At 39.6% G+C, this 72089-nt stretch overlaps 1 long non-coding RNA gene across 1 annotated transcript; it reads right to left on the bottom strand.

Moving 5' to 3' along the window:
- Positions 1-40963: 40963 nt before the first annotated feature.
- Positions 40964-54216, bottom strand: LOC139600292 (uncharacterized). The gene is made up of 5 exons (XR_011682472.1): positions 53196-54216; positions 51993-52102; positions 49104-49139; positions 43559-43690; positions 40964-41547 (listed from the first exon to the last, which is right to left on the bottom strand). It is a non-coding gene; the product is annotated as an uncharacterized lncRNA (long non-coding RNA).
- Between the last annotated feature and the right edge of the window lie 17873 nt (positions 54217-72089).

The following is a 72089-nucleotide window of genomic DNA, read 5'->3' as shown; positions in this document are numbered from 1 at the left end:
TATTTTCCATGTCTGATGCGTAGGACTAAACCTATTCCAAACAGCAATAAAACTGAGATGGAAGAGCAGGTGAAGATAACGAAGGAAATTAAAATAGATGGGGGTTTTATGGAAACGTTTCAAAAAGGAGGAATTGCAGTATTTCCCTCCAGCTGTACACTCAAAATCAGATATGAAGGACTATCTGATTACTTCCTAAAATGTTCCCTGGGAGGATTAAGCACAGGCCATGGAGCAGAGCTTCTGCATAGGCAAATCACTCTATGCTTTTACACCAGCTGAAAGACTGGTCCTTCTGCATCCCATCTGCCAAATACACATAGATGCAGAACTAGTGACTGCAGTCCTCCAGAGCAGGTACATCCTTTTTCTACCACTTTTTTTTTTTTTTTTTTTTGCACCCAGGGAATTTCAGTACTCGGTTTAGCTCTTTTCCAACTTCATTTCATAGAGAACAGGAGACGGTTTTTGGCAGTGACACTTAGCTGAACTCTGCTTTGTGTGCAGTTAGATTTACTTCTAACACTTCTGAATGTCCTTACCCGCATTGTTGCTTTTGTCCCAAACTCTCTTTTTGTTGGTTGGTTTTGTATTGAAATCACAGTTAAGCCATTCAGCATGGTATTTTCTTTGCAGAGTGAAAAGTGTGTGAAAGCAGTTGAAGGTCACACGCATTATAACAAAACAAAAGAGAGAAATAATAGGGCAACCATTCTGAAGTCCTCAGACATCCAACATATTATTGCCCTGGTGATTTCAGTGTGGATAAGAAGAGTTGCAAAGGGAAGTAGGCATCTTAATCCAGCTTCTCTTTTCAGCATACAATGAGAAGGATGCAGCGGTCTTGTTCCCCAGCCTCTTCCTGCCACTTTGTGTCATGTGCTTGGAGTGGTCTGTAGAGAATATGCCTCTGTGCCACAGAGGGTACCACAGAGGAAAATGTCCAGTTTGTGGGTATCTGCAGTAGCACCCCTGAATTCCTCAGTTCATTTGCTTCCCAGGCCAGGCCCTGGGCACTGCAGTCCCTGAAGTCCCATTTCAATTATGCAAATATTCCTACATGGGACCCATGACCAGAGACATATTAACTGGCTGAACAATGAGATTTCTCCAGTAAGTATACAGCTTTTTCCTCCACCCCAGCAAAATAAGATGCCTGGGAATATGGAATCAAAGAGAAGAAAAAAAACAGTAGGGATGTATTTTATTACAGTTCCTTTCCCTCTCCAGCTCTCCAACATCTGAGTCAGGAAGAACTACCTGCATTATTTGAAGTGTAATTAATTTATTTCTGTGAAGCTCTTGCCAGCCTGCCAATGTACCCAAACCCTTCTCTTTTAGCAGATACTAGCTCTTCTTTATTGCATTTACCCTTCAGTAGTATAGGAAAAGGACTAATGATTTAAAACTAAGAAAGTATAGAATTTGGCTAGGTATAAGGAAGAAAGTTTTTATAATGCAGGTGGTGAGACACTGGAATAGGTTGCCCAGAGAAGTGGTGGATGTCCCATCCCTGGAAACATTTAAAGTCAGGCTGGACGGGGCTCTGAGAGACCTGAGTAGTTCAGGGATGTCCCTGCTCATTGGAGCAGGGCTGGACTTGATGACGTCAAAAGAAACTCTTTCCAACCTAAACTATTCTATTATTCTATTATTTGGAAATAGACATTTGACACCTTTGAAGCTGGGGGGCAACACAGCTTTTTTTTGTTTGGAGTTTTGTTTGTTTTTGTTTTGGGTTTTTGGTTTGGTTTGGTTTGGTTTTGTTTTGGGTTTTTTTTGTCTTTATATCTTTTTGTAATTATGGTGGTTTCTGTTCCATACCAAGTCACTGCTGCTGGCATAGTCAAGCAGAGAAGAGCCTGCTGAGCTCTGGTTGTTTGGGCCGGTAGGTAACCTATCCAAAGCAACTGTGCACACTCCCTTGGCATCTCTAAAGACACTGGAGTCTCACAGCTCTAACAGATAAGAAGTTCTCACACAGTTCAGTGACCCTGCTGCAGCACAGCCCCACAGTTCCAAACAGAAGGGGAAGGGAAGGTTGAGTTTCACCCTTGCTCCAGCCGACACGGGGAGGGGACACAGTATTTGTCAGTCACTAAAGCTATTTTAGGAGCAATGAGTTCCCAAAACATACCTTGCTTTCTGAGTCCTTGTCTGTTTCCATCTCTCATGGACACCAGTTTTGTCCTCGGCCTGAGAGTCTGAACATTTGACAACAAAGCCCTGACTCAACATCCAAACAGTTGAGCACAGCCATTAGTCCCAGAGCCAGCCCTTTTTTTCCCCAGGCCAGATGTTCCCTCAGATGAAGAATATAATTCTCTTAGAGTATAAAACACAATGCAGAGCCGTGTGCTGGCTTGCAGACCAAAAGAATTAAAGACACTTCCCCATCTATACAGCATCATATATATTACATCAGCACAGTACCATTCCCAGGCTAATAAAACCAGTTCAGCATTGGAGGTAATAAACCTGCTGGTTGGACTGCAGCCAGTCTCATATTGTAGCTAACCTACAAAAGGTATGAGAGCTAACTAGTGACAGACCAGATTAAGGATTTGGGTGCTTAGCCTCCATTGAACCCTGTGCTGAAGGAGTTCCATTGCTCTCAGCACCTGAGCTAGAGAGTTTAAAGCTTGCTCAGGTATGCATTACAAACTACTTGGGGGAAATATTAAGTGGTGACCTGGTGCAAAGCAGGAGAGAAGATTCTCCTCCTTTTGCCTCCCAGAAGTGGAGTTATATATGAGACCATATGTCAAAGTATATATGGTGTTGTTGGCAGGGCTGGCGAGCAGAGTGACTTTGTGCTTCCACACAGAACCCCAAATCATCAATCCTGGGTCCATACAACAAGGGTATTTCAAACAGGGAGTGTCAATATTAATATCTCATTTCATTGTTTCTAATCAGCTAAAATTATTCAGTCAGGGCAAACTCTGCTCTCTATTATACTGGTGCAATTCATTGATTTCCGCAATGGCCAAGTGTAATTGTGTGCAGAATTTGGCTATTAATGTAATTTTAATAAAAGTTTCTTCATGTATATTTCATAAATCTATTATTTTGCAGTGAGAACTTTCTAATCAGCAAGAAGGTATCTCTAGGTACTGTTGCTCATTTGGTAAGGTAGGCAATAAGTAATAAATATCTCTGCATTAGAAATGTAAGTGAAAGAGAAAATTGGAAGTTGCTTTCAGATGAAAATAGATTAAATATAGTACATTTGCTTAAGTATCTTTATAATGTGGCTTGGCTTTTCATCTTGATCTTTGGTTAAAATTACTTTCTCTGAATTTAACTTTTCGTACATGCTAGAACACCTCTGCACTATTGGAATAAACAAGACTGTTAAATTAAATGCATATTGTGCCAAAACCTTCCCTCAGCAATATATGTGCATAGGAATTTATAACAGGATTTAAAATCAGAGCTGAAGGTCACCTCTTCTGTATCACAGGCCATTACATTTCTCCCCCATAAGGAAATCCAGTAACTTTTACTCAAATTAAAACATTTCAGCTCCCTTGAGACCTTACTGTTAAGTGCTTCAGAGAGACATCGGCTGAAACAGAGCCACCACAAATGCCCATGGCCTTTGCAATGCCAGATAACAAAGAGGCACAGTACTCTTTTACAGCAGGACAAAAGCAGAGTGCCTGATGCTGTGAGTCAGGGGGAAGCCACCTTTGCCCCTGAAGGTGTGAACCTGGCATAACGGGCAAGGACCAAACCAGAGAGTCCCCTGTACCACACAGGAGCAGTGCCTAGGTCTGCCCTGGGGGAGAGTTTTCCTGATCTTGAAGACAAAAATCTGTCTGCTTGTCAACTCTGTCCTAATGGGAACACCCAGCTTCTCCTACAGCCTCATCAGTGAAGGAATGTTTGGGGAATTTGTTTGTGCTTTGTTGTATTCATCTAGTTTGGTGCTCTCTCCAAGTGTCAGCAAGCTGTGGAACTGGTCCAGTAGTCCTGATTCCCTGTGTTTAGTCAGAAATTTCCAGAATCTTATTTAAAACTCATTGGTGCAAAGTTACATTTTGTTATTTATGGGTGGTTCTTCTACCTTTGGCATTCAGATACAGTGCTTCATTTAGTGTGGGTCAACAAGTTGGAGCCTTTCTTTATGTCTCCCACCTAGCAATTAGAACTCCTCTCTTTAAAGTACTAACTAAATCCAGTGAAAAGTAAAGTCCAGAGACTGCCCCTCACCCACTTCTTCAGCAGATAGAAGAGGGTATGTTCTGATCTTATCCCGATTAGATTTTCCATATTCTCCTGTAGATGAGGGCATCCTTTCACAATACCCCTGACAATGTTGTGTACAGAGGAAAGATCACTGCACCAGTTCTGCTAAATTATCCCTTTTGCATGTGGAAACCCATCTTTTTTACCCCACAGCAACTCCTTGCATCCATCACTGATCACTTAGGCTCATGTACCCCAAATGTAATTTGTTTTTCAGGAGTCAGTGTTTCATCTGATAGATTTTGCTTGCATTCTGAAAGGCAGGAGTCTAAATCCAGATGTGAAAGAAGCAAGGAAAATGGCTTTGAGGACTGAAATCCTCAAAGGCTTTGAGACTGAATCTTTGACTGAAAGATTGCAATTACTTTCCTGGAGTTGCTGAGAACTGCAGGGATGACCTTGCTTAGTGTAATTTGGGATTTGAGAGAGGTTCCTAAGCTCAGAAGAGTTTGCATTCTCTTCAGCTGCTTATTGTTGCCTAAGGGTTACAAATAAGGGCTCAGGGAAAAAAAATACTGTTTGAATACTCAGAGTTGCAAAGCTGAGACATTTAGGGCATTTGCAAACTAGGTACTTTACATTATCCATGTGATAGATATTCAGGACTCTTCCCAGGTATCATCTTGAAAAGCCTGTGTTTTTGTGTCCTAAGAAAATAGTGACAGTTTACCTTATCAAATTGTCATACAAATAGATCAATTAGGAAAACAGAACTTGCATGCTTAGAAAGTGAAGGATATGTGAGCACAAGAAAAACCTTGAAAAAGGGGCATTTGTACTGGATCTAGCGGCATGACTTATCACAATTAGTTCAGCACGGTAGCATGTATCATACAAAATGCCATACTGATAGGAAAAAAATACTCAAATGTGTCATGTACCACACAAAAAGGGTGGAACCAAACTGTGAAGTGCTGTGAGATAAAATGTTCAAGGTGCAATACAAGATGAGCCAGAATAGAAAAAGATGACAGCAACCAGACAGCAGACCAAAATAAAATAAAATAGAAAAATGACATGCTGCCTTTGATCCTGTTTACAAGAGGAAAGCAGTAGCACAGTAAAGCTTTCATACTATCACAGAATCTGCAAGTATACCAGAGATTGCTTCTGAGAGAGGGCTTGAACCTGGAAGTTTGCATGCAGCTCTGCCATTAACTTCAGCAAGAGCTCAGTGTGTGCAGGGCGACAGGAAGATTAGAGTCGAGATAACTCCCTGAGTGTCTGGAGGACTAGAAAGACTTATGCAAAGAAAAATACCATTGATCAATATCACTCTGCACTGTCCTTCTTTACACTGTATTAGCTCACAAGCTTTGGAGTTAAAGTGCATTTTTAATGAAGCTTCAGTATTATATACGGTTTTACCAGCTACCAAAAGTAGCCACATCTTTGCAAAAGTGTTTTAGGGTTGCTAGGGGAGCGTCAGTCCAGGTGACTGCAAGGGGCAGAGGAAGGGAAGCAGTAATCTTGTGTGTGGAAAGCAAGTTTTAGAAGGATAAGCACTGCTACTTGCTTGTTGAAAGAGAAACTCTTTTTCAAAAACTAAGTGGTATTAAACAACACATTATCTCTCAAAGCCTTTTACTAGTCAGAGGCTTTGCAGCACCTATACAGGGTCAGGGAAGGAGAAAGAAGGACAAGCATTAAAATGCATGTTTTCTGATATTTTGCAGCCTCTTCTGTAGATGAGCTAGCAACCCACATTTTTGCCAGTGCTGCTATAAAGGAATTATTCTGTCCAACAAATTCAGAAATTCAAAACAAAAAAAAAAAAAAAAGGCAAGCATTATACTGAAACCTGTAAGCATTATATGTAAGAGTCACATGTAAAGGTAAACCTCATACTCTGCTTAGCACCAGGTAAAGAAAGTCTCAATGTGATGTCATGTCAGCCACCAGACATCCATAGTTCAAGACAACGGCTGACTAACATGAAAGACTCCAGAAAAAAAATTAAATGACCAGAGGTCTAAAAATCACAGTCCAGCTGGAAATATGGGAAGAACTGGTTCAATTTACTCATGGGACTAAAAGGCCACCATTTTCAAACATGAGAAATTTTGCGCCCAAAAAGGAAAGGGACTAATTGATCTTTCTTTTTAATAGGTAAGACAAGAAGTTAAAAGTTTAAGCTATTTCAAAGAAGCTTTAGAGGAGACATTAGGAGAATTTTCTTAATGTTAAGGATTAAATGGTGTGCATGGGGTAGGCTTACAGCTTTTTAAAAGGGATACATGAAAGACAGAAATGTTTACTCATAGCTATTCTGTTTTCAGACTAAGGATGGCCAAAACAGCCTGTCTAAATCATTTGAGTTTAGATCTATGAGCCAAGCTGCTCCTTCTGAAATGAATTACAATTTATTTATTTTAAAATCATACTGGAAAGTTAAGGAGAAAAACTTGACTTGACTTTAATTAAAATAGCAGAAGCAGCATGAACAGGAAACATATTTGGAGATTTGGCCTATGTTAAAACAATTTGTCTAGTGCAGCCTTTCAGGGGCATATTAATGTTTATCAGCAGTAAATATTTTGGCCACTGTCTCTCTTCTGAACGTGGAAGATGCAGAAAATCTCTTTCTCCTTGAGGCATTTATGAGGCACGATTTCATTCCTGTTTACTGGACAGATGGCCATGTGTTGACTCTCTAGATGAAGCAGTTCATTCTGCTGTATTAGTTGATTAGCTTTGAAAAACAGTTCTTTGGAGAGGGGGGAGAAATTGTTCTAAAGCTTTTTCTCTTTTTAGAGGAACTTACTGTTCCAAATTGCTTGCAGCTTTTCTCTCCATATAATGATTATGGAGTTAAACATTAGGGATTCTGTATAAGTAGAATAATGACAATAACTAGAGCAAGGAATGAAAATGTTAAACTAACAAATAAAGTGGTCGATTACTGAAACAGATGAGAAGACAGAGGGCAAATTCTAATACCAAGACATAGCTGGCACAATGATTAGACCACAGGCAAAGCTTACTGAGTTTGGATTCAGAATGCTAAAGCATCAACAGTGGAAAACAGAGAACTCAAAACACAGAAAAGGCAAAAGAAAATAACTGGAGGATATATATGAAAGCAGAAGGGAAAACGGTGCAAGTGAAAAATATTATGAGACAGAAAGTCCAAAAAGGACAAGTTTGCCTGAGGATGAGGAATTGAAATGAGAAGCAGCACTGCTGCAGTACTGTGTGGTTCTTCCTAAGGCAGAATCCCCCTCAGGCCTCCCAGCCAGCCCCTACTGACCCTCATCCCCGAAGCACAAGCATGGCAGCAGTGCCGTGATTCCTCAAATTGCCCAGCAAAATGAAACTGCAGCTGCATTTCCTTCAGACAGGATGACAATTTGTGTGCAGCGTGCATGTTGCTGATAGGGCTTTGAGACCTCCCTCTGGCCTCACTTATAAGGAATCTGGGTATCCTAGCCCTCTCTAAGGCAGTCTCCTACAGTCAGAGGAAAACAAGCTGCTGTTGATAATGACATGGCAAGGCTTATACTGTGCAGGCTTGATTGATCTGAATTCAGGTGGTGATGGAGGGGAGCTTCATGGACTAAATCATTCCATGACTACAAGTGATCTCTAGGTTGTGCTAGCAGCAATAAAGTGAAGTCCTTTGGTTTTATTTAGGTTCAAAAAAGCAAGGCAGAGAATGACTGAAGGCCTTGAGTAGGAAGGCAAACCTTGTTAGTTTCTATTTATTTTTACCATCTAATATCTAATGCTTCATAGCTCTTGTGACATTTCAGACACATGCGACAATTGCACTAAAATCTAAGTCCATAGAAGTAGTCCAATTTACAGCAACTGAGGAGCTCATTCTTCTAGGGACTGCTACTGAGACAAATCATTTTGATTTTTAGGCTTTCCTCCAGCAATCAATAATTTTATTGCTTTACTTGAGACAGAAAACAATCATATAATAACAAAAGTTGCTGGGTTTTGCTTCAGATTGTTTGTTTTACTTTTTACTGCCTTGTTTTGAGCACAGTGGGATAGCCTCTTTTCAGAGAAAATATGAAAAAGGGTGAAAAAGAATTTGTACTCTACTTTGAAGGGAAAGAAGGGGAAAGGCTTCAGTGCACTGCAGATAGGCTGAGTCTCATACTGACTGTTTATTCAGCTTTCAGAGGCTGCATTCTCATCCATGCTGCAGTTTACATGTAATCAGCATCCCTGCACAGTCATATGCTGCTGCTCGGTTTCATTTTGTTTTCTGTTCCTGTTCTTCATTCATCCCATATCAGAATTTGTGTTCCAAATGGACTGCATTGAAATATCTATAGCTGTTACAGATAATGCTGCTTTCCATCACAAAATTCATATAAGCCTTCCAGCAGGAATGAAAAGCACAGTGGCAAGCTCACCAGAGTCAGCTACCCAAACTGCCTTGTCCATAAATGTATGGCTCTGCACTTCATATGTAGCAAGTGGGTGAGGGATAGCAGTCAGAATATACTGTAAAATCATGATGTTCTGGAATGATAACCTCAGAATAACCTTAAAAATTTTTTCATGCTTTTTGTCACCAATTGTCATGGTTTAACCCCAGCCCCTCAAAAATCAAGGCCATCACAGCCATTCCCTCAATCCCCTACCAGTAGGATCAGGGAGAGAATGGGAAGGGTAAAAGCCAGAAAACTCATGGTTTGAGCTAAAGACTGTTTAATAGGAAAAGCAAGAGCTGCACACAAAAGTAAAACAAAGCCAGGAATTAGTTCACTGCTCCCCCTGGGCAGGCAGGTGTTCGGCCATCTCCAGGAGAGCAGGACCCCATCATGTGTAATGGTGACTTGGGAAGACAAATGCCATCACTCCACATGTCCTCCCCTTCCTCCTTCTTCTTTGTACACTGATTCCACATGGTCTGGAATATCCCTTTGACAGTTTGGGTCACCTGTCCTGACTGTGTCTCCTCCCAGCCTCCTATGTACCCCCAACTTCCTTGGCAGTCTGGCAGTCCAAAAAGCAGAAAAGGCCTTGGCTCTGTGTAAGCTCTGCTCAGAAATAACAAAAACATTTCTGTATTATCAATCTTGTGTTTAGAATAAATAAAAAACACAGCCCCATAGCAGCCACTGTGAAGAAAGTTAACTCTACCCCAGCTGAAACCAGCACACCAATCTAAAGTTATTCTCTCTGTCAGACCTGTTCTTTGAGGAGATTTTCAACATATCCTTAAGGTGAGCAATACTTCTTTTTCTGAATAGTGCTCATTTTTCTAGTATCACAGGCATCAATATCTGTTTCTCAGCATTTGAGGGAAGATTTAGTTCATTTATCAGTTTGTCTATTGAATTCTTTGAAAGGGGACAGATCTTTGAGTTCAGAAGTATGGAAAAAATCTTTCCAAGTATTGCTCCATTTGTTTTGCAATTTGTGGCAAGAAAAGATTAACACAAAAGAACAGATTAGTTGCTGGCTGGCAGCTTCTCTGACATTTACAACAGTTAGCTAAACTAGCTTTACCTACATAGCCTGATGTCCAGCTAAACTGGTTTAAATTCTGCGCAGTTAAATAATTGCAAGCATAATGAGTTGGATCTGTTGCTGATGTTCTTCCTTATAACTTTGCTTTACTACTTCAATTTCTTAAAAATGTGAAATCTGCAGACATTTCTGTAAATTTTGCAACAACTTTTTAAAGTCTGGAATATGGCAACAATGGAATCCTAGAGTGAAGTTCCCAGGCAGAAGCATCTATACAGAACACCAGAAAAAGAGTAAAGTAGCACAAGAGAAATCACAACCAAACAGACCCCAAAACATCCCTGTGCTGTCAAAAAAATGCAGGGATTGCCAGTCTCACTTCTGGTTCAAACACATTGTCTTACCCTGAGCATCTCTCTCCTCCATTTCCCTAAATATAAAATTATAAACTGCCAGGATTTGCTGTTGTGTACAGAAGGCCACTAGCTTACTAAGTGTTTACACATTTTTCTGTTAAGAAAAACAAAAAGGGACCTAAATTATATTTTTGAAGGAGTGAAAAAAGTAGGCATTACAAATATTCTATTGATTTGTACTTGTTTCTTATTAAATATTTCATCTGCTAAGATATTGCTCTGACAGCCTTAGCCATCTACCAGTTTGATGTCCCTTTGCAAGGACTGTCCTATTGACACAGAATCATTTCTCCCTTCATAATAATATTTTCATGCCTCATGGCATTCCCACCTGTGGCTTTTTAGTAATTAATGATGTTACAATGCAAATTCTAATCAAGCTGCATATGTATTTTGTTCATTTGTTTCCTTATGGGAAACATTTTAATTTCCCCTGGCCTTTATGCAGCAGCTGCATGTCCTTCTGATTATTTCTTCTGTTGAAAAGCGGTCAAAGTGTTGTTCAGGACAAAATTCAGTCCAGCTGTAAACATGTGAAACTCTTTTGGCCCTGAGTGTCCTAATCCACGTGCCTAATCCAATATCCAGTTTTATTAAAAGCTGGACATATCATAGAATCCTTGAGATGTAAAGTAGCAGCAAGAAACAGAGAATTTTGGGGCTGCTGAAACAGACTGCTGCAGTGGGGGTTTTGAAGATTGCAGCAGCTCTAAGACATAGAAAATAAACTTTCCTGCTATACAATTCTGTCTGTTAAGAACATACCTATAAATATCATTCCCTTATTGTTTATGTCTATGAACTAGATGAAAGAAACTAAAATAGAACTTTCTAATTAAGATACAATTTAATGTATTTTGAAAGGAATTTTAATACATATGTAGCAACTTGTCTATTATTTTAAATCTCTGCTTTGCTGCACGCAAACACAAAGACAGTCATGCAGCTGAAGTATAAACTTGGGAGTGGGGTGGTATACTAAAATCTGTCATGGCCTTTACATTTATTTTACCTCAGTCTAATGAATCTTTTGAGAAATCATTTCAATCTTCTGTAAAATTGAAACAGCTCAAACACAGATTGCAGAGCTCTGGAAGGTATATTTCTTCAAAGGTATTTGACGATCTCTGCTACAAAACATCATAACACTCTAACTATTGCTTTTACACATATCTTCTCTTCAAGGAGATCTGAAGTTGTACCTTCATTACACCTTAATAGCCTGTATTTTTTTTTCTGTTGTAGCTGGAAGCAGTGTTTTAAATTAAGTTCAAAACTCTGGGAAAAAGGCATGCTCCTTGTTCTTCATGAGTTCTCCACACTACCTTTATCTGTTTTCTCAGCTTCACAGTTTCCACACGTGAGGTCTCAGCTGAAGGGAAAAACACTCCTGAACAGTTCTTGCAAACTAGTGACCTGTCATGGGCTGTCACCTGTTCTGCAGACATTTTTCATCTGAAAGATGGTTGTGAAATGAAATCACTATCCCTGGGAAACCTCAGATATTAAATTTAACTTAATAGGGAGAGAGATTTGGGAAATTCTTTCAAGTGGTCTTTTTAATGAATAAACAAATATTTTGTAATATTGAAAATATATTATTTGATCCTATAGTTTTCTCCCAGAAAAAAAATTTCTGCCTTCAGATCCTGACTGTTTATTCAGTTTTAACTTTTGTGCTCTCTTCTCCACTTAACTATGGTGGCTATGCTGTGATTGCCCCTGGGCCCTGAAATAGAAATACTCTATCAAGATTCAGACCTCAGTTTTCACAGACAACTAAGAGAGAAGGCTGTCCCATAATTCTGAAGGCAGTATGGGAGCTAAAATAGGTTCTAAATTGAACAGGCACAACCAAATATATTGTGCTTCATAGAATGGTAAATGCTTTGTTCTTCTGCAGCCTAGACTTACTGGACACACTCTGGAGACATTTACAGACCCTTCAAGAAAGCTGTGCTCTGTTTCCCCCTTACCCTTTTTTTTAGGGACTTGTTGCAGTCCTGCTTCCTGGATATTAAGGATCTGTAATTCTTTCCCTCTGGTGAGTCTTTTCCTCTGCTTTTTTCTGCTTCCATATCCATTCTGAGCATCAAGATGTTCCATTCTCCTCCCATGTCTGTGTTCACCTCCTCTATCTTCTCCAGTTCCAATGCCTCTATGTCTCTCTTTATTAATCTGCTTCCAGTATATCAGAGACCATTGGGTCCATACAGGGTCATTTGCATCTCATTTCCACCTAGGTCTTAACCTCTCATTACCCCTTTCCTCTCTGTGAAGTCAGATGAGTTTTGAAACTTGGTTGGGGCTCACCTTACTTTAATCTAAGAAGGTGCTTTTCCACAGAGTTGCTTTGTAATCTGGAGAGAACACCAAATTTGATAACAGTGGGTGGGTTTATGCAGCAGACGCCAGGGGGAGGGTGTGCCCCCATCAAGTTTTCCAGTTGTCTGTCATTGAAATCAATTGAGCTGTGCCCCATACAGCTTGCTCCTGAGTTTTTGCAGTCAGTGGGACACGACTCTCAAGGAAAATCACCTCCAAACAGAAACACAGGGTTAATCTGAAGGCCAGTCCTCATAGTCTCAGCCAGCTCCCACACCCCTGTGAGTGCAGCAGTGTTGTGTTGAGCATGAGCAGGCAACGATTGGGATCACCAAGCACCTCAGTCAGTAAGGTTTGTGAAGAACTTTGTGTGTAGCTGAGCTCTCCATTGCAGTATTAATTAACACTGACCTGGCTTTGAAAACACACAGCATGTGTTTCTTCACTGTTTCTCTACAATCTCTGCTGATTTCTACTGCGTTCAGCATGCTGCTTTGAGACCGAGAGGATTTAAATTTTAGTTTAGCAGCTCTAAACTCCAAAAAGCGCACTCAAACAGGCACACAGGCACTTACAGACACAAAGGCTGACATTACAAAAGAGTTTTTATTCATTTTCCAGCAGAGGTCTGTCATCATAAATGATCACTAGCACTTTAGAGTACCGCTTGCTTTGTGTATGGATACACAGGCAAAGTCTTTGGGACAGCCAGATCAATTAAATTAAAATAATACAATGACATTTTTTTCAAATTTTAACCTCTTTTTAAAATGAAATAAGACTTTAGGAAAAGTACTTCATTTCTGCACTTCATAATAACATTGCTTTATCTCACTAGGATTCTGTGAAGAAAATTCATTATTCTTGTGAGAGACTCTACTACCAGAGATAAGGGGTTATAGAAAAGCCTCTCAAAAACTGGTTTTGTTTGGGCTTATCGTTGGTCACGAGTAAAGTTAAATACATTCATAAGTGCTTGCTGTCTTTGGACCAAGTTCAAGATGCGTGCAATTAGGCAAAAATACAAAGTTAGGAATTATTAAAATGAAAAAGTGATGTTCCAATTCAAGAAATCAATAATTTCGAGGTTAATGAACAATGCCTACATTTTCAGAATTTGTCTCTCTCTGAGCATCAGAATGACATTTGCTGGCACAAAAGGGAGAAAACACATTCAGAAAACTCAGCCAAGGTATTTCCATGGTTCTGGGTAGACTTATTAACTTACTGTAAGGAAATTTTGTTAACACTAGAGTGAGGAATTCTGTTCAGTGCTTCGTTTTGATATATACAGGTGAGGATACATCCTGCCCCAGGCTGCTTCAGAGATACAGAGCCATTCAACTGATGTTGCTGTTAAAGGCTCAGCCTGACCCTCTGGGAAGTATGTGGTTACTTCTTCTTCTTTTTTTTTCCACATAAGTTGGGATGGTATCAAGGTTCTACAGCAATCTTCATCACATGGCTTTTCACAGGAAGAAGAACAAAAGGTAGAACAAAAAGTACAGGTTGTCAAAGATGCTGTCACTTGGAACATAGTTCTCCTGAGCTGTATCTTAAAGGGGAGATAAAAGAAAAGAAACTAAAATATTTTATGTGCGTTTGAGATGAGCTCAATGCGATTCCTGTTGTTTCTGTGCTAAAACACATCACTGACTAAAGCAACATAAAGCTCAAAATGCTGTCTTTGAAAATAGTTAGACAAACACTACTTAGAGGCTTGGTTGTTTTGCTGTTTTCTAACTTTGCTTTAGCCTGTCAAACTCAAGAAGTGTCTTGCTGCCATTTGCAGATTCTGCCTCTGCCCCCTTGCCATTTACAAGGGTTTGAAAACTATTGTGAGTCCTTTTCCCCTTTAATTCTTTTGCCACAAATATCAAGGTGTGGAGCAATGAACATCCACAAATGCTGCTGCACCACAATGCACTAATGCATGAGGACTGCATGGCTTAGAGGAAAATAGAGCCATATATCTTAAAATTGCATAATTACTGTGTGTCTGTGCATCTGATGGCCACAGCCACTGTTGCTCACTCCTGGTTGTAACCAGGCTGTATAGGTGATGTGTTTTATGGATGCTATGTGGATGTTTCCTCCCTTGCTAGGAGTAGACAGATGTTTGATCTTTGGGCTGAAGTTTGATGTTATAACAGTCACAGTGCCTGAGAGGAGCATGGTGACCACTGCAGGAGACACTGCTGGTTACAAGCTGCTTCATCTTTGTTTTATGTCTGCAGTCAACTTTGTGTTCTACTCCACGCCAAGCTAGTGCTACACAGTTAAGGATTGTATTTTTAAAACAGTAAGGGGCAAATTCACTTCCAAACATCGATTTCCTTTTTAATCACAAAGAGCAAGAGAGCAGGAATCCTCCAGGAGTTTGTACTCACACTCCACAGGCACAAAACCATGCAGATAACAAGCAACCTATTCACCTCCCTAACTGGAAACGTCTGGTCTGAGCTAGTTGTCTGGCATCCACCTGCAGTCAGCAAAGAATGAAAAACACTGAAGAGACTGATTTATCCAGTGCTAAAGCAGATGTCTCAGAAAAGCAGCATGAATTGCCCTCTGGAGCTTATCTCCTCTTGTTAATTATAAGGGCAGCTTGGAAAACTGGTTTAGAGTAGATACTGGACTTCCAGGCAGCTTAAGTGAGATGAGCTGACTTCCAGTGCTGGTTGGAAGGAAACTACATCAGAATCCTCTCCACTACTCCTGTAGCAGGCTTTCTGCCTTCCAGAAACTTCAGGCAAAGCCCTGGCTTAATTTAAGTCCTTGGCAACTCTCTAACCAGACTAGGATTTTCCCCATCATACCTGCTTCTGATTCCTGCACTATTACAGCCTCACAAAACTACCGAGTGGGAATCGCTGCAGTAAAACCCTTGTCCAAATATTTGATAGTTTAAGAAAAGGAGTCATGCATTTTTGAACAGTTCAAAAATTCTGTTTCAAAGCTTTTAGCAGTCTTGCCTTTATTTTGTAAAATATTATCTTGCTATAAAACAATGCCCTGATTGTTAAAGTGGCTCCATTTACACTAGACAACATAAAAAATATTCACCAAAAACTCAAAGACTGTTTGGAATGTTAAAACAGCCTGTGACAGAAATGGAGCAGCTCTGGGTTAATTCCCAAATACCAAGTTTTAATCCAGTTAATCTACAGTTTACTGTAAAAAGGTGTTGGGTAAAATCAACATGGAAATCGGGAAACAATGAGAAAAGGCAGGAGACAACCTCAGACAAGATATGTCTCAACAGACACACGGGAGATATACAAATGCAGGAAGGGGAGATGACTAAAGATTTCTCCACAAAATACGACTCTTTCTGCAGAAGGGGGTAGGCTTTTCCCAGGCAGGTAAGGGAGGCAGACAGGGGTTACAGCTCTAACCACAGGCATTAAGGCTGACATGGACAGGAAGCCTGTTTAGTAGCTCTGTCAGCATTTGGCAGCAACCCAAGTAAGACAGACATGCAAATTGGCATGTGTTGTTTTAAACCCCTCATTCCTTTATCTTACCCAAATGTCTTTGCTGACTTGCTCACTCCCAGCAGTGAGTTAGCTGTCAGTCCATTCCCAGCTATGGCCCTTCTACACATCTGCACACCTTTGCAGCTCAGAGGGAGCTGCACCAGAGCTGCAGGTGGGATGCACATCTCCAGAGGGGGCTCCAGCAGATACTCATCATCAGCACACTGCAGTGCACTCCTCCCAACACCCAGATTTTGGCCACCCCGAGGCATGAGCAGTTTGCACTGACCCTCACTGTGCTGTGCAGAGCACACCTCAGCGACAAAGGGATGAGAGATTCAGCTATCCAGCAAGAAATTAATTGGAAATATGTGTGGGTATATATAAGTACATGAAGTATACAGATTCCTGTCTAGTTGGTATATCAGAAAAAAATACTCAAAATTTTATGAAGGGTAAATCTCAACATTTCCTTTGCTCTCAACACATACTTTGCCCACCAATTTCAACCTGCCTCTACCTCCCATCCCATTCAGTATAATCAAATGCACTTCAAACAATGAGTCAGTGCTCAGAACAGCCTTGCCAAGGGCAAAATATCAGTCCTGTTTTGTTATGGCAGTGATGAAGTCACACAAGGGTTGTCAGCAGTTACCAAGACAAGCTGCAGGATATCTATGGCTTGAACTTCAGTTGCCCAAGCTGGTATGGCCAAGCTGATATGGCCCCTTATCCAGTAGAAAAGCTTCTACTCAGAGTATGTGACCGAGACTTTGCTGAGCTTTGAGCACACACCAGTTGGAGGCATGCTTTACTGCACACTCCACAGCTGACCTGTGCATTCAAAATTCACAAATTATCTCTACTACAGTCTCCAAGGAATATAACTGTCTAAAAAAAAAAAGTGAAATTTTTAGCAGTCTCATGAATGCTTGTTTCTTTTAATTAATTCAGTGTTTCTGAGACCATAGGGTGAACTCAGGTCAAGTCGTCAAGGATTTCTGAGGTACCACAAGAACTACAAACCTGCTCATTTTTTAATATGAAATATGAGATATGCCCCCAGAATCTGGGACTTATAGGAAAAAAAAAAGCAAACAACAAATGTCATGAGACTCCACTAAAGCAGAAACTGACAACACTGTGACCCAGAAGTGACATGGAAAAGCCAGCACTATTTCTAGGTACAGTAAGACTCGCTGTTTCAATGCCTTCTAGAACAATATCAGACCAAATTAATTGCTGACATAAGTAATTTCCCCTGAATAAGGTGAAAATTCACCTGAATAAGGAATTTCACCAGGCTTGTCTAAGACAAACTTTGCTATGGAGTGTTTTTTCTCTGTACATTTGAGTGGAGCACAGACAATTTTCAGATCAGCATGGTATCTTTTCTGAAAAAAAAAAAGAAGGAGGCAACAGATTTTGGAAACAAAATTATTACTTGCGACTGTGACAGATTCCATGGTGACACTTACAAGAATTTTTCCTATTAAGTTTTAGCAAGTGCTAGTGCCACAATAAATAACCTTTCATACATGGACGCTTCAGAAGGAAAAATAAGGAGTAGTACAAGTAATTCTAGAAGTTTAAGAAAGGATTTCATTACTTCAAATTTAAACCAATAATGCAATAGAAAAAAAAAGAGGATGAACTATATGAATTTACTTACCAGGATGTCCTCACTCCTAATCTATCATTTATATGCACATTTATTTTACATTTTTATGAAAATAATTAGATGTTTTTGGACTCCAAATGAAAAATATCAGATTATATACAAGGTAGCACAGAAGCATCTGAGCTTAGATAACACTCCCAATGAGATGCCTATGAATCTTTTTCATACCCAGCAGTCAATAGGGGATTTTCCTCCCAATTTCCCATTCTACTGAGGCTTCAATCCCTCTTCCCCAGAGAAATTTAACTTCATGTGGATGGAAACAAAGGATTTTGAAAGTGGAAAAAATATAAAGTCAACTTAAGTGCTTTCTGCACGGATGAAATGTGCATGCAGCTGAGCTTACAGAAGGATTTCATAATATCAAGACCCACAGAGATCAAAAGTAATAATAAGGAGTCTCTCAGAATCTGTGGTGGCATGAAAAGATTGTGCATTCAGGAGAAAATTTGCATTTTGTTTGTTGATGTCTTGTAGATTGAGCTATGCCAGAGGGATATAAATCAATGAAGACGTTGCTTTAGTATTTGAGTACATTATAAATATAGTCCAATATGTTTTTATCAGACTAAGTTAAAAAAAAAGGAGATAAATGTATTTAATTTTTTAAATTCTTTGAGACAAGTTCCATTCCCTCCTGTACACATACATATATAATCTAAATGTTTTCCATTTTCAGCTGGTACTACTCAGTCATAGACATGTAAATAAACAAAATAAACTTTTACCACTGAATACAAAGAAACCCAGTTAGGATGGCTATTGTATAACAGAATCTGTAGCTATAACTCGAATTTTCCTACATAGGATCACAGATTCCGTGGATATCTCCCTGGCAGTCCTTTAATCTCCCTTCTAAGCAGCATTTCAATCTAAGCACTGCATTCAAGATTGAGACAGAAAAGCAAGGAGAAACCTTGTGCTCTTTTGGTCCAGGAAAAGATTCACTATCTCAACAAGCTGTAGTTCCACAGTGAAAATACTAGTTGGGATTCAAATAGAAAAGAAAAGCAAAGTCAAAACATGCAAAAGGAAAAATATAAAATATTTCTGAGCTAACAGTCTAGGTTGCTATATTTTTGGGGTATACTGATAGAAACAAATGTTTAAATCCTTTTGAAGTTAACTTTAGGATTCATGAAGCAACTACCAAAGTCAGCAGCTAAGATATCCTCAGCCCATAGTAATGTTTACAGGTAGAGCAGAAATAGAAAGAAAAAAGAAAGATAGATAAACCTGAAAATAGTGACTACTGAATGCTTGTATCCAACAGAGTAAAGAATGAGTTCATGTAATAAAGCACTGTAAATGTTTTTGATCCAAAAAGGAGCACTTGGAAGATCTAAGTAAACAAGAATTCAGTCCTAAAGGCAGAACTTTAATGGAAATCAAGGGGAACCTTACATGTATAAGGCTTACAAATACAAGTTACTAGGAAAAGTTGGAAGAAAGCATTAAAATCCACCATGTTTTCCAATTCCATTGTGATTAAGATTCTCTAGACTAACACGTAAAAGAATGTCAAATGAAGTAAACAATTATAGGAGGTTGTAAAGAATCTATTAAATCTATAAAAGATGGGAAAGCAAGCTGACAAAAATACAATTAGTTTTTTTAGTCAGTTATGTGGAACAAAAAAACAGAGAAGTAAAAGAGCAGGATTCATAAAAAAAAATTCAAATACCTTCACAAATACATTAGGTGAAAGAAAGGCCCACAAATCTAGAAGACCTAACATTAAATGCATAGAAATGTACAAGTAAATCCTTTTAGAAATTAAAATAAAAAGCTATCTTAATTATTAAAATGGATTCAAAGCTTTCTGAAGCATATGCTGAGCACCACTGCAGAATATGAAAAAGAGGTGGGAGTACAGCAGGACTAAGACAATAAAAGGAAGGATTCAGACATAACAGGAAGGAAAAATAGGGTGATTTTCTACACTTATGTAGAAGCAGAGGAATGGGCATGTGGAACACAAAACAATGTATTGCCTGCATCCTCTCTTTTTATTAAAAAAACATGGCTCTGCTAAATGTCAACAGAGCCGCAGCAGTTTAAAACAACAGAGTTTTGCTCATTGTGTAGCAGTATTTTTGAAGGATTCCCTTATGTTGAAGGAAAACACATTTTTCCCTCCTAGTCCATTAACGAGACATTTTTAGCATAACCCACCTTTATAAAAGTACCTCCATGGAAGGTGGAGTAACTTAGACACCACTAATGAAGAGAGATTCTCCCTTCAGGGGAATACCTGTGCATGCTCATGTGAAGGTGTTTCTCTTCCACTCTTTTACTTTTGAGACATCTCTTCTTAGGACTTTTAGGGTGAGACGCAATTGTTTCACATGTAGTCCACACCCTCGAGCCCTGTGCAGTATTTTGGCTAGCTTCAGAAGACCCTGTCAAGCACAAATTGTGCCACACACATAAAGCAAGGATCAGTTACAAAAAGATAGGCTCTGATCAATTTTTCTTCTCTGTATCTTGCTTGGCAGAGACAAACTTTTATTTACCTGCTGGGTAAATAAGAGAAAAAGTGTCCCATGAAAGTAGCATAAAACTTCCACAAAATAACTCAGTGTGTAAAAGTATTCCAAAATCGAATCTAATAACACTGCATAGAAAAATCTATTCTACCAGTCTGGAATTCAAAGTATCATAAAGCTAGGGAACTGTGCAAGCAACATTAAACAAGACAAACAAAATGTAATCCAGAGCACTTGTAACAAAAGCATAGAATAAGGAATGGGAGAATAAAAGTGTGAAGCAGCCTAATGCTTCCACAATTAATAGACTCTACTTAAAAAAAAAAATCAATTCAGTGCAAAGTTAGAAAGATGTCAGAAAGGAGCAATTATTCATGGCTAATTACTTTTTAGGGGATGATGACAATGGGTTAGTTTTCTCTGGTATTGATGAAGAAAAACCTCTGGGGAAATCATTTGCAAAGGTTACCAAGGATATGAATTATTCTCTGGTATGTATGAAGCACAAGAATACGAAAGAATGAGTAAAATACTAGTGTAGTGAAGGTCATCAAGACAACTCAGCTAATAGCATAAATTACCACTTTAGAGATTCAAACATGCCATCAATATGTCTAATAATGAATGATCTCCTGGAAGGGATGATTTGTTATGAACTGTTCAGATACTTACTAGAAAGAAGACTTTAGAAAAATTTGCTTCAAGAGAATGAAAAGATAAAATTACAGAATTCAGCCTGTAGTTGTCCCTGTCAGTGAATTAAAGAAAAAGGTAACCAAAATCCCTTAACACTGTATTACACTAAAGTCCATTCTCTTCCTGCAACATGGGGTGATGCAGGACATCCCCTTGTCTTAGACCCACTCCCTCATTCTTTTACAGAACAGCTACCATAGTCTTCTCCATTTTATTTTCTCCCTCTTACTTGTGGCTTCATTATCAGCTTTGTCTTCAGTATATCCATTCACACCCATCTTGCCTATACTAGTCTCTCAGATAGATAGCAACAGCTTTATCTCCTGGAAAATTAGCTCGTCTCACAGTCCCCCTATCCCAGTGGGGTCCCCATCCTAATTTGCTCACAACCCTTATTAGTTGTTCACATCTCTGCTCCAAGTGCCCTATAACATTTGAAAATCTGATTATAGAGTCCATAGCACTCATTATAAATTCTCCTTCTCAAGCCTCTCTCCTGCCTTTTAGCTGCCACATCACCACCTCTGCCATTTCACCTGTCCATTATACTGCTTTGCACCCATTTCTGTGGAACTCTCCCTTCATGTTTCCATTTGTTCCCATCTTGACTTTACTAAGTAGGATAGCCACACATGCTGCTGCCACATTTATATGCAACCTCTGTAATAGCTGAGGGGCTCCACCACAGCTGTATTACTACCTGCTCCTCTATAGAACTTCCTTTGCTTTCCTGATTGTGCAATTAGGCAGCAGAACCTGGACTCCAGGCAATGAACATACATGAAACCAGCATATGCTATGAAATGTCACCAATCTGCCAGCTCTTCTATTAGAAGACAACAGAAAGCTGGGGTTTTTTCAAGTTCAGCATGGAATTATTTAAAAAACACCAGGCTTATTAGCATTTGTGTAGATTTCTGCTATAAGACAGTGCATAAAAATGCCCTGCCTGTACTGATAAAAAGAATAGGCATGTGATACTCTTCTAAATGATGGGATTGATATTCAAATTGTAAAGTAAAAAAATAAACTAAAGGTCTTGACTGCCATTTTCATGTGTTTTGATCTTGAATGCTATTTAGCTTGCTGTAAGCAACTCCTCCAAACATGACTTGAATATGTCACCTACTCTTTCCAAAAATTCTTTGTTACAAGGGAGGTCTCATCTCTCCCATGTAAGCAGAAAAGGAAGAATAGCTAGTGAGCAAAACAGGCCATCAATAAAGCCAGGAAAAGGCTGAGCTACCTTTGAGATCTATCACTATGGAGAAGTCTGAGGACAAGGAGGCTGCAACTGCCTGCCAGGCAGTGCAGGAAAAGGAAAATGTTTCCCAAACAGCTCTGCCTTGGCAGATAATAAAATCTGCAGAGTTAAACTGCCATAAAAGTAGCATGGGGGGGAACCAGACCTTTATAGTAGAAATAGATTTGCGTTCAACCCTATGTACTTCTTGCCACCTAAAATCATAGCCTCCTTAGGGCTAGGGTGGGTGCAAAGGGCAGGAAAATTTTAATGTAAATATTTTTGGTAAAATCAGATTCAAACACAGATGAGTGAAAAGGTTGATATTCAAGAATAATTTCAAAGGTGTGACCTGCTTTTCTGCTGGCAGAGATACAGCTCTGCATTTTCCTGTCTCTTGAATCTGGTCTGATCACTGGGTAAACAACTCTGCACGCCCAGAATGGTGCAAAGAGGAACCAGACTTGGAGAGCAGTCATTACTTGAATGCTTTTCTAGACATCTAGCACATATGATTGTAAACACATTGAGAACTAGTAGGAAGATCAATAATAAATCAGCCTGTAAGTACAGAAGTGATCCTTTTTTTATGCAATTACAATTTTAAATAATCTAATTTGTATTTTTTTCATTTCCTCTGAGCCACCAAGCCATTAATCTCTAAAAATATTGTTTGTTCTCTTTTGATTGGCAGTCATTAAAAAAAAGAAAAGAAGGAAAGGAAGAGAGAGAAAGAGAAAAAAAAGGAGGGAGAGAGACAAAAAGAAGGAAAAAAGAAAATCCTCCTCATGCAGGGGCAAGTGTTTGCAGAGACATTTGGACTTCATTAGGCATGTTCATTAGGTTAATTAGGTGAAAGTGTCATACTCTTAAAAAGAAAATGAATAGATTTTAGCATATCCAGACAATGTATTAAAATGGTATCAAAAGTTATAAATTCCAAAGCATAATGTTTGACAGTAAGCTGTCATGGAAGCAATAGATTCATTATAAAAATGCTAGAAGTGCATACATCTCATTGACTGTTTATCATTAACTGCATGGGATGCTGATAGGAAATGTCTAGCTATAATTTATATTTCTGATGACTCTCAAATCTATTACTCACCTCTCTCGAGTTTTATAGCTCCTCTGGACAGAATAGAAATTGAACAGGCAGAGTAGGTTTGGGAGGGGAATTTTCTGCTCTTGCTGTTCTCTATTATCTCATCCCTCCAGCCTGAGCTGTCCCTGACATGTGATCAGACCCACACTGCCCAAGTGTTTCTCAGAAAATTAGGTTTGAAAATAAAAAATAAAAGGGAAATAGAGATATTAAACTACTATCTCCATTTTAAGTCTTGCTGCAATTGTACTCTAAAAAACACATTATGGGGAAAATCTTAAATGTGTAGTCAGGTGTAGCATGAAGAAAAGCTCTGTTAAGGATAGCATGAGTTTTAAGACTACAAAGACCTGGAAAAGAGTCCCCAGGAAAACAAAGAAAATAAATTCATGAAATATTCAGTAAACCAAATATTCCTTTGTGCTAAGTTGTAGGTCCAAGATAACTGATTTTCTAAAGAAATCCTTATGTGTGCAGAAACACTGTAACAGAATCAAAGCTAAAATTTGCAATTTATTCCATTCCAATTATCAACTAGAGTTTAAAATTCATATAATTGTGCATTGAGAACTATCTCTGGTTTTAAAAGTCCTGTAGCTGTTAGATCAATTACCTACCCATTAATTGCAAAAGACTTCATTGAACTTACAAAAGGAAGGGTTTATTCTGTTCTCTTTTGAACTAGTATACATGTTTGTACAGATGAGCTTCAGAACACTGTGCAATTTCTCATGGCAGACTTTATTTCTTTTTTATTGACTATGCCTATTACATTTCTTCCTTTTACAGCACTTCCACAAACTTTAGAAAGAGGACAGGCAGTAACAGAAGAGCTCAGAGGCATATTTTTCACGTGAATACCAAGTTCTCATGTAGCAAAACTTTTCTAGAGAAATCTGCATTCTCTGTTTTTCCCAGAGGGAGAAAGAGAAACAGTTCTTCTTGCTTCAGACCCCCACATAATCTAATCTGACAATTAATCCCTGAAAGAAAACACAGAATGCTCATCACATGATCAACATTCAATAATGCAATTTTATTTGAGCAGAGGTATGATGAAAGCAGGTATCTACTGTAAAGTGTGCCTCATTTCTGTGAAGGGCTGTGTGAGTGCAGTTCTGCCTCTGTATAAGATTTGAGCTGCATCTTAAATATTTCTCTTAAGAAAAGGTAATTTATATAAATATCTCATGGCAGATCTAATCCAGATTTTACCTTGGAGATAATCAAGCAAGTCTAGAACGGAAGCTCAAGCTCCTACACTCATTCCTAGAAAATCTATCTATAAAAAATTATTGTCTCTTCACTCTGCAATAAAATGATATTTTCAAATCTAACAAAAGATCTGATGTAGTCAAAGAAAGATTTTTTCCCACAGTCACTAAGATCAGTCTCTTTCTTATACCTAATATTGTTATCAAAAGATTTCTTTTGCAACATAGCAAGTTATACTGAAAAACTTCTACCTGAAAATAGAATTAAAAGTTAAATTTTCACTGATACAAGTATCTTTACTGTGATGTGATGGATAGGAAAGAGGGATCAGGTGTTTAAGCAAGACAAGTTATACAACTGAAATGCCCAAATGATGAAGACATAAAGGTTAAATTACTGTATAACTGCCTACATCAAAGCTATTTTCTTTACAACATAAGAAAGGTTTAAGTGAATGTCAAATGTGAAAATAGCCAGGCAGTAAAATTATTATTCAAAATTGTGTGATGGCTGACTAAATCACATGCCATAGTTAAAAATAAATTAATTCTCAGCAGGTTGTGTCCAGGTTGCCAGCACTAATATTAAAGCTTTGAAAGGTGTGTTACATCTGGAGTTGAGGCATATAAAATTGATATGAGTATCTTCTCCTCTCCTGTAACTTATGGGCATTTGAAAACAGCCCTATTACTTATAGTTCCAGAACATGTTGTTTACTTAATTCCAGTGTTGTTTCCATCTCAGGTTACTTGAAGGGCAAAAAAGCCTGTGGGACTTTAGTTAAAGACCCACACACATAAGATTTTCATAGAGTCATATCATAAAATCATAGAATGATTTAGGTTGGAAGAGACCTTAGAAATCATCTAGTTCCAACCCCCTTCCATGGCAAGGTCCACCTTCCACTAGACCAGGTTGCCCAGGACCCCATCTAACCTGGCCTTGAACACTCCCAGGGATAGGACATCCACAGCTTCTCTGGGCAGCCTGTTCTCCAGCCAGCCTGCACTTGTGCTTGGGATTGCCCTGTCTCAGGCGCAGGAGCTTCCATTTGGCCTTGTAGAACTTAATGAAGTTCACTGAAGCCTGTCATGGTTCCTCTGGATGGAATCCTTTCCCTTCAGTGTGTTGACTGTACCACACAGCTCGGTGTCATTGGTAAACTTGCTGAGGACACAATTTCACTGTCAATGTCACCACCAAAGATGTTAAACATATGTAAGAATGTAAAAGAAGTATAATGTAAGATTGTCCAGAAATTACAGCAGAAATTTATGCAGCATGAAACACAAGTGCCTAATATGCACAAATGTTTTAGGCAGAAATTTAAAAGAGGACACTGGCTATGAAAAGAGAGAGTGCTTCCCATTATAAAAAGACTTTAAACAAATTGAAGTGAGGAAGAATGAAAATAGAAAAGGTGCAGTATAAACCCATCCAGGACAGGACGAAGAAATGCATCCAGATGCATAGAGGACTTGTCATATCTGATAGGAAAAACTAATTGTCTCGTGCTGTTAGTCTGGACCAAAACACTTGGAATAAAGATTCAGAGGAAGATGAATATTGCAATGTCCAGCATGACGAGGAGTTTTGCTGCTGGCTGGAACAGCACCCATAGAGCTTCAGGTACAGAAAGAGATAAAAGTGATCCAACCGAGCAGGTCTCATGCTCTACAAACTTCTCCAGCTGTGGGTAGGATTGGGCAGAAGTTTTTTAAGTGAGGCACGTTTACCTTTATGGTTATTGTATCAGCCTGTCAAAACCATACCCTGGCCTCCAAGGGATGTCCCAGTCAGGTGAAACACTACCAGAAGCATTAAGGCCCCATTCAACACCCTCACTTGGTCCAAGAAAACTGGTGGCTCAGATTTATTCTCTGCATTACATATACATGTGTCTTGCCTGTTTATTTCATACCATTTCAGAGGATAAGGGTTTGGTCTTTTTCTTTCTCATAAAATATTTTGAAAAGTCTGATTTTCATTTTGATATAAAAAGAAAACAAGTTTTTTTTCAGAACTTTGACATTTTTCACGAAACAGTGTGCAGGGAATTTTTGTCAGCCTGAAGCCTCTGTGCTGAAAAGTTGTGTTTACCAGCATTGCTGGGGGAAAAAAGAAGATGGCTTCAGGTGCAAGACAGAATTGGGTGTCATTCCTGGAGGCCTGGCTTGAGTTTCATCTTGGGTAATTGGACATTTTCTGAGGAGGTTTTTTCTTCTTTTCATCAAAACAGATCCTATTACAATGATACCAGGGGGAAAAAAAAAAAGAAAAGAAAAGAAAAAGAAAATCTGTCTAGGTCACTGCATTTTGCAGGACTAACCATTACAAATCACCCCCACCCCTATATCCAGGCTGCATATGAATATCTGCCACAGAGCCCAGTGCAACGCCACTGTAAATTCACCTCCTCCACAAAACATACTTTTCCTCTCTAACCTGCAGGGAAATAGCAGAATTGCCAGACAATCAAAATACATGTTTTTGAAAAGGTCAAAGGATTCCAGCAAAATATTATATTTCATGTAGTGTACAAACCATGAAAATGTTGATGTTTCATTACTGAGAAAAAAAATTGTAACAAAAACAGAATCTGACAATATTTTTTTTTATATTTGGGACAAAGACTGTGGCAAAAAGAGAAATGGGCAGAAAGCTACCATCATATGAATATAGGGGTTTTTGTTTTATAGTAATTTTGTCTTATTTAAAAGCCCTTCAACCACCTGAATCTTTGGTTATCCATCAGTATTTACTCTGTTTCTTGTCAGGGCTACCTCTTAAAGCAAATACACTAGGAAAAAACGCAACTTGCTGTCTCTGGCCCAATTCAAGCACTTCAAATGAACCCAATTAACTTTTTTTTTCTTTTTTTTTTTTTAATCATCTCCTTCATATTGGTGGGACACCAAGGCTACCAAGCTTCTTTATTCCCATATATTTAGTTCTCACTATAGCAGTAATGCACTCTACAAGGCATCAAGCCTGTTAATCAGAAAAGCTTTCAAGGCCTCCTTAGTTCTAACAATTTTATTGCAGATAAGTAAGCAGCTGAAACTGCATAAGTTCAGGAGCTGCAGTAACTCAAATAGCCAATCTGGAATAGAAGAAAATTGAATGCACTGTTCTCAGCAGCTTTGTCTCGACTGGGAGAACGGAATTATTCTTCAAGTATTACCATGTGCCAGAAGAAAGCATTACTTAGGATTGACTATTGGCTGTCTAATTGCAGCACTGAACCGAATAATTTGAAATGATAGCTATCTAAAGCCAAATTGTAAAGTGAATAGTGAACAAAGCAATAAATAATAGAATTACACATACTATATGTGATTGCTCATTGAATCAGATTGCCGGTCATAATAAAAGTCAAAAGTAACAATCAGCCTCATTACTACAGAAAAGAGGAAATGCCACTAACTGTTTCTAACTCCTGTCATCAACATATATTTGCTGGCAAATCTCTTTTGATTATACTGGACCTAACCTTCACCTTACTCCTTTCTTATTCCTAGGGGTGGGATGTCTCATACTTTAAGGATGGTTTCCTCACTGTATAAACTGCATGTAATTCCTTGGTCTCTCACAACACTGGCTGTTTTCACTCAGAAAATGAGCTGCAAAGCACACCCAAATGGAAGGAGTAAAGGCAATGGGAAAGAGGAGCATCACTTGGGTTAAAGAAGATGCTCTCAATTTGTTTTGGTAGATGAGACTGCATGTCTCCAGTGAGATTCTCCCCAGGGACTTGGATGAGCTACAGATATTTGCAATATATATATGTCTTTCTCTATGTATATGTATGTATGTGTGTATGTGCGTGTATACACGTCAGGAATCCAAATACTGTCTCAGTTTGAGGGTCATCCCTCATTTGCCTTGAAAATGCCCAATTCAACTGCAACACAAAATAAATAAGCTAGAGACACAGTTCTCACTTTACAGCATGTGCAAATGGCATGCAAGTTTATTTAAGTCTTTCCAGTACAGCAGCAGGGTTACTTGTAAGAGGATAATTTTGCATTTTGCTGTCTGAGAGCTTTTTCTGTATAATTGTTAGTATGTGTGGCAACTGACATTCCAGGCACTGCAAGTCTATTCCTTTCCACTGTTACAAGCAATGTCAAAGGAGCTTCATATGTACCTTTTTCTGTTCTCACTGCATTATTTATCAAATGAATATGAAATCAAAATGTTGATGCACGGAACAATATGTTAAACACTCCAATGTGCAATGCCAGCTTAACCTTGTCAACCTTCCCCCACTGGCCAAAGGTAAGTTTCCTACTGTTTTAACCAGCATTTACCACTCCTCTTTTGCCTTTTATATTATTTTTTTAAGCTTTCCTGTTTTCTTTTTCCCCCTACACTTCATGTTCAGGGAAAAAAAAGTCCACATAAGCCCTTGGTGGTGCATTTTATTTTATAGCTGATGACAATGCTACCCAAGAGATTTCAGCACATACACCCTCACTCCCAACAAACCTAGAGGCAGGTTGAATCTATAATTTACTTCTAACCTTGCCTGAATACTGAGTTTTTAATGAAGTGCTTTCTCTAACTCCCTAATATTTATCTATTTATTTCTTGACATCTCATATCTACCACTGACTTGGTTTCATATTCAGGTTACTTTCTGAGCACGTCAGCACCAATTACTTGTAGGACTACGATATGCAGATTACAAGAACTTAATGGACACCTTAACTAAATAAATCACATTCTCACTACTCTAAGCACATCCTACAATCAGGTTCTTATATCATATAGGTTTAAAAATCCCAATCTTGAAGCACAAGTCCAGCAACATGGATTTCTCTAGCGGTTGTTGCACAAATACTCTTTCTCATGAGACTCAGCTTTACTGATTCCTTGTACCATCAGTATGAAAATTCATAAGGACTTGGGCCTCACTTCAACAGATCTTGGGAGGGAAATAGAAAAAGGAATCTCTGACCCAAAGATCACATTGCAGATGACAGCTTTCTTCAAAGCCCCACAAGCAGGTAAGGAAAACATGTGAGAGAATTGATCATCACTGTAGGAAATGTTTCAGATGATTTGCCTTAACAATAGGTTAACTTGACTGGACACCAGATATCCCCCAAGCCATTCTGTCATTCCATTTTCTCAGCTGGACAGGGGAGAGAAAATAAACTGTAAAACAATTCATAGGTCAAGATAAGGCCATTAATTAAGCGAAAGCTTAATTAATTAATTAATTAAGCAAAAGCAGAAGTTTGTGTGTGCACAATCAAAAAGAAAAGCCAATAATTTAATTCTCTACTTCCCATCAGCAGTGATGTTCAGCCACTCTCCAGGAAGCTGTGGGCTTCAGCACATGTGGTGGTTCTTGGGAAGGCAAACATTGTAAATAACAAATGCCCCCACTCCTACTCCTTTTCTTAGCTTCTGTATCTGATCTGATGTCATATGGCATGGAATATACCTGTGGTAACTTTGGGCCAGCTTGCCGAGATATTTCCCCTCACAGGATCTTGCCCAACCCAGAGTACTGATGGAGGGGGAAGTGCTGGGGAGACAGTGCTGGTGCTGTGCCAGCCCTGCTCAGCAGCAGCCAAACGTGTGTTATCAACACCTTTCCAGCTACCAGTGCAAGGCACAGCACTGTGAGGGCTGCTAAGGGAAAATGAACTCCATCTCAGCCAGACGCAATACAAAATGCCATGCAGTTTTGGGGGCTTCAAAGCAAATTAAGGATAAGGAGGATAAAAAATGCCCACTATATATTTCTCTGCAAAGTATCCACTCCCCACTACAGCTGTTAGCTTTAGTCCAAAGTGACTTTCTCCACATAAGAAATCATAGAAGCACTTGTGTATAGACTTTCCCAAATTACAGGGTTTGTTATTGTTTACAGTTTTTTTCTGTTCTGCTCCAATATAGAATGAGTGAATTGCCACTATCATTTTAGGTTTAGCTTGCACAGATAAATTTGGGATGTCTGGTTTTGGCTGGTTTTAAGCTAATGGAAATAAGCTTCCATTATCTCCATACTGTTTGGAAACCAAACACTACCAGATATCATGCCATTGGCATTCAGACAATACTGAAAAATTGAGATAATATTGCTGTTATCTGCACTATGTGAACCTATTTCTCTTTAAATCCTGGGCCTCAGTGATGTCTAATTATTACTGGCATTAATTTTTGCCTACAAAATCCCAAGATGCATGTCATTGAAAATTGCCAGTGCCACAAAAAGGCACTGACAAAAAAGAAATTAGGATAAACCAATTAGAACTGAATGCGACATTGCAAACTATTTGGGAGAAGGAACAAAGCAAGCTTTGATCATTTATTGCTTTGATAGGGACCTAAGGAGGATACAGGCTCAGCTTGGACACATTAGCACTGTGCTTGTGACTTCTATGGAGTTATGTTCTCTGACAGCAGCTAAGGAGCTGTTACTACATACTTCCTAACCAAAATTTTAGGTAGATTTGCATTTTATGTGCTTTTAAATATGCTGCTTCCTGTGTATGCTAAAGGCAGTCCTTTCATCATCCAACTACAGATAAAAGCAAACAAATGCAGGAAAATACAACTACATACAAATGGCCTTAGAAAACATGGATAGAAAAAAATCTAAGGGGAATTCATTGCACTAGCCAGGTTTCAAAATAATTCATTAAACAGATACCACTTGTCCTGTCACTGACTATCAGTCTGGAAATGGATAATGTTCTTAATGTGTCTGCTTTCATCACATTTTCTCCCACTATCACAGTTGGTAACATTAGCTATGTTCAGGAAGCACTTTACAGTCTCCATTGCTATCTTATCAATACCACCACAAAAAGAAGGAAATACATGGGGGAAAAATAATCATAGCAGTCTATGGTAATAGTTGAAAGCATAATGCTTCTGTCTGGCAGACAAAAAAACCAACTTGCCCTATAATCCTACATGTCTGTGGAAAACAGAACTTTAATAATCAGGTTGAGACTTGCCATTTAAGTTTACAGCAGCAAGTCTGTCATATTTGTTGTTAACATTCTGAATAATCCTTAAAAACAGTAATCTGCTTATCATTTATCTTTTAATATAGCATTATTATTTCAGGAAAGCATGCAACAAGGTTGAAATGGCCTTATTCCAACAACAATAACAACAAAATCAATCCTTTTCTACAAATTTGATATAGGCAGGCAGTGTACTATTTGAAAAAGTTCAGTGAACCATGAAGACTGGCATATGCACCATAAAATTCAAGCTTTATTTGATGAAGTTATTGAGCATTGCATTTACCTCAACCAAGGTTTAAAGCAATCATCCATATTTTTACTGTCATCTCAAGTAGGAAGATTTGAATACGAAGAAAATCAGATTGCTACTTCTGGGAGTTTCAAGGGGATCTGAGGAGGGGCACAGAAAAGATCCTTGGTGTTTAATGAAAAATATCTGTTCAGTTCAATTATGACACTAGAGGCTCAGCACAGTGCAAAAATAAAGGGGGATGAAAAAAGACAGTACAATAATAACATGAAAGAATTTTGTTCTCTAGCTTTCTGATTAAAAGTGTATTTTCATGTCAGCTTTAGGAGAAATTATGTTCAAAGCCTGTTTGCAACAGAGTCTGTTTTAATTTGTCAAAGGTTTATGTTGTATAACTCGATCACATTAATTGCAAAGATTGTCTTCCCTATTGTTTCCCTGCACTTTTAAAGACAAACAAGAGGAATCCAGCTCCTGTGGTACCACCAGGTGTGACAAGATGTTTTCTTTAGACAGATGCCTGCTCATCACAACTTAGGGCTAGCTAGTCAAAGTGGGAGCTTGCTGGAATCTGATATCTTTTTTTTTTTAATGTCAGTCAAAACATTGGAGGCATCGGTTTAGGGATCAAATTCAAAAGCTTAGGAGATGTGTCTTCCTCATGTGATCAACTTGACATTGATGCCAACATAACTAGAGAAAGCAGGTATGTGTTTCAGAGATTATATTCCCCTGCATCAAACAGAGTGTCATATAAAAGACACATCTCTCAGATGGTTACAAATAAGCTTATATTAATTGAGTCTTGCATAGGTTTAGACTCAACACAGTACAAGAGGGCACAACAAGGTCAGTGTGCCTTCCAATACACTGCTCAGTAGCAAGTTAAGCTTATTGGAGGGTACATGCCTAACACTCTCTGACTGTCCTGAACCAACATCATCAGTTCTGTGGCAAATCTTTCATCAATAATCAGGTCTTTTTAGCAATAGCACAAAAGCCTAACTTGAATTGGCTGCTCTGCCAGAGGAGATTCTGAGTCACCTCCTCCTTTTACCTTCTACACAAGTGTCCTAACCACCAAGTGGCAGAGCAGACTGAAAAGAATTGGGACCACTTGTCTTTAACCTTGCCCACAACAATCTGCCATAAAGCTGACAAAAAGGACTACGGAGGTCTAAATAGAGTAAAACTAGGAGACTGAAACTCTCTAGTATAGAGGGTAGAGACATGCAATAGATAGAAATTCCTTGTGTCCACTTCCTCTAGTGGGTCATACTAAATGAAATGTTGAATTTTTCAGAAAAGCCCAGAACTCAAGACTCCCTCTCTCCCTTCAAAGCACTGAAGTAGGCATTTGAGTGCTAGCAAGATCTCAGTACCCCAGTTAATATCTGGGCATCTTAGAATTATGACAGTATCACAGCAAAAATAAACATTGCACAGCAGTGTGTTTTATTTTTAAGGGTGACAGAAGCTTTAAAGTGATTTTTATGAACAGAGAAGGAACAGGAGAGGATTTTGGTAATATAGTAGCCCTTAAGGTTAAGAGTTCACTAGAAGCTATTTTAGTTCTAAAATAATTTTCATAGATAATAGGTTTCTGTGGTAGGGACCCCAGCAGGCAGAGAGAAACATCACTCTTACTCAGAAGCTTTGTTCACTCTGCTGAGAAAAGGAGGATTGAGCCTGAGTGTTCACCTTGTCCACGTGATTGAACTGTGAGTCCTTAATGTGACACCATGACAGCGAACTTCAATAATTTTCTAGTAAGAAAGTTGTTCTAAGTAGTGTTGACAGGAACTGGTCTGTGTCACTTGACATCTGGGCCAGAAGTCAGTCCTTGGCCCTTGTCTGTGCCTGTTGGTGCACCCAGGAAATCAGTGATTGTGTCAGCAGGGTCCTGAGTCCCTTGAATAGAGAAGCAATGGGAACTTTGCAGGTGAGTGTGAATGAGCAGACTCCAGAAAACTAACAAGAATTAATTAGGTGGCAGAAGAAGGTTCAATACAAAAATCAGTTAGTAAATAAATGGAGCTGCCTGGAAACAAAAATGTATATCTGATAGCCTACACTGTAAAGCATCAGACCTGTATCACAACCTCCCCCAGAACCAATACACTGAATAAAGTGTTCCTTCTAGCTCAAATCACCAATTTGTCAGCTAACAGAAGCAAGCAAAGGAAGACACAGCTCATGACCATATGTACTTTGGGACTCTAAACTAATTTTCTATACTGAAGCATTGCGGAATATGTTAATGTCTTTAAAAACAAACAAAAAAATGTTTCTTTTCTGACTGCAGCCCACTGGAGAAACAGTTCTTTGACGTTGCTGTCCCACCATGAATTTAAAGGATATGGATAATTTACAACCTTGATTAACAGTCTCAGAGCTGCAATAGCTCATCCTCTTCACATCCCATCCTTTTTATTGAATGTGTTTAAGTATTCATGAACACATGATGGTAATCTTGCTAACACTATGAAAAGCAATGACATCCTCATTATAAACTGCTTGAAAATGCTCATGATCCTTTCACCAGAATGAGCTTTGTACAATTAGAAGCCTGAAAAAGTCACAGGTGCGCAACACAGGGTGATAAAATTGTAATTGTAAGATACAATGGCATTGTAATGTCCAGGACAGTAGATTTTGCAGATACAGACAGAGGGCAGGAAAACCAGTACTCCTTGTAATACTAATTTCTCTTTTGTGCTCAATTGTGTCCTACTTGTATATTCAGGCTGAAAAAATCCCCTAGATTTCAGGGGACAGAAGGTAATTCTATCCAAATCCAATAAAAGGGAGCTATTTAAGACTCCGTCTTTCTCATCATGGGGAAAATAAGTTTGTTTTCTGGGATCAAAAATGACCTTAGGATGTCTGACCAATGTCTCTCTGGTTTTCTCTAGAGATGTAATATATCATTTGGGATATTTTTATCTTTTCTAATAGGTTAACTGCTTACTGTGGAAATGGGTGTGATAGAGCTTTAGTCATGGAAAGAGTGTTTAGGCAACATTCAACAGGAGGTTCAAGGTGGAGTTGACATACTGTCAGACCTTCTACATATCTCTTGTATAGTTAGTTCTGGAATTTCTATGGAATATTAATCCAAATATTTCTGGGTGGGACGTGCCTGGCCCCGTCTGACCCTTGCTGCTGGACCAAAGGTGGCAGCTGTGGTGTTTCACCTCAGAGATACCTTTGGCCGGCTGGGTGCTGCAGCTGGGCACTCGGAACAAATCCAGGCATAGTAGGAACTCAGTTTACCTCTGGTGGAAAAGGTTCAGGAGACAGTGAAGAGAAAGGAGAGGATTCTATCGTAGAGTCTTAATCCAGAGTTTTATTGCAGGATGGTAGACCTCTGAAACAGCTCCCAGTAGAATCCCGACTGCATGGTCTCGTCTCCTTTTAAGCCCGGGGACAGGGGGAGGGAAGGGACAGGTGAGGGCCAACCAGGTGTGAGGAGGGGAAGGCTCAAGGGATACAGACACTTGGACAGGCCAATGAGCCCGGACCTGAGGGGCATCTTTTGAACTTCTGCCAACCACACCACGACCCTGCTGGAATGTTAAGATTGATGGACAGCTCTTAGCAGGAGGGCAAAAGGGGAAAGGAAAGGTTGGCACACCTGAGGGGTTGGGATATGTGAAACAGGAAATGGCATCACACTACAACAAATTTCAAAATATATTCCTTTCCTTTTCTTTGCTTTCATTTTCTTTGTGCATCAGACCTCTGAATTGCTGGATATTGACAAGTAGAAGAGGCCAAAGACACATATTAAATGCCCTATGCCTACAAGTCAAGACAACCAGAGGCAGTCCTTAAAAACATAAAGGTGTGCTGTCACAAGCACTTCCACAGGTGCAGAGGGAGATAGAGACAGCAGGGATGTAGCAGATTTTAAGAAACTCTGAACCCATGTAGTAGCTGGTTTGACATTTTGTGATGGAAGTGAGGCTTTGAGATCTTAATCCCATTTATCATTTTGGCCTTTCAAGAACTGATAGGAAAAGAAAGAATTCAGGTACAGTTCAGTATTTCCACTTAGTCAGTTAATCATGCCAGCGTTAAGTGGGATAATGGCAATGAAGGAAGAAAAGATAAGGCAGATGTGTCACACTCAGTCTGGAAGAGCCATATTTGACTTAAATGCCTTCACTATCCTGGAGAGTTAGCAAAAGATTTCATTTACCTCACTGGAGACTTTCTGTTTAACAATCACTGCAGGCAAATCAAATGAGACAGAGAGGTATAAAAAAAAATCACAGAATCAGAGAATATGCTGAGTTGGAAGGGACCCATAAAGCATCAACAAGTCCAACTCCTGGCCCTGCACAGCACCATCCCCAAGAGTCACACCATGTGCCTGAGAGCATTGTCCAAACACTTTTTGAGCTCTGTCAAGGTTTGATGCTGTGACCACTTCCCTGGGGAGCCTGTTCCAGTGCCCAGCCACCATCAGGTGAGGAACCTTTTCCTGATATCCAACCTAAACATCCCCTGACACAGCTTCAGGCCATTCCCTTGGGTCCAGTCACTGTCACTACAGAGAAGAGATCAGCAGCTGCTCCTCCTCTTCCTCTCACCAGGAAGCTGTAACTGCAGCAAGGGCTCCCCTCAGTCTCCTCCAGGCTGAACAGACCAAGTGACCTCAGCTGCTCCCCATACAGCTTCCCCTCAAGGCCCTTTACCATCCTCATTGCCCTTCCTTGGACACTCTCTAACATTTTAATGTCTTTCTTACACTGTGGCACCCAAAACTGTGCACAGCCCTCAAGGTGAGGCTGTCCCAATGCAGAGCAGAGCAGGAAAATCCCCTCCCTTGACTGCTGACTCATATTCAAGGTGGTTTTTTTTAAAACTGGACCTGCTTCTCTGCTGTCAGAGAAACCTACATAAGCATAAATTCTTCTGGAAATAGGTGGAGATGTAGCAAACACTTCTGCAAAAGTGTTGCATATTGCATTTTTTTGGCACTTAGCCTGCCTGGATGTACATAAGCACATAAAGCAGAGCAGAATTCAGCCCTGTGCTTCCAGTAACAAGAATATACTTTGCATTCAGGAAAGCTTTTAAGCACATTTTTAAGGTTAAGTGTGGGATTCATCACTCTTCTTCATCCTGGAAGTCATTTCTAGCAACATTTGGGTGCATTCCTGCCAATATAAGCCGCCAGAGCTGGGCACATTTCTCTTCCTGTGAATGAACTATTCATATCCCCAAAAAGCAATTTCATCCATTCCAAAACAATTTTATGAATTCAACATTAATTTGACAAATAGTTTCAGCTGGAAGGGTTTCTTAAACTTAGACTGGTATAAAAAAATACCTGAAACAACCACTTTTTTCCTCCAGTTGTCACCAACACTGACAGAGGAGTGCTTCTTAAAATGGACTCAGGCCCCTATCTGCCTCTAAAGAAAGGTTCCTGCACAGCACAGGGTACATTATCTAAAATTATCTGCTCAATATCTCTTCTTAATACTGTTCAGCTTTGTATAAACTGCTTATAGAATTCCCTGGAACAGGGGCTGGAAGCCAGGTGTCAGATCTGTTTGCTGGCTCAAAGATCCTGCCAAGTGGTCTACTGCAAACCAACATCCAAAGAAGGAAATTAAATGCTTCTATGAACCACCACCCTTGTTCCTAAAACTGGCCTTCCTAGATAGGTAGATATTTCATGCCTTCTGTCAGGACCATCTCCAAGTAGTCTAATTGAATTCTGTTATCTCCTTTGTTCTCACATCTGACTTATTATTGTTCATTTATTTATTTATTTATTTACATTCATTTTATCCAAGCTGGTAAGCTTGGATCCTAAGACAAACTCTGATGTCACTGACCCTTGAGAGGAATACCCATTTAATCAAATAGAACTATACACAAATAATTGTGTGAAGTTGTCATTAGCCATTAAATGGCTGTCTGCTTCCCTGCTGAGGTACTTGTCTTAACAGTCACTAATCCAGTGACACAACTGAGGTCTTTACTGAAGGATCATCTGGATTTATTATCCTCAGTGGTTAAATACTGATACGGAGTGATTCCATTAGGAAACCATTTAGAGTGTGGAGCTGGAATGCAATGTGCAATTCTTAAAGCTAGTCACAAGGAAGAGAATTTGTATTTAACATGTCAACTGAAAAAGAAAAATATTCATGTATTTGAGTAACTATTTTAAAAGGAAGCCTTTCCAGGGGATTGTTCTTTTGGTTGGTTTTGGGATTTGGGGTTGTTTGGGGATTGTATTCCCAAATTTTAACTTAGCCTGAAAGAATTGAGACTTCCAGATAAAAATGGGTTGAAGACATAAAAAATGTGTCTCTGACATGTAGGAGAGAGACAGAAATATTTCTTCTTAGCTAATTCAGGGTCACTTTTTGCCAAGCACTCACAGCAGCTGATGTGGAGAAAAAACCCTGTTAACAGGACATGCTATGTCCAGAGCAGAACTTCTTCTGATCGCTTCTTAGCATTGACCCTAAAATCTTTTGAAGCAGCTACACCTCATCTTAGACTCAAAGTCAGACTTCCTAGGATGATTCATTCCCTGAAGTCTGTTAAAAGAAAGTGTTATAAATACATGCGTCCACTGACTTTTGTCTCCTTTTTAAATCAAGCACCTTACTCTATGCAAATTTGGAGTCAAAGATGCATTTCAGATGTAATAAAGCCAGCAGGCCCAGGATCAAGAAGTTTCTCAGGTGAAGAAACCAAATCTGCTTATACAAAGGAAAAAGTCTTTTCCTGCAGTGTCAGAGTAATATGTTCTTCAAGTCCTAACCATTATGCATTCCATTTATACCACTTCTTTAATCAAAGCTGAACCTGGTGAATTGCAAATAAGAACGAAAACATTAAATGTGAAAGGCCAACTTGCTCATCTATATTTTTTTGTCAAAGTGACAGTTTTAAAATTACATAGGTAAAATACTTCACTAAATAGGGTTATAAATGTGTAATTCATCATGGCAGAACATTTTTATGCGGTTTAAAACTACTCTTTTATTTCAAGAGGTGAGGACACAAAATGGTAGGCTTATTCTTCATCCTTTCATTTTGCAGTTTATTTTTGACATAGCAAAGATGCAGCACAGTTGGAAAAGCTCTTGGAATGGTATTTGTACCCTTCTCTTTCTAAGCTGTTGCTTACCAGTGAGCATATTTCAAAGCTGAGCCGGGTTAGTGTGTGTGCATACACAGCACAAGCCTGTTACTGGATAAGACCCTCAATGCTTCACAAAGCCCTAGTGCTGGTAAAATGGGAACACTTTCTGCACCTCTGCCCCTCTGCCCACTCCCACTCCACCCATACACACCACACTCCCCACACCCCCCCTGTCTTCTTTCCCCAATCCTCTAGTAAGGTTCTGTGCTGCTGAAACAGGAGAATCAGATTTGTTACCCCACTATTAATGGGAATTCCTGAGTAATCATTCTGCAGCATAGAGCTGGGTATATGGCTCCCCAGTGGCAATGGATTTGTTACTCTTTAAAACACGTATCACTGGGAAAACTTAGACAAAAAGGTAAAAATTAAACCTGAAGAAATAAGGTAAATGCTTTACTAGAAACTCTCATTGTTTTGCTGTAATTTACCTGGAATCCTTGTTCTTCATTGCAAGTGTGAATTCACATGCTGAGATTGCAACAAAGGATTAAGATAAAACTCCTGGTTATGAGTTGGGAAAGAAAAACATCATTGCAAGGTCATATAGAGAAGAACATCACTGCATCCAGGTAGTCTGCTGCATATGATGTTTTTGAGAGGCTGGCAAGTACAGAGCTTGAGGCAGGATGAGGAACTGTCACAGAGAGAAAGAAAGAAGAAAGGAAAATGTGATCTGACTCCTGTTACATCCCAGGGAGATTGCTTCCAAATTCCACACCGGTACTAGGTCAACCACAAAGACAGTGACCCAGAATAATACACCTCAGGTCTGACATTAACCCCAGTGCCTTGTGGGTCGTGGTTCAGAGCATTTCACCCGTATGATTGTGAACATCAGTCAAGGAACTAATTTCTTCCTCCCATTAAGTTCCCCGGGTGTGAGATTGAGGCCACCATGGAGACCTGAGCAATAAAGTTAACCAAGAACTGCACTTTGATTTCAAGAGCTTTCAGTTGCATACTCAGTCCCTATATGGCCCCAGCCCCAGAGGGCATTCACCAAAACAATCCCCAGTACATGAAGGCCATGAATCTCTGAATGCTTTGGCATGCATTTAGGAGAAGATGATCTCAGTGCTGCTGCTTTGAACTCTCTGCAGGAAGACATGATGCCCAGATAGATCCTTGAGGAACCTGCTGCCATTCCTGAGAAGCTCAATAGTTTGCTGCTGACTGTGCTCCTTGCCTCAGTTTTCCTTTAGTTTGGATTTAATCACAGGATTGTTTCCCATTTCCCTGTGGCTGGACAGGCAATCTCAGGTGGACAAATTTTTACTGTAGCTAGCTAGAGCTTTCAAAGTAAATGGGGTGACATCACATGTTTTATTATGAAAGGAAAACAAAAATTTTTTTGTGTGTTTTCTGATGCTTTTTTACTTACCTCTGGTAAAAAAGCAAAACAAGCTGTGATGAGGCAGTTGCATAAACCCATAATTTGGCAGCCAATTAGTCTTTGATTTAGACAGTTGCTTTTTGAATATACTTCTTTTTTTTAATGTGATTCCTTGCAGCTGAGAAATTTACATTTTAAAAAGTGCTTAATGCCAAGGCAGTAGTGGAATCCCACATTTGTCAAATAAGTAAACTGAGACAAAATCCAGCCCTTGTTAACATCCTAGGCTGGGACTGCTCTAACAGCAAATGAAAGAGAGGAGGGGGAGAATTTTTCCTCTGCTGGTGCAGGGCCTGCGGGGACATGCAGGAGAGGCAGATTCCTTGTTGCCGTTTCACCCCGGCTAGGACAGGGTATAAACAGATGTGCACAGCAGACAGAAATACCTCCCACATAGCTTAGAGCTACTGTGTAAATTTGTCACCAAAGGTGGAGATTGGACAGTTTAAAGCAGCACAGAAAAGAGGAGGTTGTGACTGTAACCTCCTCCTGCTGACTGTCCAGAGAGGCTGCAGACACAGGTGTGACACTTGAGCTGCAGGTGTGACACTGGAGAGAAAAACAAGGTGGCCTCTAAATTTAAACTCTACCAGTGCACGAATCTTGTTTGCAGTCTGGTTACAGTCAGCTCTTGAGGCTGTGTGGAGATCTAGTGGCAAGAACAAACTGCAGCTTCTGTCATAAATGCAGATGCTAGGGTTTGCTTCATTTTAAACTCAGTCATGTCAGAACCACGCTGCTTTGTACTGAATACAAAAGGAGAGAAAATATACTTCCATTCACTTTAATGAGACCCACTGCTGGAAGAAACACTAGCCTTGCTGAAACAGGAGAAACACCATGAGCGTTGAACCCTACTAGAAAAAACGATTTCTGAGTATGCAAATCTGGTCAAAGATATGGCAATTTTCATACGGGTGTACATTTTGGTGAAGAAGGTAGTTAGGAGTCAGCTGAGTTAGAGTGGATGTGGATCAAGAACTGATATCTCTTTAATATCTCTCAAAACACATTTCTATCTTCTTTTTCAGTTTCCTAACTGGAGGCCTGATGCCAGAACACCCACAAGGCTTAGTCTTGATCAAGGCTTGGTTCCTCACAACTGGGGCACACAGCACAGAGAAAACTCCTGACCTTGCTTCCTATGCTTGAAAATTTTACAGAGAAAAAACAGAAGTCTAACAGACATAGAGATAATTCCCGTAATAATTGGTCTCTCAGATGCTGCTCTTGCACTGCTCCTCCAGGAGAACAAGGGGGAGACCTGTTGTCCTTCCACATCCTGGATGAGGTTAGTGGAAATCCAGCTCCTGTTGGTGTGTGAGAAGTAGATATCTTGCAGGCTGGGGAAGAGAGGGCATCAGAGGGACCATGCAGAATACTCCAGCATCTGTGAGGAGATCATCAAGAAGATGGAGACAAGCTGTTTATGATAGTACACTCTAGGAGAGAAAGAATTGCTGAGCAGGTACCAGGAAAGCATTTCTCATTCTCAGGAAAATCAACCCATGGAAGTGGTTGCCCAGAGAAGGTTTTCCAGACCCAGCTAGATAAAGCCTTGTGCAACCTAATCTGAGCCCACAGCTGCCCTTTAGTTAGTACTGTGTTTGACTACAGACCTTCTGAGGTCCATCCCAATTTGAAAGATTTTATAACGTAACCAAGAAATTCCAGAACGAATTGTGATGATGAAGCTCTTGTGGCAATTTAGGAAGCAGAGGGCAGCACCTCAGAAGTGCCTATAGCCCTGGAGAAGAGCTATCAGCTCAGGGATTCTTTTTGTTTTCAAATTCCTTTGCAGAGGCAGTATGGGATTCACCTCAGCTAGCAGTGAGACCCTCAAAGTTAAATTTCCTGTCTCAGCCAGCTCTGACCCCCCTTCATAATCAAGGGGGATAAAGGAAAATTCATCTTATCATAACCGAGGGTCCAAAATGAGGAACTGGATAGGCACCATCACCTTGGAGGTTACAATGTCTCTTGTCTAGAGAGATGATGCTCAGGTGAATAGCTTGAGCACGTATCTTTTGCACAATAAAACCTGAAACGAGCCTGTCCTAAAACTGAGGGAGGTGCAGGAACTGCAGGAGCTCAGAGACACTCTGAGACAGGGACAGCATTTGCTAGAAGTTGGAAAAGCAGAACATGTGAGGGCATAACTCCTGCTATGATCCCCTCCAGCAACTCTGTGCAGAGTGATGCTCTGGTTAAGGCCCCAGAATTAGGCATGGGAATTTCTACACAAGTGCAGGGAGAGCAGGAAAATGCAATTTTAGTGAATTGGCTGGGATGGGATTTGCCAGATTAGCTCAGCACGTATAACTAATTGTGTTTATCCTGCCCAAGCAGCAGGCATCAGTGTAATGTGCCTGGAGTTGTTATGCACTTTATGTTTCTCATCCAGGTTTCTCTAATCCATTCTACACACACATCCCTTAGGGAATCTGTCTGCTCTAGGTGTAATACTCTGGTTTAATCTCTGCTATCCTTCTGCCAGCCCATGCAACTCAAGTCCCACTGGAGTCTCCTGTGTCTTCATGAGCTTCCAGGTGTGTAGGAGAGAGAGAATTGTGTCTGCTCAGTTCTGGTTAGGCATATAGATCAATTTCTTCTGAGTTCTTGTGCTGACTATTTAGGACTGATCCAAAAGAGCTGTTAGGTGTCTGCAAGAATCAGCATGTGGGCCGTAGGATGCAAAGACAAAACCTTTCCTTAGTTTCTCCTGGATTCTCCTAATTATAAAAGTACCCACATACTTTTTGCATCAAACTTCCCTCAGTGCCTAAAGATCTTATGGGTCTGCACAGAAAAAAATTTCAGTTCTGACAGCCCTGATGAGCTCCAACTCACACCCAAGCCCAATTAACATTCAGAAACCCACTCTAACTCCCTCTCAGTTTCATGTTTTTCACCTAACACACCTACACAATTAGGGTCCTTATCAAACACTGTGGTTTCTACAGCTTGCTTTGAAAAGGCACCCAGAAGAGGAGGCTTCTGTTCCTGCCTTTGCACAGTAGTTACAGCGGGTCTAGATCACAGAGGGGACCTGCATTCAATCCCCACCTTACCTAAAAGGGTTCAAGCTTACAACAACATCCCAAGGGAAGGTCTGAAAGACACAGGCTCTTATACTCAGGTGGTTGGCTGCTTATAGTCCTCAGCCTCTTCCTGAAGGTTTTCCACTACATAGGAAATGGTTAATTTCATAGGTGCTGGAAGCAGAAGGGAAGAGTGTCATGCACTCACTTAGCAGAGCACCAGAACCCACATCCCTCAGGAAATGCACTCGTGTTCATGCTCTGACACCGGTGATGTTTTTAATGTGCACAATCCACAGAACAAGTGAAAAGAGAGCACACTCCACACTCCAGCACCCCACAGTCAGGTGTTCACAGTACCTCCAAGGAGCAGTGAGACATGGATTGCAGCCTCCCCAAGGAAATGTGGGAGCTGAGTGTGGGCTGTTGCTTCTTGGGTGACTGCACTGGGCTGTTACATAAGGTGACACCGTTTCAGCAGCATATCTGTCTCTGAAAAAAAACAGAACAAAAACTAAAATAAAGTGTGAGACCTCTATACCATTTTGGAAGCTAAAGGTAAAAATACTCTGAGAGTAAAATAACAAGTTGTGGAGTCCAAGTGGATGACGGCCCCTGCTGCCATGGTAGCATATCAGAGGGGACAAGACCAATTCCTGTCCTTAGATTGGCTCTGGTTTGTGGTGCACTGCTTGCAGAGGTAATAGCTCAGGTCTTGGGAGCAACTTCACCACCCAACCCTTTGAAAGTTAATTTACATAGACAAAGCAGCACATGAACTGTGGCCATTCTCCTATTGCTCCAGAGCTAACCCAGCTGTCTGTAGCTGGAACTTTACCCACACCAGGTAGACACACTGCTTCCTTACAAATAAATTTTGGGTGTGATTGTTAGAATCCTCAAGACAGCAAGGCTGAAAAATGATGCTCCATGAAAAACACTTTTCATTGATTTTAGGGAAGCCAAGCCTACTTTCCTGATTTCTTGCTCTAGTGAGAGCACAAACATCCAAAACTGAAATCAATGTTATGAGGTGATAATTTTCTTTGCACCCCTCTTTACTCACCCCTGCAAATATATTTAAAAGGATTCACAGAGACAAAAAGAAAAGACAGGTTCATGATCTTAAGCTGAAAGTATCACAGAATTGAAAAGTATCCTTGCCATATATTTTTAAATCAAGATACATGTCTCTATTTTTGCCTTTTAAGTATTCTTATATGTTAGAAGGTGGTTTTTTTATTGCCACTACCTGGAAATAGTTTTTAGAAGTGTGCTCTTACTCATTTATGTTTTGATTCCCTTTTCATTAATGGTTTTAATAGACCCTTACTTTCCTGTATATTTCTGCTTGTAATTTAAAAAGATGAAACAAATGCTTTAAACAAAAGTCCTTTCTTTCAGCCAGCAATTTTTGGTTTATGTATAATATTTTACATATAGAAGGCTTAAGAAAAAATAAATTAAAATGCTTTTGCAAGGAGCAACACAGACCATTAAAGCTTTTGTTTTTTTCCATAAATAGCTCAAATCTGCCATCTAGTGATATAAAACAGAATTTAATGGAACCAGCCCCTTGGATTTTTCTCTGGAAAAATCTTGCTTACCTTCCAGACGTGCAAAAACAGTGCCATCTAGTGGATAGTCCCGAGACTACGCAGGCAAAAATTAAAAAAAAAAAAATATATATATATATATATATTTATCAAAATATCTATTGCTGCTGGCTGCACAACAAGCTACTTAGCCATTTTGGAGTGGATTCAATAGGCTTAGTGTCCTGCGACTCCATAGAAATCTTTGCTGCCATCATTTGAGGTGACATATAAACCTCTACATATATTTGTTGTTTATTTTAACAGCACCAAAACAAAAGACATTGTGCAAATTTCTCTTCAGGTTAAATGTACCCTTTATTCTTGCTTATTTTGTAGTTTTGGCTTGTTGTTATTTTTATATTCCCTTAATGGGATCATCTAAACTTTAAGGGATTTTGGAAGGATAAAAAATATTGATGGTCTTTAAGCTTGCTTTAAAAGCAGAGAGATCTAGCTCTTTTTTACAAAGACAAATATAATTTGTGAAGTCAAGTGATCTGTACTTTGTAGTATGCCACAATAATAAACAAAAGACATTTTATAATCTACAGTTTTGCTGAGTTTCATATTTCTTCCACCATTTGCTGAGTAGTGCTTCGAAATCACAAATGCATCCTGTCGAGCTCAGTAAATATGAAGAGAGTAATTTTTATTTGTACACATACCACGTACCAGGATTTCAGAAACATTGTTAAAAGTAGGGAAAAGGGACATTGCCATAGACAAGGACTGCCCTTGGGACTCAGTGCCTAAATACCTGAAGAATCAAGTAGTCAATTGCTGGGATTTTCAGATACTTACCTTCAAAATTGCTTTCAACATTTAGGCCATCTTGCTTAAGGGCGAACAAATTCAGATTCAGGTCTGATGATTCAGATCTTTTAAATGTACTTTGGTAATGATTCCTCCTGGAATCCAATGTGCAGGCAGCCTTCTATGCATGTGTTGACTTAGAGGCAGATGAAGATTTCGCAGTGCTCCCTAGTGTGCCTCTGATCAGAAAAAGAGGCTCACTGCTCACAAAAGAGTGGTGTGAGCTCCATTCTATATTCGAGAAAAGAAAAGACCCTCCTTCTCTGGCTTAGCTTTCCTTAGCTTCAGGCTTGCAAAGATTACCAGATGCTCACATCTCATCCAACTGCCTGAGGGCTCTTCTAATGGTTAAGAAAATAAATGGGTGATTTTAATGCGTTTTTCTTCTAAAATTTAGATACCTTCTCCTTCCTGTTGAAGTTAATTGAGCCACAAAGGCCCATTCTACCTTCTCTCAAGTACAAAAGAGTGTAGAAGGAGTACTCAGAGGTAAACAGCTCCAGACAGTCACAACTGATCAGGTGCAACTCTGTTTCTGGATAGAACTGGACATAGACCTAATTCTTCTCAGGAAATAATGATAATAGTCTTGCTCTTAACAAAAGTTCTCATCCTTAGCCTGGCCTAGCTCCACTATTTTCCAAAATCTTTTGGTGTTGTACATGAGGGACACTCCAGCCAGATGCCAGACAGAAAAGCTGGAGTCTTTATTTTGATAGTCAGTTTATCAGGATACAGAAAGTTTAAAACATGAGATGTCCCTTAGCAGAAATCACCCAAGACATTGAATGTCCCTCAGAGGTCATTGGAAAAGTCAAAGAGGCAAATAAAAAAAACCAAAAAGGCATTTTATCTTAACATTAAAAATATCTCTCATGCAATATAAAGCAAAAATACCTCTTTAATTCCAGCATCAAAAAGACTTTGCAAGCTCTCAGAAACTGATAAGATTATGTCATTTTAAAAACTGCGATGCCTCAATAACACAGACAGGTATATGTGGATCAAGAGATTATGTGGCCATGGGCCTTCACTCCCATGGAAAACTCATCAGCATTTGCAGAATCCAAGAAAACAGTTCTGCACTGAGCACATGAGTTAGGCAAACTAACACACCTGCAGTATGGGGGTGAGGGCTCTTTTCATCCATCTCAACACTCATCCTAAGAAATACTTTCACTCAGCAATAGACACTCAGTGGGAATTTGTCATGCATTTGGTGGTACTGGTGACACCAGTGTCATTGCCATTTAAAATGTGATCTCACAAAGGCACAGACTGTTGAGAATGAACTGGTGGAACATTCTGGTCAAGAAATAGTGGAGGTGAACTGCATCAGCTGTCAATAAGTCAAGGAGGAGGGGTGTTTTTATATGTAACAGTAATACCAAAAGTGGAAAGGAAAGAAACCATTCATGGTCTGCACACTCAGAGGGCTAAGCCAGGGTTAAGCACCTGATATTGCCCAATTGGACACAGCCATAACTCACACGATATTCCATCAGAAGGCTGTTGCACAGAACACACACCACTAAGTTAGAAACTGGAGTGAATTATGATTGTGTCCAATATCAAGTGCTGGCATATAAGGAAAATCTGACCAGAGCTCCAGCCCTTCCCAAATCCAGCCCTCCAGACCTTCAGAGCCTGCTGCTGTGAACCATGCAATAAGACACCTATCTGACAGACCCTTTCAGGTAGCCAAGACAATGCAGCTAGCTTCCAGCCTCTCTTCTGTGACCCTCAGGGACTGGAAATTTGATTTAACCATTGTACCAACAGAAGCACAACTTTGGAGGGAAAACAGCCTCAGCCTGGGAGATCTTAAACCCTAGGTCCTTAGAGGGCATTCCAAGCACTGTGGACTACCCAGCAGTGAGCACAAGGGACTGGCCTCCCTCACTGTTGAAGTTGCACCACTGGATGGGTGAGAATGCAAGTCTTTGCACCAGAAGGAGAACAATCACTGAAGACTCTGAGCCTCATCTGAGAGTAGGCATAATCTGAAAAAAAGAGTTTTTCATTCCTTACTTCCTTTCTTACCAGCCACCACCATCATCCTATCCTGTCTGATGCTCAGTCTCAGAGCCAGTTGTGCTACATTTTCAAGTAACAGCTGCCACACTTTCATGTGTGCCTCCCTCATGACTGTGGAATAATCCCCATAATTTTTAGGAAAACCTCTTTGCAGTTCATTTTCCCTCAAGATTCCCTCAGTTTTATCATATCATCCCTTTGTACTTCCCACTTTACTTTAACCACTTCTTTTTATAAACAATACTATTTGGGAAAGGGCTGTCTTTCTACTCTGTGCTTGTATTGCAGGCAGCATGTGCAAATTCATGTCCCTGAGCAGAACTCCTGAGAGTATTTGATGAATCTATAGATATAAAATTGTCATTCTGGACATTATGGAAACATCTAGTTCGTCCATATCTGTTGGAGACGCTGAGATGAAAAGAAAGTTGGCACAGAACCAAAGATGTAGATAGTCTTCTCTCAAAAACTGAAGTTATCACCTCTCTTGTCTTCAAAGTACTTTTGCCTGAGAGAGAGAGGATTTGAAACAGACTCCACACAATTTTGCTTGGGGACAGCTTACAGAATAAAAAGGTGAAGCATTACAAAGCTGAGCAAGTCAGAGTAAAGACAAATCATTCCTGTGGTGAGTAGCTCCTTGCAGAATCAAAATTCATTTGGAAGCATCTTAGCATTGAGTTTTCAGGGCCCTGTATTGAAAAATGAGACTACCACCAGCAGACCCAGGGCAGGAGTTTTATAAATGTTCACTGTTCCTCCTGTTTATTGAAGCTTTGCTCATGCATCTAAATGACAGAACTAGAACTTTGCTTGCCATTTTAGGACATTGCTGCCTGTATTTCAAAAAATACTTCTACAGTGACCTTGATCAATCAGTTTGCCCCAACTCAGTGCTTTTATCTAATGATAAGTATCACAGAGAAAATGTAATGGTACTGAATCAGTGACAAAACTACCACTGCCTCAAAGTGCCTTTGGATTTTTTCACACACATCTGCTAAAACCACAAGGGAAAGCAGTATTGGCAAACAAAAGGGACTATGATTAATCTTTTGTTTTCCAGTGTCAACATGTTGCACTGTTGCTACTTTGCCTGTGTTAATAGTAATTAAAACCCCTTCCTTTTTCAGCTTTCTTATTTGAAAAACATGTTAGTGCATAAGGGAATACTTGGATGATGTATCCAAGTACATCTACAAAATGTGTTAAAAGTATAGTAAATGCATTTGGGTGTTTTGAAAGAAATTTGGCATGTCAGATGTTTTTAACTGATTATTTTTTCTCCTGGTGTAATGAGTTAAGTGTTATAGCATTCATCACTTTCCATGATTCACTGAGCTTATATAATATCCATTTGCCTAGCACTGCTTATTTGAATACCAGTTCCACCCCTGCAAGAAAACCTGCAACCTTCACAAATATCTGTTCCCACATTCATTTTTCACCAAACTCACCTGATGTAAGTAGGACTGTAGGAGGACCATGGCAACCTAATAAAAACATTAATGAGAATTAGTGATCACAAAATAATAGTTTATAGGCATGTTGAATTTTAATTTTGCCTCATTTTACAGTACGCAAAGATATACAATGGAGCCTACTTCAAAACTTTTAATGCCAGACATATTTTGCACCAAAAGGAGCGTGAAATTTATTTCTTCTGCTTTCCCTGCTGAAAAAAAACTACCCACTGGGAGACTTTTTCAAACCTTTCTTGATTAAAATCATGTCTTTCACATTTCCAGTTAAATCATAGCATAGTAAAAGTGTGATTCCTTTAAATTTGGATTGTAATATACAGTTCATAAAAAATATGGAATCCCTGTTATATTTTTAAATCTCAGTGCAAAATTAGTAGTGAAGATACTGAAGAATCTCTGTTATACCAGAAGTTGAGATGATGAACTTGGGCATGCTTTTATTAGATATCTTCATTCAGGTTCTAGGTCATCTTCAGAAGATGCAACTGCTGTTGTTTGTTAATTGCCTTCTCACATCCCTCTGGGACAGGTGAGGTGCAGTGAGCAGATGATGGAGGCCCCAAACTGAAAGTCAATGCTTTCATCTGCCTCTGATTGACTTCTGCTAATTGACATGGTACATGCAACTGAAAGCCCACAGAACCTATCAAACCTGAGAGGGATGTATAGTTTCTGAGTCTTGAGCCTGCATCTCTCTCCAGCACTGATTCTCAATCTTCAGGTACCAAAGGTCATTTGAAATTATCCAGGAGATTTCTACTTCTAAGCAGTTTTGTAGCTTCCTAATCCTGGGCTAAAACTGGGGAGAGAACTGGGAAAGCTCCATGCAAGATCTGGACAATTCTGTCTATATCAAGAAATTGCTAAGGACACCCTGTAGGACCTTACAGAGCTCAAACTCTGTTGCCCAGCAGGGAGCCCCTGCACACCACTTTACCAGGTGTAATTCCTACCAGTGCCTGTAAGAATCCTTGCTCTGGAAGATTTTAGTTAGAACTTTAAATTACGTCTGTAATAACCATCTAAAAAGGTACAGGAAGCACTCCTGACCCCAAGATCAAGGATGAAGTTCACAATGTTTTTGATTAGCCTCTTACACATCAGTCCTTCAGAGAACTGACTGGAGCACTCTCAGACAGAGCCAGGGAGAGAGCTAAGAAACATAGGTAATCAAGGTTCAATTCCTTAATTTGTTTCCAGTCATTCTTTTTTGTGCCACCACTGAAAACTGTTCTTTTATCAAGGAAACATGGAAAAAGAATAAGCATCTGATCCAAATTAATATGAGGGTCAAGTTGTATTCCCACTCGTTGGAGTACAAAAAGCATGCCAGAAGTACATATGTTTGTTCATATGTAGGACCTTGTTCAGAAGTGTTTTGAAGCAGCCACAAGATCAGGGCTAAATCTCAAGTGTGATATTAGCAGAATCTGCCTCCTTGCAGGTCCTGCCAAGGTTACGGCATGTAGTATGTGCTGAGACATTCAGAGCTGTCAAGACTTGAGCACTTCCACAAATGCTCACCAGCAAAAATTTACACAATACCAGATTTAGGCAGAAGAAGAAAAGATCTAAACTACAGATTTGAGTACATGCATCCCCTCTGTGAATCTGTCCCTCTGTTTTCACGTTGCAAATACAGTAACCTTCTTCCCTCTCTGCCTACAAAGATCCCTAATTATATTAAAGCCTATCATCACTTATTCATGAAAGCATCTCTTTAGCACATTCAATGTGACTGATCCCCAAGGTCAGAGGTACAATGACAGAGAGAAACGTGTGTGTTTTCACAGAAGCACTCTTTAAATGAGTTTTCTAACTTTTTCAGTTGGCAAGGTCAGTTCTATTGGTTTTGTTCAGCTGGAACTCTTTAACAGTAGAAAATTAGATTGTGTAATGTATATTCTTTGCCACCTGATCTCCAACTTGAGTATGCTACCTAGCTCCAGTGATTTTCTTTAATGAGGTGGAAATATATATAACAGTTTTAAATATGCAGGCTAACATTTTCCTCCATCTACAATTATGCAAATTGTTATATAGTTGTCTCTGCATGACAGAAGTAATAACATCTTATAGAGACCCTGTTAAAATTCACTGAAATCATCTACACAGATGGATATGATTTTAGAGCAAATACAACACAGACTCATTAATTAGTTACAAACCACCCTCACCATCTCGTAGCAAGCTAGGTGACATGGACTAAGGCGTGTACTGCGTAAAGATACAATTTTCTGTTTGTAGTAGATGACTGAAACATTCTTAAACAGTTAATAAGATCAAAAGTAACTAGAAAAGTCACAAGCTGTTATTATTTTTCAAGACTTAGAGGAAATATCATATATTTTCCACATACACTCTTGATTATAGACAAGCAGTAAGATAACTATCCTTTAGCATTTTATGGGATGTTTTCTTTTCAATTCCACTTCATTTAACTTTAATGGCGATATTTTAGAAGGACTTTAATTAATATAAACATTTTTATAAACTCTGGCATTGAAAAAAATAACATTCAGAATTTTTAAACAGGTCCCATGAGCTCCATTTAGAGCACAAATGAGGTGTGAATTGGTATCTCACACCTCCGCTTCTAGCTCTTGCTTCATTTTCTTTATGAGACAACACGTAGTCCTTCCCAGTCTTTAGAAAAGTCCTAAAACAAAGTCTCCAGATGTCAATGTGAAGAAAGAAGGTACCTGCAATGGCTCTTTTTTGGCAATGGAAGAAACAGCACCCTAACAAGAAGCAGAGGCAGAAAAAGCTGAAGGCAGAAAAACGTGCCACAGGAAAACTCCTTTTCACCATATCCTCAGTAATTGTATGTTCCACTTTACCCTTTTTGGCCATGTTACTTACCTTTTCCCATTAGGGGATGATACACTCACAAGGGTTTCTGGAGGAAAGAGCAGCTGGCCTATGATTCAGACTTTCCTTTGGCTCTATGCCTTCTCTGTGTGCTCTGTCACCTGGGGAGGCCATAAAGAGGAGCTGTAGCTTCTTCACTGGTGCCTTCAACTCATTTCTGTTATGGAAAGAAAAATCACAGATTCTCTCACCCTACCCCTTGGCTCCTTGACACCCTGTCTCTCTTGCCCTTCACAAAGTTCATAAGCTTTATTCATTACCATACAAACATGCATGTTTTAGAGACATGATCCTTCTCTTTTTTCTTTTTTCCCTTATCTGCTTCTGGCCAGGACAGGGTTATTTTTTGCAGTAGCTAGGAGGGGGCATGGCTAAGACAGGGAGCTATTCTATACCGCCTTATTCATTGCTGGGGCAGGGAGAAGGGACTCTCATTTCCAGGGGAAAGAGTTCCTTGGTGTTGAGCAAGCCTGGCTTAAGGACTAGTTGGGGTCAGATGGTCCTGGCTGTGATCTGGTCAGGTTGGGCTTGGTGAGCGTTTTGTATAGGAATCACTGTCTCTTTCACATACTTTTGTTGTTAATATTGTTGGTGCTACAGTTCATTTTTCTCATCTCGGTGGTGTTTCCATTAAATTGTTCTCATCTCAACCTTTGCTTTTTGTGCCTCCAGTTGGAAGAGGGAGGGGGAGCACCACATGCTTTTGAAGGAGTACTAAACTGAAGAACACCATTCCTAAACCAGGACATTCTCATTTCAGGTCCTCTTTATCCTGCACATACCTCATCTAGCCTATCCCTACCCAGTCTAGTGAACTCTGAGGGCCCTTAATTTCACAGCCACCTTCAACAGAAGTGCTGTTTGAATGAACATGACATGCCTATCCATGCGACAAACATTCACACAAGCATAAATACACATCAAGCATGTAAATGCCCTCAAAATGCATGCAAATAATTTCTACATTGACTAAATTTCATCTGCACAGTTTTCAGGGCCATTCAGCAAGCTCCAGGCTGTGAGGGAATCTGCACGCTTGGGAGGAGGGACGTGCTCCTTGTACACCCACCAATTCAACAGGAAACATAATCAGAGAAAAGAGGTAGGAGACTAATGTCTGGGGACAAGCTGTTTCTGGGGATGAGATGCAAGAAAACACAGGAAAAAGAGAGCATCTGCACATGGGGTACTTACCTTATTCTTCATACCACATAACAGAGCCCAAATATTCAATGGATGAGAGCCTTGAATCTGAGTCATCTTGACCCCTAAATTAACATGGCAACTGAATCCACTTCTCTGGTCTACTAAAAAAAAGCTAACTATTTTTACAATTTTTAGCCTTTTCCCTGAGGAAGAAAGAAATGCTTATGTCACAGATCTATATAAAAAAAAAATTTAAAGGAAGTGCAGATACTTATCCCCAGATTACCTAATAGTCTCATAGCCCAGTCAATCCAGTCACACAGCTGGGATGTGAAAAACATATATGTTTAAAATAAAGAAATTCACTGCAGAAAGAAAAGAGAGTCCTGGTTAGTTTTTAAGGCACAAAATTTCATGTGACAGGAAACTTGCTTCTCACAAAGATGTATTAAAGCTGCCCTTTGTGGAGGAAAGAAAAATCCCCGAGGTCAAGTAGAAGAGAATATGCCTCTAGCTTCGAGAAAAAGAACATGAACTTAATGGAGATCTATTGGAGGACACTGGAGTCTGCTTCAGAGAAACAAAGGCTACAAAGAAAGAGCAGTCTTTATAATGAGAAACCTCTGCTCATTCTCTGAGTGTAAGGGACTTTGCCATTGACGTGCTATTCCTTTCCCTCTGCTCATTCAGGCCAGGTTCATTGTGCTACTATTCACAGCTTTAATAGCTATCTGCTCTGGACATCATTAAAAGTCCTGTGGCTTGAGGCAGTAATAAGTCTCCTATCTGTTTATTAATGACAGTAATCCATAAACAAATAAGTTGCATTTTGCCTGGAGACTTGCTGTGTCTAAAAACACATCTGAGAATCATTTCTGCTTTATGTTTCTGATTGTCATGAGTCCTATTAAGTCACAGAAAAATATAACTTGCACATTGCAGTGGTTATTCAGTGGTTAATGGGTCCCCTACTGTTCATGAAAAGTCTCTCTGTAAGTGCCCTCTTCACTGTAAAACTTACATAGCTCCAAAGCTACTGATGCAGCCAGCTGGAGTAACAGGCTCCTCAAAAGTGACAGATTTAAAGGAAGAAATAGTAGCGGCTTGCTAGAGGCAAGTTATTTTAATATAATGCAGCAATGACAGCTCTCTACGTTTAATCATCAAGCTCCCGATTTTCTCCTCAGCATTTGAATTTCACAGGAGTTAGGGATTTGGGTAGATGCTATTTAACATTCCTCCTTCTGGCTGTTGGGTGTACCTGCCAGGTTCACATTGGGAGCTGTGTTTATAGCTTTTCCAGCTATTTTAAACAAAGCCCTAAATAATTGCATGCATGAGAGACAGGCCTCAGAAGAGTAGCTGATACAGGATTTCCAGGACATTTCTCTGCTCAGGCATTTTCAGCATGGTTGAGACACACTGATTGCACATTCTCATCTTTGCCTGTCCCATAAAGAATTTAACTCTTTTAAATATTTCTGTGGTGCCTATCAAATATAAGCACAGCTATTTCTTTAACTAATAGCCACTATGGTCAAAGAGACATAAGAGTCCAGGGCTTTGGTTCTTGAGTTTCACAGGTTTATACAACTAATCAGTTGACTTCCTCATGATTTGTTTTGCCAAGTATAATAGAAGAACACCTTGGCTTGCACACCAGTGTCTGTATGTTTGGGAATCTCTGCATCTAGGACTCACATGTAAGGTCATGAAAAATATTAAAATTCCCCTACATTGGAGGGATTAATCAGAAAGAAAACAAAGTGTTTTTAAAAAAAAACAAATCACTGTAGCTTCCTCCTCCTGCAGCTCTAAGAAAAAAAATTTGGTAAGTTATAGTATCTTTGCCATGCAGCACTTCCAGACAAATCATGAAGCACTCCTTTCTCAGCAAGCCAGCCAGCAGACTTCTATGTGTATCTTCTACATGACTCTCTGGTTTCGAGGGAGTCAGTCCTTTGTTTCCATATCCATTCAGAATTCTCTTTAACTAATTATTTTCCTCAGAAGTATCGTCACATCTATATTGATTCTTCTTCTCATCTCCTTCATAAAAACTGAATTAGATTTATCATTACAGATGTCTTCCCTCTATGTCCAATGCTAAAAGAGAAAAACAAATGATTGAGAAGTGCTACAAGTTACAAAGGTAGAGTCCATATTGCCTTTCCTTTGATTTTTGCAATACATCTGAGTCTGTCACTCTGGACTTTCTTAGTAGGCTGTTCCAAGAAAACTTTGTTTGCAAAACAAGATTCATCTCACCCTTTTTTTTTTTTTCTGCGAGATTTAAGACAATGTGCAATTTGTATTTCTCCTTAATTTTTTGAAATCTGTAGATGCTGACTAGCTCCAGTATCTACATGTACTTTGTAGAAGACAACAGCTGGTTAGACAAATCCCAAACTGGATGATCAGAATATTCAGAGTTGAATATGGGGCTTCTAGTTGGAGTACAACGCTGGCAACACAATGAATTCACTGGCAGGACAGAGAGAGAATAAAGGTGTTGAACAAATGCTATGTCTGGGCCTATGACTCCCAGCAGACAGAGTATGAGGCAGAGGATATAAGGAAGAATCCACATTACTGGGAGAGGTGAATGTGAGCATGAGAGAGTAGGCAAACTCAAGCTGGAAGTTGGAGATTGACCTTTGTCCAGAAATTTAGAAGACTGTATGACATTCTGAGAATTAAAAATAAATCACAAGTAAATACAATAATATAATAGAATGCAACGAAATACAGTAAGAATACAATGGAAGGTTTTTATCTTGACAAATTCTTGTGGCTTTTGAAGTCTGACTTCCAAATTACTCTTTATAACTTTTTGAGGCTGGTAATACCACAACTCTAAGAGCAAATTCTCAGTTTAAATCAAGCAATATGTTTTTGGCAATTGTTGATAAGTGGGAGGGGGAAATTAACAGCAAACACAGGGGGAAAAAAAAAAAGAAAAAAAGAAAGAAGAAAATCCACATGCTGAGAGGGAAGCTATGTAAAATGTTACTTGGCTGTCACTGAGCTCAGATTGCAAAATATCAATGAGAAAGGTCTAAGCTCTCTCTGCTTCTGGCCCTCTGTGTTCCATCACATAACAGAGAAAGCTGTCCACATCTCAGCAGGGGACTCAGCAAATTTGACACAAAATCACGTAAGCTTATAAGTTTCTATCTTCACTTCCATCTCAGGTGAAATATTGCTTTGCACTGGTGCCCTTAAAAATGGAGAAAGCACACAGATTACCATTTCCAGTCACCATGGTCTTTTTTTAGCACATTTCAGGCTTGTATATCTAGTGCAAAATCCATTTTAAGGAATAGGATAGGAGGGAGACTGTAGACTGCAATTGTAAGACATTGATTTGTCTCTCATCTCCTCTTGCTGTTCTAAAACCTGATGACAAGGAAAATAATGTTCTTTCATTCAGTCCCATATTCCAACATCCTAAGCCGCCTGGCTACTCTTTGCCTTGCTCCTGTGTGAGAATAAAGGCAATTAAATTTGAACATCCCAGGGTAATATCTAGTCATCATGTGAACCTAATTCTCAAATTAATACCCAGCAGAACAGCAGCTTCCAAAAAGTTTCTATACTGTAAACAAGAAATAGATGTTAATGTATCGAACTCTAAATAATCAAACACCATCGACCTTAATGTCAATAATTCTTTTTTTTTTTAATTTATTACTTAATCTAATTCCTTTCCAGCCAAACAGGCTGGCACAGAAAGCCTCTGTTCCTTTATGCTCATGGAGGTTAATATCACACATGGGACTCATTTCACCTGACTTTGTCTATCTAAAATTTAGGCAGCCATTCTCAGATAGCTGCCTAAGTTTCATCCATTGAGAACCTGGAAGATTCATGTAATCTGTCTTCAATATTTATGTACTGTTTTATTGAAGAATCTCTACTCCTTTGAGAGAGACCATGAGTGACTTGCTAAAATTAAGGTAATCATAAGGGGCCTAATGTTACCTGAGATTAATCCCTCTATACTTCAGACAATTTGCACAGTGCCTATCAAATTCTCTCATGTCCAGTTTCTCCCTTCAAACATCGTGCAGCATTGGACATTTCAGTCTCACCAACGACTGGATGCTGAACTAGAGATGTCCAGAGGTGTCTGCAAAGCTGAATTATGCTGTGATCCTATGCTTTCCTGACAATGGCAGAATCTGATATCTTGGTCCAAGACCAAAGTCATAGAAAATCCTGTGTCCTTGACACCTCTCCCTTTTTGGTTCTATGCTTAGCAGTTGAATGAATGCTTTACAATTCATCCATTTGTCCATAGAGAGAGGGGCATTCAGAATTACTAAACCTTGCAAACTATATCAAACCTTGCAAACTATATCAAACCTTGCAAACTATATCTTTAAAAATCTCTCTCACAACCAGGACTGACTATTCATGTTCACTGTACTGTACACTACCAGAGGACTCCCTTACGAAATGAACAGTTGTGGGAGGTAATTACGCATTTGAAGCCTCCACATGCTTCCAAGATGAAGTTATTTAGCATAGATGCCTTTGTAATTTTGATGCATTAGGAAAATTCATTGTTCAGTAGAGCTCAGACTCTTGCCTTCACCTATGGAGAAAGGTGGCCAGCTGCCAATTTCAGTCTGCTGCTTCTTGAATGGTACAGAAAGACTGGCTGACTCTCAACCTTTTTTTTTTTTAATTTGCTGTCTCTTCTTTATTTAGTTAAATGCTTTCTTTAATTTTTCCCTTCACTTGAAAATAAAGATAAAAAGGAAGCTAACAAAGGTTCTCTACATGGCTAACTTTGTAAGAAAGTGCTGGGGCACATTTGTCGATTGCTTTAAATAAATTCATACAGTCTGGCTGTGCTTTCAACTCAGCTAGGCATTGATTAGTGCTTTTTTGTTCACATGCTGTAGTGTCTTCCTGGACTTCTGAAACATTATTTAAATGTATATTGCTAAGCAGATAAGCTTTGTAAATTTTCAGCTAAAGCTGTGTAATACACATTAATTATGCAATTACTGTCTTGGGCCTGAATTTGTATAAGCAATCAATTTACTTAGTTCTTTCTGCACCATTATTGACCAATATGCAGATATATATTACACATGAATGCAAAATAGTATTATAGATAAATTAAAGGCAGATCTTGCAGAATTTCCAATTCTGCTTGAACAAAACTTTTGCACATTAAAACTTACTTCACTCAACCTGGAAATTTTTGTTAAAATTTTGTCTGCCATCTTAGCATCAAATATTCCAGAATATCTGACAAAAAAAAAAAAGAATCAGCTTAGGAAAAAAAAAGTGAAATATGGGGTGGTTGTGGTTTTATTGTAGTCCTAGGAAAGACTCTTAACAAGAGTCACTAGGATGCCAATTTAATCCTAGTTTATATCCAATATATTGAAATTTCTGTAACTTTCTTTCTCAAGCTGTAGCCCTTTAAATGTGGACAATTTCAATGCTAGGGCAAAAGTACATTAAGACCTCAGTAACAGCCAGTGGTCCCCAGTGCATCATAAAACCCAAGTCTCTCCCTTGTGAACAGGCACAGTGGAATTTCTCCTGCATCGTTCTGCATGAACACACTCAGACTTGTTCTCCCCCAAGTAACCCTACACATCAGTCATGCCCCATATACACCTCTTGTTCCAAAAAAATTCTTATCAACTCACTCTCAAGGCCACTAACTCTGAGACTAGATCTTATTTGTCTTATCCCCTTTTATTGCACAATGAATGCTCACTCTTTAATGATTACTAAATGCTTGAATTTTGGAGGGTATATTTGAATTAGAAGCATCTTACTGGGCGGTGGGACATGTGGCTTCTATTTCTTCTTAACAGAGGAGCCACTGAACTCATAGGCAGCCAATGCTCATCCTATGCTTTCAGCTAAAATCTGTCTGTTAGGCAACTCAGGAACACCACAGGATTAAGTTCTGGCTAGAAGCAAAAGGGAGGATGAGAAAAACTCATCAGCCCTATCAAGACTGCAACAGTGACAAGTCCCAGCTGATGCAGGACTTGTCTGAGAGTCAAGAGAGCTGAGAAAAGTCCATTTCTCAGTGATGCTGCTTGGAATGGGAAGGGTCTGTATACCTACAGCACTACAACCTACTTCCCTCAGTCCTACAGTCTGCTTTCTTCCCACTTTGGTACCTTCTCCTTTTCAGAGACATGGGCATATCAACATGAACCAGCAAGTTTCTGAAAAACTTGTAATAGAAAATGTGGGAGCACGGCTCCTTCTAAAGGGTGGAGAAAGGGCATGGTGGTACAGGTAAAAGGGCATTTTTGCACAGATATGGGTACTAGGATTGAATTTCATGTAAATAAAACATGGCCTACAGATGGCATGGTTTAGGACTGAAGCCCTGGAGGTTTTTGCATCTACAGAAAAAGTCTGGCAGAGGGATGAATTCAAGGCTTGACACCAACCCAAGTGTTCCCAGAGAGCCAGGGTCATGGAATCATAGATATATAGAATATCTCATGTTGGACGGGACCCATAAGGACGGAGCCTAACTCCCTGTTCCTCACATGACTATCTAAAGAGAACCACATGACTAAGAGCATCCTCTAGATGCTCCATTAACTCCAACAGGCTTGGTGCCAGGACTCCTAGCTCTGGCTTTAAATTTTAACTGAGCAGAAGTGTCTGGGGGCAGGGATTGGGGCATGGGAGCATTGACTAAGTCTTTTTAAGAAACTTTTTGGAGTTCAGTAATGAGTTAAGCTGCCAACACAGATGTAGCCCTGAGAAAAGAAACAGAGAAAAAGAGAAGGAATATATTTGCAAATAAAATTAATGTTTTAGCCATTCCGTTGAGGCCAATTTTTTTCTATTTTTTGATAAAAGTAGAGAGAACAAGGAATGATATCTGAGAACTAACAACTTCCAGTGTGAATGGAAATGCTGGTATAGTTTGCTTCATATTAAGATAATGTTCAGGATCTGAATATCTAAGGATCATTAAAAAAATTCTCTGCTAGAGAAGATCTTTGCCTCCTATCCAGCATGTGGCATAATAAGGCCCTTGCTCACAGAGCCACATTTCCTAAAACTAGCTACTTGTGAAATCCATTGCTCTCTCAGGTAAGGAAAATTTTAAAGCTTTTCAAGTGTCAGAATTAGCAAGGCTACTTGGTGGTGTTTCTCCTCCTAGGAGACTTCTCTGCTGTTGTTTCAACCTGGCAGCCCAGATGAAAGAACAGCCTATGAGGGAAGAGATGAGGGGCTCTACAGGCAAGGGTAAAAGGATCATTTTCCACAATTCACAAGAATTGGATTCCTCCACTGCACAAGGAGCTAAAATTAGCCTACTCTACAGGCCTTCAACTTTTCAAGCATTTCTAACAACTCACAGACTCAAATCATGCTTTACAGAGCTGTAAGAACCGCCCTTACTGAAATTCTACGTGCATTTGCTAAAGAAAAGACTGTTAGGAAGGGTGTTATGATGCTAGCTTTTCCTCTGTTTTTTTCTTTTTACCACTAGCTCCTTGCAGAAATTCTCTCACAGCAAAGTAAATCTTTGATTTTTTTTCCTCCCTCCCTGCTTTTTATTGTTCTGGTTCTCTGTCTTTCCAAGTGAGATATCGAAAAATCATAAAGATTTATTGGTGTAAGTTATGATCAAACAATCACATTTTAGATCTCAGCAAAGATGAGCTGAAAGCCCCATTCAAAAAGACATTTGACCAGTTTTAAAAGAACCTTAATCAGAAGTTTTATTAATCAACAATTAATGAACATTATCATAAATATTTTTGACAAAATGGCATGCATGAAAGTTCATTTGTTCTAGCAGCAGAAACAGAATCAGATTAAAATCTTAATTAAAATATGAAGAAGAGGCTTGTCATGATCTTCAACACACTGAAAGATTCCTTTTTTTGAAAATCAGACTCTCTCTTGCTGTCACATTACACTTTGCTGTTAATGAGTCCTTTCGTTTCTCTGTGCACTACAATACATTCAATCTTGGCTGTATATTTTAAATGATTGATGTTCCCCTAATTACATTTTATGATATATTGTGCTGTGTCACCTCTAATGAGTAGCAAACATGACATTACCTCACTAGTACTGAACCACAGAAATCAATAACTGACATTTATTCAATGAACTGCAAATTGTGATTCACTAGCTTCTCTTTGTGTTGAGTAAATTCGAAGTGTAATTAATTTTCATGCATATTACAAACAGCAAATGCCTGTATGGGCTAACTTTAAAAGCTATTTGCTCCTTCCTTGGCTAATTACAGCACAGCAAAAACTCTCAAGCCATCATTCAGAGGGCTGAGAAAAATCAATGGCTTGACAGAAGTCATCTCCTTAGATGGGTAGAGCACAGTCTCACTTTTGAGAACATTTCAGAGCCATTTTCTAAGACACATCTAATTGAATGAAGGTGGTATCATTCATGAACAATCTTGCCTACATATATTTTTTTGTTCACAAGGATTAGAAAGAAGCTTCTTGTTAGTTTTCCTAACAGGAAACAAATATCCAACTGTAAAAAATACGTAAGTACCTTTTCTAAAAGAAAAACATTGTCAGGTGCTGTCCAGAACTTGTAAGAAGAAAGCTGACTCACTGCAATTCACAGGTTTTGCTTGTAAGCAACTTCAAAGTTTAAAAATCTAGTTCTTGTTGCTCCTTCCAAAATTTCTGCCCGTGGCTTCAGCTAGCTTGTGGTTTCTTTACTGAAAATGTCCACTCAAATCAGAGAGCACTGGGAGAGTTTAAAGTTAATGCTCTGTTTGCACACCAGTTCAGGAGCAGAGGCATAGAAATCAATCAAGCCTCAATCAAGCTCTGAAATTCATAGCAAAAGATTGTGGGTCACTTTAGGATCAGCGCTGTCCTCTGCGCTAAAGCAGAGCCCTTTGTACATGGGCATATACTGATAGGACAAGGGGGTCTAAGCTTGATTTAGACTGAAATAGGGTAGGTTTAGATTGCATGTTAAGAAGCAATTCTTCATTGAAAGGGTGGTGAGGCACTGGAACAGGTTGCCCAGAGAAGCTGTGGATGCCTTACCCTGGGAGTTGTTCAAAGCCAGATTGGAAAGAGCTTGGAGCAACCTTGTCCAGTGGAAGGTGTCCTTGCCCATGGCAGATCATGTGGAACTAGATGGCCTTTAAAGTCCATTCCCATCCAAACCAGTCTATGAATCTATAATCTAGGATTTGTCAATTTATTTTTCAATTAATCACATGAAGAAACCTCATAAATAGAATGAATTAACCACTGCTCATTTCTCAGAGTTACATCAAGTTCAGTGATGTGATTTAGCTTTAGATTTAAGACTATATCTGCTAATAAGCCAGAATTTGCTGCCTGAGCGATACAGCACAGGCTTATTCTTACCTTCAAGAAAGATACTCTTGGTCCTCTTGGTTTCCTTTGGGAGGAAAGCAGTCAAGACAGATGGGTGAAGTAGAGTTATCATCAAGATTTTAAACTAAGTGATTGAAGTTTCTTTTGAACCTTGCCCCCATTTTTAATCTTCTTTTATAAGTGTCTCAAAGATGGCCCAGGGTTGGCTCCAGACTAATTGCCAGAACTCAGTTTTAGATCTCAGGAATGTCAGAAGAACAATCATCTTTGACCTGCTTCTAGACTGTCATTGGACCTTCCACCAATATTTAAGGCAGATGAACAAAGAGCAAAACCACCAAACCTGCAATCACGACTTTTTTTAGAGAAAAAATCCACTTTGATGCCAGTTTTGACACACTAATTAAGCCACAGTAAAACCCCTTCTTAGCTTCTAAAACCTGGTTGAGCTGTGATAGAAGAAAATTACAGAAATGTATTTCCAAAGATCCTTCAACTTCTTTAAAAGATAAAAATAATGTGAATGTATGGAGTTAATTTAACCTACCCTAGGCAAATGCAATCTCTATCAGTCTTGAATGGTTAATCCATAGACAAGCCTGCTAATGAGTCTGCTATTCTGCTGAGGTTAATGAGCCCTTGAGCATCTGGTGAAAGCACAGACACTTAGCAATTAATGTCTTTTATTCAAGCCAGCTCACAGGCTAGACAGCAGCTGATTCTCCACTTTTACTATATTGTTGCCATAGTACCTTGCATGCCAGCTCTGAGCCTGCATGTGCTGGTTATGTTGGTTGAGAATGCATTCCTTCACCTGTATGCTGAGCTCAGTGATAAGGCCTTATGGACTGGATTTGAACCACAATATCTTCTTTCACGTCTCTGTGGTTTAGTGATGTATGCAAGCATGTCCACAAATCTCAGAAATGAACTCTTCCTCAGGCAAGACCAATTCAGTTCAACCATCAAAGGTCAAACAGGATAGTCAATGTAGCAATAAAATAGGCTCTAGAAAACTATTTTCTATTCCTCATTAACAATACCAAGATAGCCAAAAACATGCACACTAGAGCAGTATTCCTTCCTGGTATTCACTGTTTGCAGGACATGTTTGCTCCTGGAACACAAAGTACATACAGAAAGTGTAGGATTTTAAATTGTCTTTGTGCCACTGGAGGAAGCTGTACCTGAAAAACAATTAATATGTAATGAAAGAGTGGGGAGAAAGGAAAAATAAAAGAAATACTTTTGCTCCCCCTTAATGGATGATGAAAATGAAATTCAGAAGGAAGTAAGCACATCATCCATTTTCAGCTACTTCAGCATCTAACTTGCATGCTCTGAATTGCCCCCTGGAGGATCCTACTTCTTGTCATTGGCTGTATGTGGGAATTGCCTGCCTTACTTATTACCTTTGGAATCTAAATTATAGCTAAGATAAATCACCACAGCAGCCTAAAATAAATGTTATAGAGATACACACTTCAAACAAGCCAAGGGTTCTGTTCCAGAGTGACAGCTTCTTCCCCTGGGATGAGTCTAGTGACTCTTAATCCTAGTTACTCATCCCACCCTTCTGTCAACTTATAAATGTCTCAGCTGGGACATTGCAACTGCAAATGAGGCAGCAACCATGCTGTCATACTTCACAGGCTTGTTCAGGTAAAAGAGCTTCCCTTAATAAACTAGGCTGGCACCTGTGACAATCAAGTCTTACTTAATAATGATGTTGTGGTAGAACACATACATCAACCATTATCCTTGCCCTTGTTTCTGTTGAACCATACAGGCTGCTGGCATTCATATAACCTATCTAGGAAGGTTCATATACTCACACTTAGACTGAAAACACTAAAAAAAATTTATCACATTTAACAGCAATCTCATTTTCAATGTAACTTACACAAATATGTTTATTGGGGCACATGGATCAACCCTCTGACCCTAGACTAAGATTCAGATATGTATCACATTTCTAAGCACATCTGAAGTTAAGAGCCATCATTTAACTCCATGGTCCTATTTCAAGAATCAACTCAGTTTTCAAAAAAGCATATATAAAGTTCCTAAGTAAGTACACAATGTAAATAAAAGCTAAAAAATAGCATCGTTTAGAAGAATATGCAGCAAAAATGCAGCCATGTCTTGGAGTGCTTTAAGCTATTCAAGTGGTATATAAAGACTGTCCTAACTCATCCAATAAAATAGCTTACCTGTCCCAAATAATCTATCATTTATATTATACTTCAGATATTTTTTGCTTTTATTTTTTATGTTGTGAAGTTCTTGAGTTATGTCTTTCTGCTGTGAAAAGCAACTCATTATAAAATGATCCAAGAAGCTACCAGGATAATGTGTGCATTTCTAAATAGGAAATCTTTATTTCTTCTTTATTTACCTTGAGGGTAGAGATCCCAAAGCCTGTGCTCAAATGGTCTTCATCTAGGTTAGTTGGCCTAATAACAGCAGTTTGTTATTCATTACACAATTTTAATTAATCTTCTTTAACTAAAATCACTATTAAACTGCTCTAAGATTTTATTTTTCATTGAAAATTGAGTTAGCCTTATCTGAAATGAACAGAAACAGGTACTAAATTAGTTCTTCAGCATTTTCTGAGAGCGAACATTTTGAGATGGGACTGATACTATATGGTATGGAATATACCATTGGGAATTCCCTTTGGAGAGTTTGAATCAACTGTCCTGGCTATGTCTGCTCCCAAATTCTTGCACACCACTTTCTTAATCACTTTAGGTATAGAGTTATAAAATAGAAAGCTTTGTTATAAAATAGAAAGCTGTGTAAGCATTGCTCATTAATAGACAAAGCATTGCTCTATTATCAACAACAATTAATTGTAGGTTTATCCACAAATCCAAAACTTGGAACCATAATGGCTCCTATGAAGAATGTTAACTGCATCCCAGCCAGGCCCCTTACAATCATGAGAAGAAACACTGAAAGTTTTTTGTACATATACAGAGACATCTATTAAATCATGTTTGTGTCCAACAGTTTCCTAAACAACCTACATTCCTCATCCCTCAAGCAGAGTTATTTTCATTATTTTCTTAGTGACCTAATGCTTTCTCTCATACAGTAGCCCAGAATTCACCCAGCCATATGGGCATAAAAATCTACCTGCACTGTTAGAGATGCAGACTTAAGGCCAATTCGATGCTATTTTTAAATAGCAAAAAAAAAAAAAATAAATAGGCCACCTTAAATACTTCAGGACATGTTTGACTGTAGATTTACACTTAGATATTTTTCTTTATTTACATAACAATTTCAGAATAAAGACATGGCTTGGTTTCATCTACTGTTTCATTCCTAGCAGCAATTGCACACTTTGACATGGTTTTCACTTAGATTCACTGACAAAATATAGAAGATGATTTTAAGACAATTTATCTAGACACTGATTGATTTTGCCATAATTTAAAGTAATGTTTCATCTTGATGGGATTTTACTTACGCATCTCAGTTGGCAATGCTTTCTCATATACACCGAGAAAAGTACCCAGAACAGTTTTATGATAGTCTGTGGTATCTTCCCATTGCTCTTTCAGAATGATGTTCCTATTTCAGAGGCACTTAGGGGCAAAGTGTTCTGTGAAGGCTGATTTAATCCTCTGTGCTGTCTTGACAGGCCTGTACCTGGGCTGCTCTATCATTTAGAAATCTTTCAGATACACTCTGCAGTCTTTAGGGTTCAGGAATACTCACTTGATAGTAACATTTGCTGCTGGGGATAAAACTTACAGTTTCCACACTGCCATATGTGCTAATAAACTGGCATTGTAGAATATGTGATCATTTCCATAATGGAGAGGAAGTGTTTCCCTTGTTTTCAGCTGTTAGGAGTGAGAACTGTGATAGCTCTTTGTGTCCTCATAAGTGTTTTCCTTTGCAGAGGATACAGTACCTGGAAAAGAAGAAATATTGTGAACTCCTTCAAATTAATACAAAGTATTTTTATAGAATTAAACAATCTTAATATGTTTTACTAAATCACAAACAATTTATTATCATAGCAATGGCTGATTTTTAGCAATCTTATCCTTGGGACAACAACATAACACTCACAATAGGTAAATCTTAGATGTTTCTACTCTATCAAAACAAAGCCATTTATTATATTTACAGATAAGTATACCTACATTTCTTTATGCTGGTTTTGCAGGAGATATGCTAAAATTACACTAGGATACTAGATATTATGCTAGGATCCTAGAAGCACCTCGGTGCAGTGAGCTGTAATAAACATATACCTATGTAATACAGGTGTTCCAACACTCAGCAGCTCAATTGTTCATGTATGTCATTCCTTTTTTTGTAGTGCACACACATATGACATGCACTTTGCAACACACATGGACAGACATGGACCAAACATTTCAGGAGCACCTGGTGACTTTAATATTTGCATTTTCTGCTACTCAGTTTCAAGAAGTATTAATGAAGCAATGCTCATTCTCAGGCCTCTCTGTGGTGTGCCAAAATGAGCACCCAAACCCAGTCATATTGGGGTTTTATCCTGTGTGTGTAACATCACTGAGATGTTACACTGGTGAGTCAGGGACACTGGTGACATGGGGTCAGACATCTCCACTTTTCAATCTGCCCCTGCCTTTCCTCATCCATTGCCTTTGTAAAGGAGAATTATAAGGTTTGTTTCAGTTGATTGCCTCCATTTATGTCTTGCACTCCAAAACTGAGATGTTAAATTTTTTATTTTCCAACCTAATTTTCCATAATCTCTGATGGTGGCTTCTTTAGCCTTCCTCCACTGATAACAGAATGACTGTCATTAAATTCACTGTCTCCTCTCCTGCTGTCCTTCATGCTCAATTGATCTGGACCTGAATGGGCACTAAAAACAAAGGGAAAGTATTAAAATTTTCTTTTCCAGGCACCACAAGAAAATGAAGTACAGTAGTTTCAACTATTAATTTGGCAAAATAGACAAATTTACCTTAAACTGTATGTAGAAGTTTTCTCTCCTAAAGGAAAAAATATCTTCACTTATTTCTTTGCATAGATTTAAATATCAATGTGTCACAAATATGTTTCAGATTAAAAACTACTGAAGTGCAAGAACTAAAGGAAAGTTCAATAGTAATGTAAGTGCAGCACAAACTTCTGCATAATACTTAGCTGTAGTATAACCTGCATATTTACATTATGGACAAATCTGCTTTTCTCTCTTTAAGTTAAGCTGCAGGACATAGGAATCAGTCATTTGGGCACTGGGTAGCCCAGTCTCTGGAGATCTTCTTGGAGTTGGAAACATTCAAGTCAAGCATCAGGGAGAGGAGCAACACATCTTCCATGGAAAAAGAAAAAATAAGAACTGCAGAGAAACTTTTGCCTACTCTGATTCAGAGAGGACTTTTCTGCTTGTACACAAATGGCCAATGGGACTGAAGACATTAAGACATTGGTTACAGCTAAAAAGTGGCAGAAACTCAGTTTCATGAAGTGATGCCAAAGGGAGATGTGTAGCCCCTCTGCATTTGTCTGGCTGTTTCTGAGTTTGTGCCATTTTGTGCAGTAGTGCACTTACTGGGAAGCAATTACTCTGCTCCATTTGTTGGCCTCTGGTCCTAGCAACAGCGGCAAAATTATCTCTGAACAAGGTCTTTTTATAGGAATCATGAATATTTCTTTATCCTATAATCTCTGTACAGAAAAATCTCCCATCTGTGAATGATTTGATTTACCAATATGTCTTTTTTACTTGATAAAGCAGGAGGTTCCTTTTAGCCCACCAGGGCTGACAACTGCTGTAGCATTTCAAGATATGCTTTTGACAACAATGTTCTAGCAATTAAGGGCCAACAGTGCATGACTTATCTCTTAGTCTTACTTTTTCATAATCAAGCCTGAGGTGGCAATGTTTTTTGTTAGTTTTCTGGGGACATGTTTCTCCCTGGAATCACACTTGCTCTGGGCCTCATGGCCCTGCAGGCTGACTGACATGGGTGTGTGGTTGTCCTGTTATTTTCTTGTGTGTGCTGTAACCAGCCACTTCCAAACAAAGCAGAGCGTGCTAATGAAGGACATCTGCAGTTCATAAAAAGACATTTTCTGAGGCAAGATCAATGCTACACCCGTGAAGTGACAGGCAGGTTAGAGCAGACACTGTAGATGTGTCCCCTGGGGCATCAAGCATTGATCTGACGTGGATCACACACTCTACAGCTTAATCACAGAATCATAGAATAGTGTGGGTCAGAAGGGACCTTTAAATGTCATCTAGTGACGTCCCCCTGCAATAATAAGGGACATCTTCCAGTAAATCAGGTGAGCCCCATCCAACCTGACCTTGCATGTATCCAGGAATGAGACATCCACTGCCTCTTTGGGTTACCTGTGCCAATGTTTCACCACCCTAAATGTAAAAAGCATCTTCCTTATACCTAGTCTGAATCAACACTCCTTTAGTTTAAAACCCTTTCCCTTTATCCTATCACTTATTCCTTGTAAAAAGTCCCTCTCTGGCTCTCTTGTAGCTGTCTTCAGGTACTGGGAAGCTGCTATAAGTCCTCCCCAGATCCTTCTCTTCTGCAGGCTGAACAGCCTCGACTCTCCCAACCTGCCTTCATAGAGGGGATGGTCCAGCCTGCTCGTCATCTTCGTGGCCCTCCTATGGATTTGCCCCAACAGGTCCGTGTCTTTCCAGTGCTCAGTACTCAGCAGGCCTGCTTTGGTGCCCGGGCTGGATGTGCCCATCAGAGTCCGGGAGAAGACATCTGTCTGTACCCGATGTGTCCCCAGGCCGGGTGGGGCGGGAGCTCCCAAGGCACACACCCCGCGTCCCCCCATCCCAGGCTGTTGTCCCGCCCGTCACACGCAGGCCCAGACAAAGGGCTCGTTTTTAGGACGAATCAGCTCCTGTAGGAACCGAGAATTCCCCGCTTGAACTACAGAGGGAGCCCGGGGCTCTGCTTTGCAGAGAGGAGAGTCGGCCGGGGCTCGGTGCCGTCCCCGCCGCGGGACCGCCGGCGCTCGGAGCCGCCTCCAGGGGCGACCCCAGGGAGCTTTCCTCTCCTCCCTGTCAAAAAATAATGGGGCAACACCCTGCCACGGGGCAGAGAGAGCTGCGAATATGCAGCGTTGTACACCGCGGGTTTGGTTTCCCTCTCGAGTCCCGGTCTCGTTCTGCACATTGCACATTCTCCAGCTCTTATCATTGACCTGTCATTAGCGTGGTTCGCGAGCAAATGAAACCGCGGAGGGCTGCTTCGAGCTCCCAGAATGTTACGCAGTGAGAGGTGAGATGGCCGGTCTTAATGGAAGCATAAACTTCTGCAATACCGTGGAAACTTCTGCTCCTTTGTTTTCCCTGTGAGGTAAACAATTTCTGTTTGATTTTATCCCTGGTGCAGATTCCTGTAAAACCTGGATAGAATTTGCATTGCTCATCTGTCTGCACATTTTGTAGCTTTTACGGCAGTATGTTATCATGTGCCATAGCATCAAGATTTAAACACCGGGAATGGAAACCAAAAGAAGAAAGAGATATGTGTGAGAAATAAATATGAGGGATAGAGTTTGTGGAGCTTTGTCTTAATTTTATAATCATTCCTTGAAACAGAACCAGGGTTAATAATCTAAACCAAAAGCATACAAATGAGGTATGTCTCAGCGTCATATTATCTCATATTCTTATTAAAATCTTCGATATTACATTCTTTTGTGATTAGGGCCAGAGGGTTCAGCCTGCTAAAAAAGAAAGATATCAGTAAAAGTACTCATCTCCTTAATAAAGTGTATTCCAAAAAGATAATTCAGGTTCACACAGAGCTAAATATGCCTTATATTCAGTACCGTCATGGCAAGTTAAAATATAGTTGAGATTACTAAAGCGCAGCAGAGTAGGAACAAATCATCTTTATCAATTCAAAGCCATCTTTTCTTTAACTTGGTGGAAATTAAGGAAGAATCAGAATTAATTGGTATCTGGACCAGATGCAGAAGACGATTTCTTGAATTACATCACCTCCATCTTATCTCTAATCTTTTAAGCCTTTTTTACCCAAAGGGCCTTTTCAGACATGCTAAACTGGTGGTATTATAAGGCTGCAGCAGGACAGTATTGCTACTCTAATGATTTATAACCAAATACTTTACTTATTAGCAAAGGCTAATACTGGATCCATCAGTCCAGACGCAAGTAAATTAGCCATTAACTTTCTGACACCTAGCATAAAACAAACAGTTAAGTCCAGCCACCCAAGCAATTAATTTAGGTTCTCTTTGTGGACACCATGGGGGTTTTAAAGTGGAATGAAACTACTTGTGTATCTCTGTTGACTAATTTATATTAAATGCCCATTATTTAGACTATTGAAGCTAGGAAAAAATTAACTCTCCTCTCTTAGCTTTAGTAGGACCCACACAGGTAGATAAGTGTCTGCTCCTAGAGGTTGGAAGATACTTCAAGGTCTATGCCTAGGCAGCTTCTACACAACACTTTTCAGCCTTTATATTATAAATTATTTCACAGAGGAAAACATCAATTTGTTACTAAATTTTATATTGGGAAACTAAGGTACAAATTAAAACTCATTCTGTGAGTTTTAAAAATCCTGTGAATATTAGATTGAAGATTCCTGTGAAGGGAAATTATTTGGTCACTCTCCTTTCCAAAACTCAAGAGCATCCAGGGGAATTGGCATACAAGAGATCCAAAACGGGAGTGGGAGCTGCACCCTGGCAAGTGAATCACTGCCAGGGTGCAGCCAGGACTGCTTCCCAGCAGGAGGGAGGCTAATAGCAAGACAGGGAGAGGCAGTGTCCTCACTGGCAGGAACACTGTCCCTTCCCTGGTACCCAAGCAGAGCAGCTCTGGGGAAGCCAGGGTCATCTCAGAGCCCAGTGACTACCAGAGAGGCTTGCAGAGATGAGGCAAATCTGAGGATATTCAAGGCAGCAAGCAAGGGCCAGTGAAGAAGTTCTGATGATGCACTGACAAATATTCCTTTGCACCATACATAAGTGAACTGAGGACCTGTCCCTGTCACTTTGTAGTACAGATGCTGAAAGTTTAGTGAGCTTAAAAAACTGACAGGCAAAATTAATGAGGTAAAAAAAAAAACCTATCAAGAGCTGTTAAATTCAGCACTCTCATCTTTAGTGGACAAAGTCTTGGTACTTTGATGTATTGGAGCCTTATTGGAGTGGATTTATTCAGGAATATCAGTTACACTTTGATCCCAATCCTAACCTTCCCTAGGCTCCTGCCATCAGAACACCACTGAATAACACCACTGGTTTGGCCATGCAGGCAGAGCTGTGGCACAGTACACGGGGTGTGTGCCCTTGGCACAGCTCAGAGGTGACAACCAACACCTCCTCCCTCACCTGGCTGGCAGCTCATGGTCCATTGTAACTCAATTCCTTCATTGTCATAGGGAGAGATGCTTCTGTTATACCTGCTCTAGAACCAGGCTTCATATTCTGTGTTTGGAGGATTTAGGTCTATTCTAACTACTGGGGTTTTTTTTCTTCTGTTTAAGGCTGTTTTGCCTGCTGGGGTGATGACAAATGCACAGCCAAACTGAAATGTTGATATATCTACATT

Source organism: Agelaius tricolor, unplaced genomic scaffold (assembly GCF_023055355.1).
Source record: "Agelaius tricolor isolate 1412-34295 unplaced genomic scaffold, bAgeTri1.0.p SCAF_26, whole genome shotgun sequence".
NCBI classification, from domain to species: Eukaryota; Metazoa; Chordata; class Aves; order Passeriformes; family Icteridae; genus Agelaius; species Agelaius tricolor.
Note: the sequence above shows the minus strand (reverse complement) of the source record. Positions and strands in the feature narration are given on the sequence as shown.